The sequence below is a fragment of the Vicugna pacos genome, chromosome 21, assembly GCF_048564905.1.
Source record: "Vicugna pacos chromosome 21, VicPac4, whole genome shotgun sequence".
Lineage (NCBI taxonomy): Eukaryota > Metazoa > Chordata > Mammalia > Artiodactyla > Camelidae > Vicugna > Vicugna pacos.
The window spans coordinates 2,541,546-2,612,554 of record NC_133007.1 but is presented as its reverse complement, the minus strand read 5'-3'; the positions used below and the strand labels follow the sequence as shown (position 1 = coordinate 2,612,554).

The following is a 71,009-nucleotide window of genomic DNA, read 5'->3' as shown; positions in this document are numbered from 1 at the left end:
AGTGTGCAAAATCAGGAGTATACAGGCCCAGGTGTGTTCAGGCTCAAGATTGTGCATGTCCTGGAGTGTGCAGGCCCATGAGTGTGCAATCCAGGAGAGTGCAGGCCCAGGAGTGTGCAGGCCCAGGAGAGTGCACACGAGGGATTGTACGGGCCCAGGATAAGGCAGGCCCAGCAATGTGCAGGGCAAGAAGTATGCAGGCCCAAGAATGTGCAGACAGAGGAGTGTGCAATACAAGGAGGGTGCAGGCTCAGGCCAAGTCAGGCCCTGGATTTTGCAGGCCCTGGAGTGTACAGGCCGATGTGTGTGCAGGCCCTAGGGTTTGCAGGCCCAGGATTGTGCAGGCCCAGGAGTGTGCAGACAGAGGAGTGTTCAGGCCAAGGAGGGTGCAGGTCCAGGCCAGGGAAGGCCCAGGAGAGTTCAGGCCCGGGAGAGTGTCGGCACAGCAGTGTGCAGGTAAAGGAGGGAACAGGTGCAGAGGTGTACAGGGCCAGGAGTGTGCAGGGCCAGGAGTGTGCAGACACTGGAGTGTGCAGAGACAGTAGTGTGCAGTCCCAGGATTGTGACGGCACAAGAGGGACAGGCCCAGAAGTGTGTCGGCATAGGTGGGAGCAGGCCCAGGAGTGTGCCGGCACAGGAGGGAGTACGCTCAGGAGTGTGCAGGCCAAGGAGTGTGCAGACCGGAGTGTGCAGAGACAGGAGAGTGCAGGCCCAGTATTGTACAGGCCTAGGGCTGCGCATTTCAATCCGTGTGTAGCCCCAGGAGTGTGCCGGCACAGATGGGAACAAGCCTAGCTGTGCACAGGCATAGGTGGTAACAGGCCCAGGAGTGTACAAGCCCAGGTTCATGCAGGCCGAGGTGTGCGCAGGTCCAGGAGTGTGCAGGCCCAGGAGTGTGCAGGTCCAGGAGAGGGCCGGGCGAATTGGAGGCAGGCCCAGGAGAGGGAAGGCCCATGAGTGTGCAGGCCCTGAGTGTGCACTCGAGGGATTGTGCGGGCCCAGGAGAGGGCAGGCCCAGCAGTGTGCAGGCCCAGGAGTGTGCAGACACAGGAGGGATCAGTCACAGGATTGTGCAGATCCAGGAGTATACAGGCCCAGGTGTGTGCAGGCCCAACCTTGTGCAGGCCCAGGAGTGTGCAGACAGAGGAGTGTGCAGGCCAAGGAGGGTGCAGGCCCAGGCCAGGGCAGGCCTAAGAGGGTACAGACCCTGGAGTGTGCAGGCCCAGGAGTATGCATGCCCAGGGCTGTGAGGCCCTGGAGTGTATAGAATCAGGAGTATACAGGCCCAGGTGTGTTAATGCCCAAGATTGTGCAGGTCCTGTTGTGTGCCGGCCCGTGTGTGTGCAGTTCGAGCAGTGTGCAGGCCCAGTAGTGTCCAAGCCTAGGTTCGTGCAGGCCCTGGAGTGTGCAGACACCAGAGTGTGCTGAGACAGGTATGTTCAGGCCCAAGTGTTTACAGGCGAAGTGCTGTGCAGGCCCAGCAGTGTGCAGGCCCAGTAGTGTGCAGTCCCAGTAGTGTGCGGAACCAGGTGAGGGCAGGCTCCAGAGTGTGCAGGCCCAGGAGAGGGCAGGCCCATGAGTGTTCAGGTGCAGGAATGGGGAGTCCCAGTACCGTGCACGCCATGCAGAGGGCAGGCCCATGAGTGTGCATGCCCAGGAGTGTGCAGGCACAGGAGGGAGGAGGTACACAAGTGTGCAGGCCTAGGAGTGTGCAGGACAGGTTAGGGCCCTCATAGGAGAGGGCAGAGCCAAATGGGGCAGGCCCAGGAGTGTACCGGCCCAGGTTCGTGCAGGCCCAGGTTTGCGCAAGTCCAGGAGTGTGCAGGCTCAGGTGTGTGCAGGCCCAAGTGTGTGCAGGGCCAGTAGTGTCAGGCCCAGGAGTGTGCAGAACAGGTGAAGGCCTTCGTAGGAGAGGGCAGCGCCAAATGTGGCTGGCCCAGGAGTGTGCAGACAGAGGAGTGTGCGGGCCCAGGAGAGTGCATTCCCAGGAGTGTTCAGGCCCATTAGTGTGCAGGCCCAAGCCAGGGCAGGCCGAGGACTGTACAGGTCCAGGGGTGTGCAGGCCCCGGCGTGTGCAGGCCAAAGAGAGTGTAGGCCCAGGAGAGGGCATGCCCAGGAGCGTGCAGGCCCAGGAGTGTGCAGACGAGGGATTGTGCGGGCCCAGGCAAAGGCAGTCCCAAGAGTGTGCAGACACAGGAGTCAGCAGGCCCTGGAATGTACAGGCCCAGGAGTTTGCAGGCCCAGGAGTGTGCAGACAGAGGAGTGTGCAGGCCCAGTAGATTGTAGGCCCAGACCAGGGCAGTCCCATGTATGTACAGGCTCAGGGCTGTGCAGGCCCAGAAGTGTGCAGACAGAGGAGGGTTCAGGCCCAGGCCACGGCAAGCCCAGGAGTGTACAGACACTGGAGTGTACAGAGACAGGAGCGTGCAGGCACAGGAGTGTACAGGCCCAGGGCTGAGCAGGCCCAGGTGTGTGCAGACAGAGGAGGGTGCAGGCCCAGGCCAGGGCAGGCCCAGGGGTGTACAGGCCCAGGTTCGTGCCGGCCCAGGAGAGGGCAGGCCCAGGAGTGAAGAGGCCCAGGTTCGTGCAGGCCCAGGTGTGTTCAGGCCCTGGAGTGTGCAGGCCCAGAGGTGTGCAGACACAAGACGGAACAGGCCCAGGGGTGTGCAGGCCTGGGAAAGTTTCGGCACAGCAGTGTGTAGGTAAAGGAGGGAACAGGTGCAGGTGTGTACAGGCCCAGGAGTGTGCACACACAGGAGGGAGGAGGCCCACGAGTGGGCCGGCCAGGAGTGTACAGGCCCGTGTGTGTGTAGGCCCAGGAGTGTACAGGCCCAGAAGTGTGCAGGCCCAGGCGTGTGCAGACTCCAGAGAGTGCAGACACAGGAGTGTGCATGCCCAGGAGTATACAGGCCAAGTGCTGTGCAGGCCCAGCAGTGTGCAGTCTCAGGAGTGTGCAATCGCAGTAGTGTGCAGAACCAGGTGAGGGCAGGCCCCAGAGTGTGCAGGCCTAGGAGAGGGCAGGCCCAAGGGTGTTCAGGCACAGGAATGTGGAGGCCCAGGACAGTGCATGCCATGCAGAGGGCAAGCCCAGGAGAGTGCATGCCCAGGATTGTGCAGGCCCAGGAGTGTGCAGACAGAGGAGTGTGCAGGCCAAGGAGGGTGCAGGCCCAGGCCAGGGAAGGCCCAGGAGAGTACAGGCCCGGGAGAGTGTCGGCACAGCAGTGTGCAGGTAAAGGAGGGAACAGGTGCAGGAGTGTACAGGCTCAGTAGTGTACAGGGCCAGGAGTGTGCAGGCCCAGGAGTGTGCATGCCCAGGAGTGTGGAAGCACAGGCGGGAGCAGACCGAGAAATGTGCAGGCCCAGGTGTGTGCAGGCACACGTGGGAGCAGGCCCAGGAGTGTGCAGGCCCAGGAGTGTGCAGGTCCAGGAGAGGGCCGGCCGAATTGGGGGCAGGCCCAGCAGTGTGCAGGCCCAGGAGTGTGCAGACAGAGGAGTGTACAGGCCCAGGAGTGTGCAGGACCAGGAGTGTGCAGACACTGGAGTGTGCAGAGACAGGAGTGTGCAGTCCCAGGATTGTGACGGCACAGGAGGGACAGGCGAAGAAGTGTGTCGGCATAGGTGGGAGCAGGCCCAGTAGTGTGCAGGCACAGGAGGGAGCAGGCTAATTAGTGTGAAAGCCAAGGAGTGTGCAGACACCGGAGTGTGCAGAGACAGGGGTGTGCATATCCCGGAGTGTACAGGCCTAGGAGTGTGCAGGCCCAGGAGTGTGCACACGAGGGATTGTGCGGGCCCAGGACAGGGCAGGCCCAGGTGTGCACAGGTCCAGGAGTGTGCAGGCCCAGGAGAGGGCAGGCCGTGGGGTGTGCAGGCCCAGGTGTGTGCAGGCACAAGTGGGAGCAGGCCCAGTAGTGTGAAGGCCCAAGAATGTACAGGTCCAGGAGAGGGCCGGCCGAATTGGGGGCAGGCCCAGGAGAGGGAAGGCCCAGAAGCGTGCAGGCTCAGGAGTGTGCAGACGAGGGATTGTGCGGGCCCAGGAGTGTGCAGGCAAAGGAGTGTGCAGGTCCAGGAGAGGGCCGGCCGAATTGGGGGCCGGCCCAGGAGAGGGAAGGCCCAGGAGTGTGCAGGCCCTGGAGTGTGCAGACACAGGAGGGATCAGTCACAGGTGTGTGCAGGTCCAGGGGTATACAGGCCCAGGTGTATGCAGGCCCAACATTGTGTAGGTCCAGGAGTGGGCAGGCCCAGGAGTGTGCAGACAGTGGAGTGTGCAGGAAAAGGAATACGCAGGCCCAGGAGTGTACAGGCCCATGTGTGTGCATGCCCTGGAGTTTGCAGGCCCAGGAGTGTGCAGACAGAGGAGTGCGCAGGACAAGGAAGGTGCAGGCCCAGGAATGTGCAGACCCTGGAGAGGTCAATCCTGGAATGTGCAGGCCCAGGAGAGTGCAGACCAAGCAGTGTGCACCCCCAGGAGTGTGCAGGGCAAGGAGTGTGCAGGCCCAGGAGTGTTCAGGCACAAGTGGGAGCAGCCCCAGTAGTGTGCAGACCCAGGAGTGTGCAGGCCGTGGAGTGTGCAGGCCCAGGAGGGTGCAAGCCCAGTCCAGGGCAGGTCCAGGAGTGTACAGGCCCAGGAGTGTGCAGACACCGGAGTGTGCAGAGACAGGAGTGTGCGGCCCAGGGCTGTGCAGACACAGCAGTGTGCAGGCCCAGGAGTGTTCAGTCCCTGTAGTGTGCAGAACCAGGGGACGTCAGGCCCCAGAGTGTGCAGGCCCAAGAAAGGGCAGGCCCAAGGGTGTTCAGGCACAGGAATGGGGAGTCCCAGGATTGTACCCACCAAGCAGAGGGCAGGCCCAGGCGTGTACATGCCCAGGAGTGTGCAGGCACAGGAGGGAGCAGACCGAGGAGTGAGCAGACCCAGGTGTGTGCAGGCACAAGTGGGAGCAGTCCCAGTAGTGTGCAGGCCCAGAGTGTGCAGGTCCAGGATAGGGCCGGCCGAATTGGGGGCAGGCCTAGGAATTGGAAGGGGCAGGAGTGTGCTGGGCCAGAAGAGTGCTGGCCCAAGAGTGTGCAGGGCCAGTAGTGTTCAGGCCCAGGAGTGTTCAGGACTAGGAGTTTGTAGGCCGAGGAGTATGTAGTCACGGGGGGAGCAGGTACAGGAGTGTGGAAGCCCAGGAGTGTACAGGCCAATTTTCGTGCAGGCCCAGGTGTGCACAGGTCCAGGAGAGTGCAGGCCCTGGTGTGTGCAGTCCCAGGAGTCTGCAGGCCCTGGTGTGTGCAGTCCCAGGGGTGTACCGGCCCATGTGTGTGCAGGCCCTGGAGTTTGTAGACACCGGAGTGTGCAGAGACAGGGGTGTGCATGCCCAGGAATGTACAGGCCTAGGAGAGTGCAGGCCCAGGAGTGTGCACACAAGGGATTGTGCGGGCCCAGGACAGGGCAGGTCCATGTGTGCGCAGGTCCAGGAGAGTGCAGGCCCAGATGTATGAAGTTCCAGGATTGTGCAGGCCAAGGAGAGGGCAGGCCGTGGAGTGTGCAGGCCCAGGAGTGTGCAGGCCCAGGGGTGTGCACACAAGGGATTGTGAGGGCCCAGGATAAGGCAGGCCCAGCAATGTGCAGGGCAAGAAGTATGCAGGCCCAAGAATGTGCAGACAGAGGAGTGTGCAATACAAGGAGGGTGCAGGCCCTGGCCAAGGCAGGCCCTGGATTGTGCAGGCCCTGGAGTGTACAGGCTGATGTGTGTGCAGGCCCTAGGGTTTGCAGGCCCAGGATTGTGCAGGCCCAGGAGTGTGCAGACAGAGGAGTGTGCAGGCCAAGGAGGGTGCAGGTCCAGGCCAGGGAAGGCCCAGGAGAGTACAGGCCCGGGAGAGTGTCGGCACAGCAGTGTGCAGGTAAAGGAGGGAACAGGTGCAGGAGTGTACAGGCTCAGTAGTGTACAGGGCCAGGAGTGTGCAGGCCCAGGAGTGTGCATGCCCAGGAGTGTGGAAGCACAGGCGGGAGCAGACCGAGAAATGTGCAGGCCCCGGTGTGTGCAGGCACACGTGGGAGCAGGCCCAGTAGTGTGCAGGCCCAAGAGTGTACAGGGGTAGGAGAGGGCCGGCCGAATTGGGGGCAGGACAAGGAGAGGGAAGGTGCAGGAGTGTGCAGGCCCAGGAGTGTGCAGACGAGGGATTGTGTGGGCCCATGAGAAGTCAGGCCCAGGAGTGTTCAGGCCAATGTTCGTGCAGGCCCAGGTGTGCACAGGTCCAGGAGAGTGCAGGCCCTGGTGTGTGCAGTCCCAGGAGTCTGCAGGCCCTGGATTGTGCAGGCCCAGGAGTGTGTAGGTACAGGAGGGAGGAGACCCAGGATTTTGCAGGCCTAGGAGTGTGTAGGGATAGATGCGTACAGGCCCTGTATTGTGCAGCCCCAGGAGTGTGCAGGCTTGTGAGAGTGTCGGACAAGGGGGCGCTGGCCTGGGTACGGCAGGGCCAGTGTTGTGTAGGCCGAAGACTGTGCTTGCCCATGAGTATGCAGTCACAGGAGGGAGCAGGTAAAGGAGTGTGTGGGCCCAGGAGTGTGCAAGCACAGGAGGGAGCAGACCGAGGAGTGTGCAGGCCCAGGTGTGTGCAATCCAGGAGTGTGCAGGCCCTGTAGTGTGGAAGCCCAGGCCAGAGAAGGCCCATGCCAGGGAAGGCCCAGGAGTGTACAGATCCAGGATTGTGCAGGCCCAGGAGTGCGCATGCTCAGGACTGTGTAGGCACAGGAGGGAGCAGGCCGAGGAGTGTGCAGTCCCAGGTGTGTGCAGGCACAAGTGGGAGCAGGCCCAGTAGTGTGAAGGCCCAAGAATGTACAGGTTCAGGAGAGGGTCGGCCGAATTGGGGGCAGGCCTAGGAGAGGGCCAGCCCAGCCGTGTGCAGGCCCAGGAGTGTGCAGACGAGGGATTGTGTGGGCTCAGGAGAAGGCAGGCCCATGAGTGCACAGGCTCTTGACACTGCAGGCCCAGGAGTGTGCAGGCCCAATTGTGTGGAGGCACAGGAGGGAGCAGGCCAGGAATGTACAGGCCCAGTAGTGTGCAGACCCAGGAGAGGGCAGACACAGTTGTGTGCAGCCCCATGAGTGGGCAGGACCAGGAGTGTATAGGCCCAGGAGTGTGGAGTCCCGGAGTCTGCAGACACAGGAGTGTGCACGCCCAGGAGTGTGCAGGCCCAGGAGTGTGGAGGCACAGGAGAGAGCAGGCCCAGGAATGTGCAGGACGAGGAGCGGGCCGGCCGAAGTGGGTGCAGGCCCAGGTGAGAGCAGGTCCAGGAGTGTGCAGGCCCAGGTGTCTGCATTCCCAGGGGAGGGAAGGCCAGGAGTATGCATGCACAGGAGTGTTCAAACACAGGAGTGTGCAGGCACAGGATGGAGCAAGCACATGAGTGTGCAGGCTTAGGGGTGTGCAGACACAGCAGAGGGCAGGACAGTTGGGGGCAGGCCCAGGGGTGTCCAGGCCCAGGAGTGCGCAGACAAAGGAGAGGGCAGTTCTGTTGAGGGCCGGCCAAGGAGAAGGCAGGTCCAGGAGTGTGCAGGCCCATTAGTGTGCATACACAGGAGGGTTTAGGCCCAGGAGAGAGTAGGCCCATGTGTGTGCAGGCCCAGGAGTGTGCTGGCACTGGAGAGAGCATGCACAGGATTCTGCAGGCCCATGGGTGCACAAGCCCAGGAGTGTACAGGCACAGGATCGAGAAGGCCCAGGAGTGTGCAGGACCAGGAGATGGCAGGCCAAGGGGTATGCAGGCACAGGAGAGTACTGGCCCAGGAGTGTGCAGGCCCGGAGAGGGCAGGCCCAGGAGTGTGCCGGCCCACGAGTGTGCAGGCACAGGTGTTTGCAGACACAGGAGTGTGCAGACCCAGGAGAGGTCAGGCCCAGGATTGTTCAGGCCCAGGAGTGTGGAGGCACAGGGGAGAGCAGGCCCAGGAATGTGCAGGCCCAGGAGAGGGCCGTCCGAAGTGGGTGCAGGCCCAGGTGAGAGCAGGTCCAGGAGTGTGCAGGCCCAGGTTTCTGCATTCCCAGGAGAGGGAAGGCCAGGAGTATGCATGCACAGGAGTGTTCAGACACAGGGGTGTGCAGGCACAGGATGGAGCAGGCACATGAGTGTGCAGGCCTAGGGGTGTGCAGACACAGCAGAGGGCAGGATAGTTAGGGGCAGGCCCAGGTGTGTGCAGGCCCAAGAGTGCGCAGACAAAGAGAGGGCAGTTATGTTGAGGGCCGGCCAAGGAGAAGGTAGGCCCAAGAGTGTGGAGGCCCAGGAGGGAGCAGGCCAAGGAGTGTACAGGCCCATGTGTGTGCAGGCCCAGGAGTGTGCTGGCACAGGATTCTGCAGGCCCATGGGTGTACAAGCCCAGGAGTGTGCAAGCACAGGATCGAGCAGGCCCATGAGTTTGCAGGCCCAAGAGTGTGGAGGCACAGGAGGGAGCAGGCCCTGGAATGTCCTGGCCCTGAAGTGTGCAGGCACAGGAGGGAGCAGGCCAAGGAGTGTGCAGGCCCAGGAGTGCGCAGGCCCATTAGTGTGCATACACAGGAAGGTTTAGGCCCAGGAGAGAGTAGGCCCATGTGTGTGCAGGCCTAGGAGAGGGGAGGCCCAATAGTGTGCAGGCCCAGGAGTGTGCTGGCACCGGACAGAGCATGCACAGGAGTCTGCAGGCCCATGGGTGCACAAGCCCAGGAGTGTACAGGCACAGGATCGAGAAGGCCCAGGAGTGTGCAGGACCAGGAGATGGCAGGCCGAGGAGTAGGCAGGCCCAGGAGTGTGCAGGCCCAGGTGTGTGCTGACACAGGATTGTGCAGGCCCAGTCGTGCGCAGGCCCATGAGAGGGCCGGCCAAAGTGGGTACAGGCCCAGGTTAGAGCAGGTAGAGGAGAGACCAGGCCCAAGGGTGTGCAGGCCCAAGTGTGTGCAGACACAGGATTGTGCAGGCCCAGTCGTGTGCAGGCCCACGAGAGGGCTGGCCGAAGTGGGTACAGGCCCAGGTGAGAGCAGGTAGAGGAGAGTGCAGGCCCAGGAGTCCGCAGTCCCAGGAGAGGTCAGGCCAGGAGTGTACATACCCTGGAGTGTACTGGCACAGTAGGGAGCAGGCCCAGGAGTGTTCAGGACCAGGAGAGGGCCAGCCCAGGAGTGTGCAGGCCCAGGAGAGGGCAGGCCTAGGAGTGTGAAGACCCAGGAGTGTGTACACCCAGGAGTGTGCAGGCCCAGGAGTGTGTACGCCTAGAAGTGTGCAGGCCCAGGAGTGTGCAGGCCCAATTGTGTGGATGCACAGGAGGGAGCAGGCCAGGAATGTGCAGGCCCAGTAGTTTGCAGACCCAGGAGTGTGCAGACACAGGAGTCTCCAGGGCCATGGGTGTACAAGCCCAGGAGTGTGCAGGCACAGGATCGAGCAGGCCCATGAGTGTGCAGAGCCAAGAGTGTGAAGGCACTGGAGGGAGCAGGCCCAGGAATGTCCAGGCCCTGGAGTGTGCAGGCACAGGAGGGAGCAGGCCCATTAGTGTGCATACACAGGAGGGTTTTGGCCCAGGAGAGAGTAGGCCCATGTGTGTGCAGGCCCAGGAGGGGCAGGCCCAGGGGAGGGCAGGCCCAATAGTGTGCAGGCCCAGGAGTGTGCTGGCACCGGACAGAGCATGCACAGTAGTCTGCAGGCCCATGGGTGCACAAGCCCAGGAGTGTACAGGCACTGGATCGAGAAAGCCCAGGAGTGTGCAGGACCAGGAGATGGCAGGCCGAGGAGTAGGCAGGCCCAGAAGTGTGCAGGCCCAAGTGTGTGCAGGCCCAGGTGTGTGCAGACACAGGATTGTGCAGGCCCAGTCGTGTGCAGGCCCACGTGAGGGCCGGCCGAAGTGGGTACAGGCCCAGGTGAGAGCAGGTAGAGGAGAGTGCAGGCCCAGGAGTCTGCAGTCCCAGGAGAGGTCAGGCCAGGAGTGTGCAGGCCCAGGAGAGGGCAGGCCTAGGAGTGTGAAGACCCAGGAGTGTGTACGCCCAGGAGTGTGCCGGCCCCGGAGTTTGCAGACACAGGAGTGTGCAGACCCAGGAGATGGCAGGCCCAGGATTGTTCAGGGCCAGGAGTGTGCAGACACAGGAGTGTACAGACCCATGAGTGCGCAGACACAGTTGTGTGCGGCCCCAGAAGTGGGCAGGGCCAGGAGTGTATAGGCCCAGGAGTGTGCAGTCCTGGTGTCTGCAGACACAGGAGTGTGCACGCCCAGGAGTGTGCTGGCTCCAGAGTGTGCAGGCTCAGGAGTGTGCAGGCCCAGGAGTGTGGAGGCACAGGAGAGAGCAGGCTCAGGAATGTACAGGCCCAGGAATGTGCAGGCCCAGGAGCGGGCCGGCCGAAGTGGGTGCAGGCCCAGGTGAGAGCAGGTCCAGGAGTGTGCAGGCCCAGGTTTGTGCATTCCCAGGAGAGGGAAGGCCAGGAGTATGCATGCACAGGAGTGTTCAGACACAGGAGTGTGCAGGCCCAGGAGCGTGCAGGCCCATTAGTGTGCATACACAGGAGGGTTTAGGCCCAGGAGAGAGTAGGCCCATGTGTGTGCAGGCCCAGGAGTGTGCTGGCACCGGAGAGAGCATGCACAGGAGTCTGCAGGCACATGGGTGCACAAGCCCAGGAGTGTACAGACACAGGATCGAGAAGGCCCAGGAGTGTGCAGGACCAGGAGATGGCAGGCCGAGGAGTATGCAGGCACAGAAGAGGACTGGCCCAGGAGTGTGCAGGCCCTGAGAGGGCAGGCCCAGGAGTTGCCGGACAACGAGTGTGCAGGCACAGGTGTTTGCAGACACAGGAGTGTGCAGACCCAGGAGAGGGCAGGCCCAGGATTGTTCAGGCCCAGGAGTGTGCAGGCCCAGGAGTGTGGAGGCACAGGAGAGGGCAGGCCCAGGAATGTGCAGGCCCAGGAGAGGGCCGGCCGAAGTGGGTGCAGGCCCAGGTGAGAGCAGGTCCAGGAGTGTGCAGGCCCAGGTGTCTACATTCCCAGGAGAGGGAAGGCCCGGAGTATGCATGCACAGGAGTGTTCAGACAGAGGATTGTGAAAGTACAGGACAGAGCATGCACATGAGTGTGTAGGCCTAGGGTTGTGCAGACACAGCAGAGGGCAGGACAGTTGGGGGCAGGCCCAGGTGTGTCTAGGCCCAGGAGTGCGCAGACAAAGGAGAGGGCAGTTCTGTTGAGGGCCGGCCAAGGAGAAGGCAGGTCCAGGAGTGTACAGGCCTAGGAGTGTGAAGACCGAGGTATGTGCAGGCCCAGGAGTGTGCAGGCCCAGGAGTGTGCAGGCCCAGGAGGGAGCAGGCCAAGGAGTGTGCAGGCTCATGAGTGTGCAGGCCCAGGAGTGTTCTGGCACAGGAGTCTGCAGGCCCATGGTTGTACAAGCCCAGGAGTGTGCAAGCACAGGATCGAGCAGGCCCATGAGTGTGCAGGCCCAAGTGTGTGGAGGCACAGGAGGGAGCAGGCCATGGAGTGTGTAGGCCCAGGAGTGCGCAGGCCCATTAGTGTGCATACACAGGAGGGTTTAGGCCCAGGAGAGAGTAGGCCCATGTGTGTGCAGGCCCAGGAGAGGGCAGGCCCAGGAGAGCGCAGCCCCAGGATTGTTCAGGCCCAGGAGTGTGCAGACACAGGAGTGTACAGACCCATGTGTGCACAGACACAGTTGTGTGCAGCCCCAGGAGTGGGCAGGACCAGGAGTGTATAAGCCCAGGAGTGTGCAGTCCCGGTGTCTGCAGACACAGGAGTGTGCACGCCCAGGAGTGTGCTGGCCCCAGAGTGTGCAGGCCCAGGAGTGTGCAGGCCCAGGAATATGGAGGCCCAGGAGCGGGCCGACCGAAGTGGGTGCAGGCCCAGGTGAGAGCAGGTCCAGGAGTGTGCAGGCACTAGATGGAGCAGGCCCAGGATTGTGCAGGACCAGGAGTGTGCAGACAAAGGAGACGGAAGAAATGTTGAGGTCCTGCCAAGGAGAGGTCATGTCTAGGAGTGTGCAGGCCTAGGAGTGTGAAGACCGAGGAGTGTGCAGGACCAGGAGTGTGCAGGACCAGGAGTGTTCAGACACAGGAGGTTGCAGGCCCAGGACTGTACAGGCCCAGGAGTGTACAGGCACTGGAGTGTACAGGCCCAGGAGTGTGCTGGCACAGGAGTTTGCAGGCTAAGGAGGGAGCAGGCCCAGGCTAAGGAGGGAGCAGGCCCAGGAGTGTGCAAGCCAAGCTGTGTGTAGGCATAGGAGAGAGCAAGCCCAGGAGTGTGCTGGCCCAGGTTTGTGCAGGATCAGGAGTGTGCAGGCCCCGGAGTGTGCAGACACAGGAGTGTGCAGGCCCAGGACTGTGAAGCCACAGGAGGGAGCAGGCTGAGGAGTATGCAGGACCAGGAGTGTCAGCCACTTAGGAACTCTGCCGCCCCCTGCAGTTTTGATCCTGCCAGGGCTGGTAGCCGTAATTAGCCAGCTGAGGGAGGAAGGAAGGAGGTGGCCAGGAAGAAGAGGTATGCCCTGCCTTCCGCCCCTCCTGCAAGTGGTCAGCCAGCAGCCTGGCCTCGCTGAGTAACTAACGTGGTATTTTCATAGTCACGTGGTTAAAAAGTTCTGAAGTGTTATACCATGCTCCCACATAAATCTCAAATTGATTCAAGTTTTAATTTGTGGAAATAAAAGCAAAAGATAAAATAAAGTGAGGAAAGCGTGTAAACATCAGGCTGAGCCACAGAGCAGTGTCAGCAGACGTGCGGAAACACGTTTCCATCTCATCTGCAGAGCGTGTGTTGGTTTCCCAAGTTTGTACTTAATGAGACGTATTGCCACAAGGTCTGAAACCATGAAAACAGCTTTTTGCTGTTTGCATGTGCTAAATTCCCTGGAGACTGGCTTGGGCCCAGAGGGATGGGGAAAGGAATGAACTGAGGGATGAGATTTAGATATTTTTGGTGGGGAGCTCTCTGGGGGACTAGGCCTTCAGCATCCTGTGGTTCCACCCCACTCTAACCACAGTTGCATATTGGGCACACTGGCCTCCTGGCCTCTGTGCGCACTCACAGGGACACTGGCTATGGAGGGACATTTGAGGGACAGTTGAGGGTTAGTGCTGTTGCTAGGCTACGGCTGTTCCGGACCAAACATTCCGAGCCGTTGAGCTTTGCAGCCAAGGTGTGGCAGCGAGACCTCTGTGGCTCTTCTGCAGCGCCAGCACTGAGATTGGGAGGTGGCAGGCGACCAGGAGGAAAGTGAGCGGTGTCGGAAGGCGATAAGCCAGATGAAGAAGAGACTCGCTAATTTCGTGAGCTGGGTGGACTACAGCATCCATCAGAGAGAGGGCAGGAATCGTCAGAAGCCTGTGCCTGGGTATCATGTCTATAAGTGTGAGCTAAAGGAGTTCCACAAAGCCGCATATTTAGGTGACAGGTGTACAGTGGAGGAGTTGCTGACATATAAGAGAAATGTCGTAGACAGCAGAGACAGGAAGAACAGGTAACAGCGGCGGGGCGGGCCTGGGAGGAGCTGCCAACTATGGTTGTTAAGACATGAATTTTAAATTGCCTTCCCACTTGAGAGATGTTGAAGTGTGAGACAATGAGCATGTTAGAATCACTGAAGTACAGCGTTCTCTCTCATCCTTGCAGCAGCAAAGTAGATACACTATCATTTTACTTCATTGAAATGTTGTCTTTGTAAAATAGTAACGGTAACAATTATAATATTACCAACAATTATTGAGCTATTATTTTGTGCAAGGAACTGCCAGACATTTTGCATAGCTTTTCATTTAAGCATCACAGTGGGGTCCTGTAAGATAACTACTACTTCACACCCATTTTGTTGATGAGTAAATTGAGGCACAGACAGGCTAAGTGAGAGCTAATAAGGACAGTGTTAAAGTAGAAGCCAGACCCAAGTTGAGCTGAATCTCAACGGCATGCCCTTTCTATTCAAACAGGTAGTTCTTCCATTAATGCGGTGAGTAATAAGAGCTAATAAATATTATTCTTTCCCCATAGAAAGAAGTAAGATAAGACTAAATGTTAGTTTTAAAGGGGTAGGAATAGCATGCTGTTGAATGTTTACAATTACATGAGTAACTGTACCTTCGAACTAGTTTGCTCTAATTTCCTAAAATGTCCTCTCATGTTCTCAGGACTGCCCTACACTTAGCCTGCACCAGCGGCCAGTCACCAGTGGTGGCTCTCCTTACACAGTGGTGGTGTGATCTGAATGCTCGTGACAAGGAAGGCAAGACAGCTCTTATCAAGGTGTGTAGCAGCACGTGAGATGGATTGGATTTAATTACTTAGAATAAAAATGAATTTATCTGTTTTAAATATAACAAACTGCTGGAACTTGAGGAATGTTAACTTGGAATGCCTAGCACTTACAGTCTGTTTCTTGGTGTGATACCAACAGGCTGTACAATGCCAGAAAGAAGCGTGTGTCACTATCCTGCTGAAACGGGGTGCTGACCCAAATCTTGCGGACGACTGTCAAAACACTGCTCTGCATTACGCCGTCTTGGCTGGAAATACATCAATTGCAGCAGAGCTGCTCCGCTATGATGCAGATATTGAGGCGATAAACAAGGTATAGCTCGACTGACTTTATTTACAAGATATTTGAAATACAGGGTCTTTTCTAGCTACAGGTGTTTTATTTATAGTAATATGTATACTGAATACAATACATCAGGCCCTGTTATCATGGAAACAACTCCAAAGCCAAGGCCAGAGGCTAGAGGTAGTGCCCACAGAAAGGGCAGAGCTCTGTCTCCCAGCCACACTTGTACCCCAGAAGGAACAACTTCCCATTAGGAACTACCTGGGAGTGGGTGGTAGGCTCAGAGCCTACGGAAGATGAAGGCTTGCGGGGAGTGAAGTGATGGCAAGGGCGGGCTGCCTGCCTGGGGATGGGTGGGAGGAGGAAGGAACCCAGTACCCAGCAGGGGGAGCTGGGTGACTGCAGCTGGGCAGGGGAGGCAGCAAGCCACAGGCCCTGAGCACCCCAGGATCCCAGGTTCTAGAACCTGGGCAAGTGAGGTCAGGTCATGTTTGACAGCCAGCAGGGGCATTCATTTGTGCTGGTTGCCACATGGCCCTCCACGTACACCTTCACCTTGGGGTCTTCCATGCTCAACCTGGTGTAGCTCCCCTGCGGGGCTGTGGCTGTAGGTGGGGAGCAAGTGATGGTGAAACTGGCCCGCCTGCTTTTTCATCCTGGCTCTCCCCTGAAGATTTTGATTGTATAAATGTACTCAGGTCTAGACACAGGTATTTAGAAATACTTCCCTGAGATTCTGATACAACCCTTGGTTAAGGACTATTGAATGGATTCGTGTAATACATGTAAATTCACAGATCTCAAAAGTAAGACATCTCTGGAAGAGCAGGGGTTTGATAGATGCTGCTTCTTTCAGCGCTCTCCTTTCCAGCCGTGTTAGCCTGACTTTTATCCGTCTCTTCCTGGCATTATTACTGGCAGCATCTATTGCCTTGAAGAATGGCTCCTTTTCCCTTCTAACCACTGATCATTCAGTGGCACTCAGACAGTCTTAGAAACTTGCTTGTGGCGAGTGATTCAATAAGTAGAGTCGGACCCTTTAAAGATTTTGCATCTTTTATTCCCATCCAGGTCATTAGGTCAACAGGGTTTTTCTGATTGCAGTAATAGGAAATCATGAGCCTTCTTTTGGTTAAAGCTGTGTGATGGACTCTTGCAATCTATCTGTTAGATTCACTGAGCCCTAGCATAATCAAGATGACAGTTTTTTTTTAAATTAAAATCTAATGATTTACAGTGTTGAGATAGTTTCTGGTATACAGCAAAGTGATTCAGTTATATGTATATATACATATATATGTGTGTGTATATATATTCTTACTCAGTTATATATATTCTTATTCAGTTATATGTACATTCTTATATAGATAGATACACACACACACACACACACACACACACACACACACACACACATTCTTTTCCATTATGGTTTATTACAGGATATTGAGTATAGTTCCCTGTAGTATATACAGTAGGACCTTGTTGCTCATCTATTTTATATGTAGTAATTTGTATCTGCTAGTCCAAAACTGCTAATTTATTCCTCTCCCACCCCCTTCCCCCTTTGGTAACCATCAGTTTGTTTTCTATGTCTGTGAGTCTATTTCTGTTTTGTAAATAAGTTCATTTGTATCATATTTTAGAATCCACATATTAAGTGATATCCTATGGGATTTCTCTTTCACTTTCAGACTTACCTCACTCAGTATGATAATCTCTAGGTCCTTCCATGTTGCTGCAAATGGCACTATTTCATTCTTTTTATTGGAAATGTTCTAATAATTTAGTTTCGGCCATCTCATGACCTAATTATCCATTTGATTAACAATTGGGGAGAATTCGATACAGATAGATTGTAGTTTTAGTAGGCATTGGAAAAATTCTTGAAGTGGGTATTATGAGTCTTAATCACAATTTTTATTACATGTTGGGGCCCAGTGTTTTTGTGCGTAAGACATATGATTCTAAAGAAAGGCACGGTTTTACATACAAATACTTGATTTATACCCGACTGTTTGGAAACATAGCAAACATAAAAACACAAGTGGGCTATAGACCAAACATGCCTGGATATGTTCAGTTTGTCTCCACACATTGAGTCAACATTTAAAATTTAGGAGACTTGTGCAGAAGTCTACACTTCAGAACTTCTCCTAAAGAATCAAATCTGGTCCCCCTTGAGCCCAGGCCTATGTGGTCTGCCCTGCAGAGATGGCCCCTTCTCGGCGGGGCGTGTGTCCTCCGGTGTGCTGTCCTCACTTGTGACCTTCACTTACTCGGGCCGCCTATGTTGCCTCTGTAAGCATTTGAATTTCCAATTCCTGTTGTATATTTTGATAAATATTTCAAGATTTTAAAGACAGTCTATATTAATTTATAGTCTACTTCGTATTTTATAATAATCCCTTAAGAGTGGGATGGAATTTTTCAAATTAGAATTTATAAGTTGGTTTAAGAAAAACTTTTTCTTTACATGCAAATAATCATGTTCCCACTGGAAAGTCTGCAAGCTTTATGAGATTAGTCATAGTTGTAATTGGATAGGTTATGCATGTTGCAGACAGTATGGCATCTTTCTCCTCAGCATGGTTCCTTAGAAGTGTAGTTGATTCAGTAGCTAAATGGTTCTCTCTGGAGCAGTGTTTAGAGTGTCGGGAGTAGTAGTTGAGCAGTAAGGTAACTAGAGAATGCCTGACACACGCTGCAATCGAAGTGAAGATTCTTGGAACCAGCAAATGTCTGAAGTGAGTTTCAGAGAATGACTTCACAGGGAAACTTTGGAAGAGGTCAAGGAGGAACCTTTTAAAGAGAAGGAGCACAGAGGGGCGAGGTGGAAGGGGCTAGTTTTTATTTACTTTATAGTGTATGTTTAAGTTCAGAGACTTAAGTTTTTAAATTCAGTTTTGAAATTTGTATGTAATTTTGTACATTGTCAACTGTTTTTACTATTTTACAGTATAACTTGACACCATTCTTACTTGCCGTCAGGAAGAACAAAGGAGAAATGGTCAAATTTTTGATAGAGAACGGGGCAAATGTACATGCAGTCGACAAGCTGCAAAGGTAAAATAGTTTGTTCTCTCTCTCTCTCTTTTTTTTTTAATCTTAATGTTGTTCTAGAGTAGTAACAGCCAATCAGGAAGATTAACCTAATAAGAAGAGGATTAACTTAGAATCAACACATCATCAGTTAGGTAGAAAAGCAATTATTCTGCCTGGTGTCACAAAGAGCAGTATGCAGCAGGATTCATCTTTCTTTATGATAGTGACTGATGTCATTTGCAACCTGATTGTTTTGGTCATACAATCTTACAATAGTTCAGGGATTTCATTTTAGTTTTATTAGTATGGACTCTAATTTTAATTTACCTTATGAGACAGTGTTGAATTTCTTCATTCTTTATAATTTGTTTTAACCTCTTCTTGGTAGATATTTCTTTCTTAAAAGACGCATATTAGACAAAGAGGAGTTTGTTTTGTCTTTTGGATGACTCTGCTTTAAATTACTTTCTTTGAAGGATACTGATGTTATTAGGTTATCACTAAGTGAGTATCACTAAGAGAGTAACTATCACCAGATACTGTGGGCTCATCAGTTCTTCTCCTTTTTCATTTCTAGTACATTTTGATGTTTTTATTTTTAATTGATAATGATAGAAGGAAGAAAAATAGCTTTAGTCATTGAAAAAACATTCCCTTCAAAGAAGACAAGTCTTTGGTGGATGATAAAGAGGAAAGAGCTGGGCTTTAGAGTCAGACGAGGTTGAAATCCCAGCCCTCCTGCTGGTCAGGTGTGTTACCTGGGGGACATGACTTAGTACCACCCAGTATGTTTCCTGACACGTAAAGGAGGGTCGTAGTACATCCTTCAAGGGTGGTTGTGCCTGAGAAAGACCACACGTAGACTCTTCAGGTTAGTGCCGGGCACGTGCTTCTCAGCGTGATTCACTGCAGCCGTGACTATTTTTGTTGCCATTTTTATTCATATTACTGTTTTCAGCCTGCAAACAGCTTCTCCTTACCTGACCTCTAGTTGATTTTAAAGTATTATATTTCAGACTAGGGAAGAAATAGGGAAGCCTTTATTTAAGCCTTTTCCTAGTTCAGACCAGTGACCTCAGCGTCCTTTCTTGTCCTTCAGAGGACTTTAAATTAGCAGCTTCTACTATGTGCTACCCAAGTAAGACAGGAGGCTTCTTTTTTGTCCCTCCATTTTGGCCTTGGAGGTCATTTGCAGAGATGAGCACTCGAGCATATACATGGTCAGTTCTCCGGGGGTGGGCAGGATATTAACTTGGTAAAATAGATCAAATTAACTGTTTAAGCGAAATAACTAAGTTCCTAAGAGTGAAGTTGTCTCTCTTATTTTAGATCAGCACTGATGCTTGCCGTACGTCATGACTCACCGGACACAGTCAAGCTGCTTCTTCAGAAAGGTGTTAATGCATATTTGCTGGATGTACACGGACGGTCTGCTGAACAACATGCTTGTTGTAATGGTTTTAAACAGTAAGTGTTTACATTAAAGTGCCAGTTATCTCTAAACTGAGGTTGGAAATGACCTAACTGTGACTTGTTATGTGACAGGTGAGAGTTCCTAGTTGGGAGCAGGCACTTTGGGGATGGCAGTGAGACCCTCCCCATCACCAGCTGGAAACCAGCAAAAGGCCAGACTAGTGAGATGGAGCAGTGGGCACAGGGTTCTTTATCTCAGGGTTTGTAAGACCTTTATCCTTAGGATCCTACTGGTCTCCATTTCATCCCAGTGTAACCCCTATGCATGGGGTACAAATAATGCCACATATCTGATTTTTCTAACTAGTTATTTGGGTCTTGAAGTGTTTAGTAGAGCAGGAAATCCTGTATTTTCCTTTGGGGACTTTCTTCTATAATCTTCCTCTTGAATTTTCCAGGAACCTAAGGGATTCCCTAAGATCACAGTGACAGTCCTCTCCCACAAGGCACTGGGGCAGGGCGAGGGCATGCTAATCGTTCTCTTGTTTCCCTTGATTCTGTTGCTGCAGCGTTGGTACTAAAACTGGTTTTAACAGGATCTCCTCGGCAGCTGGGGCTGGGGTCTGGATGTTGCTCTCTAAAGACCTTTAATAAAATTTTAGAAGAAGAAAAGGAAAAAGAAACTGGCCCTGCAGTCGGGTCGTGATTGACCTCTGCTCCCGGGATGCCTGTGCTGATCCAGTTTCCGCGGCCTTCGTGGCGATGGACACGTAAACTTCTGCGTGACGGCTTGTTTAGTTCTCATACATATGCTTGTATGAGGTCATGTATTTATAAATAAGTTTAACTGCAAGTTATATAGTAGCTGAGGTGCCCTGAAGTATAAACCATGAAGAACAGCTAATCACCGTAATTTGTAAAATTTTCTGAAAACTACCACATTTAAATGTTATACCTGTGAAAGAAAACACACATTGGGTTTTATTTGGGATTCTCAAATAGTTCCAGCATTAAAGTTCAAGAACAAATTATTCCATTCTTCCACTATTTCTCTGAGCATCTGGGGGATACATTATCTCATTAAATCTTCATAATACTCTTAAGAGTATTAATAACTAACTGCCTGACAGTAAGATCCCGGTTTTATAAAGGAAGACTTTGAGCTGAAGAGAAGCACCTTGTCCAGGAACAAATAGCTGTTGGTTATAGAGCTGGGACTTCTGAGTTCGAGATACTTTGTATGTGTCAGGCTCGCTCTAGTTAACTTACTGAGCTGTAGTGCCCTCCGTTCATGACTACTTCACCTTACTTTTTTTCTTTTTTAATTCTACATCCTAAATTTAAAAGTGTAGGTTGCACAAATTTGAAATACATGGGGCAATTGAAGTTTTGATATTACCTGTGATATTGTCTGAAATAACCTAAGAATTTAATACATTTGGTAATTGTTTTTCATATTAGTATTCAAGTAGTAATATTTATCACATTTTTTTATACATAGCCTCTCCCAACTGATTGTCGACTACAGAGACGGAAAGATACCAGCTATTCCCCCTCAAAATAGCGACCTAGGACAGAGTTCTGGTAATAAGTTACTCTTGTTGGCCCTACCATAGATAAAGAAAGTAAGATTGAGGAAATTTTGATAATGAAAGAGCAGTGAAAAAAGCCAGTGTGTAAATTTTGTGTGTGTTTTTATTTTTTTAATTAATTTTTTCTTAATGGTCTAGTATTCAGAATTGTTTAAGAAGTTAATTGTAGGTAATTTAAAATCTGAGACAATATTGTCTGAAAAGAAATTCATTTATTTAATCATGGCCCCTGAAATCCCATATTATATCTTTGTGTAAATAAGAAAAACAGGTTTTTAACTTTGTTGTACATTTCCTGTAACATTATAACAAGTTGGCCTTGTTACAGAACTGGCTCTTTAATTTTTACAGCAAATGGATTACATTGGGTAAACGAATGCTACTTATTGCATAGTGATTAGTCTCACTAAAAAGTGATTGTCTTTAAAACTGGGAGCTCAGCGATACCTTCCTGGTGCTGTAAACAAATGGCCAACAATTAGAGCTGCACAGCTGGGCCAGTGTGCAGCATACTGCACACTGTTTTTTAAAGGTACCTAGTGATAGGGCAGAAGTCAGGAAAGCAGTGCCTTGCTGAGAAGCACTGGTTACTTTTCACATCATTACACCAACAAGGGCTCGCTCTCACCAATTTCATTCCTCAGAAGTGCAAACAGAATGAGATATGTTGTCTGCATGAGAGCCAGATGATTTCTTCTTTTTTGGGGATAATTTTCATGAAACTATTTTGTTAGAAAAAGATTTTCTATTGCCATTAGTTAAAGGATTGTCATAATAAATACTCAGCACAACTCAGGACAGGACTCAACAAATTGTAAAAAAAAGCACAGAAGTGCTTCACATAAAAAAAAAAAAAGATGATGACTGTGTTGCCTAGATGTGACTCCTAGCATGCTGTTCAGTCTGAACTGTATGAGGGCACCTTTAACTTAGTACACCTTGATCAAGCAAAGAACTTCTGTTGTAGGAAATACAAAGATGGAAAAGACAGAGTTTTAGTCTTCAAGGTGCTCATAACACAACAGAGTTGTCCCTGGTTAATGTCTGTATATTTTTTAAACAGAATTTTCAAAGAAAACATTCTTATCTGTTAATTCATCCACTTAACAGATGACTATCAAGTGTCTTTTAGGTACTAAGCACCACTCTGACGTTACAGAATGCAAACAGGTCACAAGCACAGTTCCTGGCCTCCGGGAGCTTGCTACCGTCATCCTCATTTTTATGATTGGCTTTACTTTATTCTGTGCGTACTGTGTCCCAGAGCCCACTAGGACTTTGTAACTGTCTTTATGTATTTTTTATTGGTATTTAATATGTACCAAATACTTTTAAGTCCATGGTGAGGAAAGAAGTTTTTTAAAAGTGGGTAGGATGTCAGGTAAGCCACGCAGAGCGAGTAGAAGTTTGCCAGGGAAGGAGGCAGAAGTTCAGTGTTTGGTGGGCGGGACATCTTTGAAGATTACATTTGGCAGAAAGGACAGTGGTTCAGAGGCTAAGATGTGCCAGTGAACTTTGCAGGATCGATGAGTTTCATTTTGTTGGTGCAGAAAGGATGCTGTAGGAATGGTTGGGAATGAGGTGACTACCTAGCTCAGACACGCTTCTGAAAGCCTTTCTGGTACTATAGAAAGTAGGTCTGCTGTAGACCTTGGGAAATTTGTCAGAATGCTTTTAGGTGCAAATAATAATAGGAGCCCTAAGTAACTGGCTAGAGCAACAGGAATCAGGATTGGTTAGAAGGTTCGGTGATGTCGTCAGGATCCCAGACGCTGTCCCTCCTTCAGCTGTGAGGCTGCTGGTGTTAATGTCGCCTTTCCTGGTCTGCTGATTGGCAGCAGCTCCAAGCGTCATCTTCTCACCTGACAGTATCCGCAGGCGAGGAGGGCTGCTTCTCTCTGCATGTTTCCTGTTAACTAGGAAGGAAACAGAGACGCTCCCGGTAGACTTCCCCTAGCATCTTATTGGCTGGGCTACATCACATGCTCATTCCTAAAGCAGCCACTGGGAAAGGAAATGCAGTTACTGTGATGACCGTAAGACAATCATTTCTCTTTTCGCAGCTAAGGAGAGCTTACCTTCTTCGCATACTGGGGCAGAAAACATCCAAGAAAAGTTGCAATTGTCCAGCAAGGACAACGAAGAAGAAAAGGTTGTCGAGTTGGGAACCAGCAATGGCAGCTGCATGGATCCACTGAAGAATGTTGAGCAGAAGAGTAAGAAGATTCGATTTGAGTCTTAGGGTTTCCTGTTATGACATGAAGCAGGGATGCACAATCTTTTTCTGTAAAGGGCCAGAGAGTCAATATTTTAGGCCATGTGATGTCTGTCACATCCACTCATGTCTGCCATTGCAGTGTGAAAGCAGCCCTAGACCGTATGTGAGCGAATAGGGATGACCGTGCCCAGACAACATGAGGTTGACAAAGCCGAATGGCAGGGTGGGTTTGTCCCATGGGTGTCGTCCAGAAATACCATGCTATGTAAGCTTGACATTGTCAGTTTATGATACTGATTCTACTAATGATTATCATTCTTTTGTGAGTCTCATAAAGTTTGGTTGGGATTTTGGTCCTTGTAAACAGCAGTTCACTTTAAAATATCAAATTTGGATAAACACCCTCTTTTTTGATAAATATAAAGGAGGGGAAGTGGTTTTTATGCATTAATTACTTACCAGGAGTATACTCCATATTCACTCAAGTGTGTAGTCTCCAGGTGTGGTCCCAATGGAATGCTTTTTAACAAAACAGTGATCTCATACTTTTAATATTCTGTATTTTTCTATTGCCCATATAAACTCTATTTTACTTTCTTCTTTAATAGAGATTTCAGTGATTAAGATTGCACCGAGGCTTGAAGATGTCTCTGTAAGCCGGTAGGATTTTATGGATTTTTAAAAATTACATGCTGACTGAGGGAACACAGAGAAAAGAAACAAGGCTTGTTGAGTGTCCTACCTGGGTTAGACACCGTGTTATGTACTTGACATTTGTTACCTCGTACAGTCACCACAACAGCTTTGCAGAGTAGCTGTGCTGTTATAGCTTACTTCTATTTAATTAGGCAGATGTAGCTTAAGGAGGTTGACTAGTTGACCCATGATTCCATGGTTAACAAGTAGTTAACCTGTGACTTAACCATCAGGCAGCCTGGCTCCCAACTCTGCTTTCTCATCCCTCAGCATAGACTTGTGTGACTTGTTTGTTTAAAGAAATGAACTCACTCATTTATGATGTGTATTTTTCTTCAAAGTATTTCACCCAAACATGATATTGATGATTCACGGCCTCCATCAGATGGTAACTTAGATCTTGCTGCCAAGGTAAAGTGTTTTCTTGTGAAATTAACTTTTCTGCTCTGAATTTAGTTTTGTGTAGTATTTACTCTTAAAATTTAGCAGTGTTCTGCCTATCATTGTTTTATGTTTGTATGAGAAAGTTGGTCTGAGTAAACCATTTTATTAGAATATGGCAGGTTTTTTTCTTTTCTTTTTCTTTCTTTCTTTCTTTTTTTTTTTTTTTTTTTTTACTTTGGTAAGTACTGAAGATGAGGCTGAAGCAAAATGGACTAGAAAATAGATCGTGACAGGAAAGTTGTACTGTGGAAAGGTTTCCCACAACAGAGGAGGTGTGAAGCTTGGCCAAAGATAAGGATTCTTTGACTTTCAAACCACACTGACGGCATTTGTATAATACTCGTGCCTCAGGGACCTCTTCAGTGCACACAGCTACTTACTGTGATAGCCATGGCCTCTTCCTGGGGCCTTTCAGTTCCAAAACTTACGTAGCATGTATCTTTTTTTTTTCCCCCTTGGACACTTATTATTTTGGTATCAGAGAGTTGTGAGGAAAGAGGGTTGTTTTGTTTTGTTTTTTACTTTATTTCTATCTCTGGTTCTGCATTAAGACTTAAAATAATAGTTGAAATTCTAGAAATTTAGAAATTAAAATTCTGTTTCTCAAAATCCATATTATAAAGAGATTCCTCTGTGTTTTCTAAATTATCCCATTATGAATATATTCAAAACTCTGCATCTAACTGAAGAATACATGTTTTCCCTAAAATAACAGCCAGCTTTAAAAGTAGACTCTTAATAACAACCATATGATGAAACCTATTTCAGAATTCTTTCATATTACAGTTTTAAAAAGTATGTCCAGTCCCCGTGTCCCATTCTAAAATTTCAAGTTTCAGACATTTTGTAGTATAGTTATTTACATATTCATCTTATAGCCCCTGCATCAGTATACACCGCTAGAGATTAGGGAATGTAATTGTGCATTTCCTGGAGCACCTAGAATAAGGTCTTAAATGTAAGAAGCATTTTAGTATTTTATGAATGTGAGTGCATGAGGAGACATGGAATTCTGCACCATGCTGCAGGTGATATAACATGCACACTCTATCATAATGAAATCTATTTGAATTCTAAAAATATGACTTAAATTTCTATTCCCTTTGTTTAGGCTGTAAAAGTTCAGTTGTTATGAGAGGAATTATGTCATAAATGCCGAGGAAATAGATAAGAAGTATATGATAAATAGGAAAAGGTTACAGTCTGTTTTTCAGTATCCAGCAACTGTGAGCTTAGAATTTGAGATGAAAACTTTTTAACCTTCTTTTAGCCCCCTCTCATGTTCCATGAAATATATCTTTTCAAGCTATCTATTATCCTTAGAATCCTGATTACCAGTTCTTTGTCTAGGTGGAAAGCTGATGTGTTAGGAACTTTCTAAAATCTAATTTTCTCTCCATCTAGTAATAATTTGCAGCATTCAGGTAGTGAGAGATGACCATGTTCAATTGAGTGACTTACAGTGACAAAATTTAACTGTTACTTATAGCAGTGTTTACAAACAAACAGTTGTGGGGTAATACAAGTCAGTATTATTGGGGATATACTATGAAGAAAGGCCTTTGTTTTATATATATGTTTTATATGCCATATATTTTCATATTTTTATAAAATTTGCTGAATAATATATATACTTGCATATATAACTTATATATTTTTATATATATTATAAAAAGGTAAAACAGAGGCTTTCACTCATCGTATATCCCTAACAATACTGATACATCCCTGATCTATTATATATAAATGCTGAAATATATATATTTCTCCACATGCCTTGTTATACTTACATTTTCCTTTTTACTTGCCTTAAGTTTGTACTTCACTAGTCATGTCTCATTTTTTCTTTTCTTCCTCCTCCCCACTTTTTTTTTTAATGATTTTCCCCAAACCTAATATTTCTCTGCAGAAAACACTTCCTCGGTGTCTGCTCTTTCAGTCCATCTCACTCTGCCTCTGTGAACATACTTAGTGACAGCTTTCTGTTTACTATGTGTGTGGCTTTCACTCATGAGTCGTTGCCCCTCAGAATTACTTTTGTTCTTATTTCTCTTTCTTAGAAGTAACTGACTTTGAACAACCATTTGTCTTTAGCTTCTTGGCGAATGGAATAGAAGTAGCTTATACTGTTTGCCGTTCTAACTCATCCAAATAAGATACTGCTGAAAAGTAAACTCTCATATTTCCCCCATGAGAGATCATTCACACATATATAAATCATGCAAGCACATTTCAAAATACAACCACCACTTAAAATTTCTTAATGTGAGGTTTTTCAATACGACTCTAAACTATCAGGTATAAGATTTTGTTCTAGATCATTTTGGTCAAGAAAGTCATCTAATGGATACCATAGTGTTTGTATGATAATCAATGAGGGGTAAAGAAAGTAACATTTTGGGACCCCTGAGGTCATCTGTCATAATCCTCACCCCATGAGAAGATGTAGGTTGGTAAATGACAGACCCGGGACTTGAATCCGTATCTGAATGACTCCAAAGCCAGCGCTCTTTGTGTTAGATCATCTAGGAATGGGGAATGTTACAGTTACTTTATTCAATTTCATATTTGTTGTTCTTAAAGCTGCAATTTTCTTCTCTAGAAAGTCCGGCATCCAAGATTTGCCAAGCTAATTCGGGCCTGGGAAGAACCCGTGATAAACAGTAAGTTATTTGAAGACTGTCTTTTTGTGTTGTCACTGATGAGAAATTACAGATCATTTCATCTACTGTACCTTGTTTTCACTACAGCAGAGGCAAAAGATGGTGTTTTGAAACCAGGAACTAGCACCGTCTTTGAGGGCCATAATTCTAATAGTGAAAATGAAGATGCAGTTAGAACCTTTTCCCAACCATCCACTGAAGTTTCAGGCTTTTCTCATCCTGCCTTCCCAGCACCGGAACCTCTCACATCTTCAGTAGTCCTTGGTGTTTCAGAGGTAAGCCGTTTTGTTTTTAACTTTTCCTTCCTGTGCTTTTTCACTTACCGTCCCCCTGATTCTCATGGGGATGAAAAGGATCCTACAGAGGAATGGAAGTCCTCAAGATCACAATAGAAAACAGTGTGATAACAAGAGAGGTACACGTGCAGGACTGAGATTTGTAAAGGTTGGTGGCAATAAACAGTTCTCAGATATGCCATTAAGAAAAGAAAGAGTAAGAGAGCAACAGGAAAGAACAGCTGGATGAATATGAAGATGGGCAGGGGTACAAAGGGGAAGCGTTCATCTAATAAGGACAAGATGTATGAGTGTCAAAATGAGAGAGATGATTATACAGACACAGCAGAAATAGTGGGGTTAAGTGAGAGCAGGAACTCTATAGCACACATTATGACAGAAATTATCTCTAATTCAAATTAAGAGAAGGAAAAGTCAGGTCATGGAAGAAAGTGCTCAGACTCTTCTGAAGGACATAGAGCTGATTTTATGAACAACAGAAAGAAAATTTGACCCTAACCTTTTTTCTTTTTGGTTATAGAAGTTTGTTTTTTAATTCAAATGTAGTTGATGTACAGTATTGTATGAGTTACAGGTGTGCAGTAAAGTGATTTGGTTATATATATATATATAACCAATTTTTCTTTCTTTTCCATTATAGTTTTTTTGTGAGATATTGAATACAGTTCCCTATGGAAGCTAGTTTTAACTTGAAGTTATTTATTTTTTTAGATAGCCTCACACTTAAATTAATGGAGTGATGTCTTATATTTAATCTAGCAAATTTTGTCTCTCCATTCCGTCCCCAGTAACTGAGTTCTAGTTTTCCATGTGACTTATCATGCTGTTTCACACCTCGACCTTCGGCTCAGGCTGCCCTTTTTAGAACCCCCTTCACATCTGCTCTTTGCACTGGGTCTGTCTTTTAAGACACAGTCTGGTCTTCCCAGCATTCCCGGAGCTATTGGCATGCAGCAAGTCTCTTCTCTCCTTTGTGCCCTTACTGTATCTGTTCACTTCAGGTGTAGAGCTGTTGAATGATAACTTGTCTGTGTTGATTCATTTTCATGTGTCTCTACCTCCCCTAGAGTATAGAGCAGAATCTGTCTTTTATATATATTGCCAGCTTCTCCCAGGAGAATGCCTATGATTTGATGGATACAGTAACTATATGTTGTCTTCCTGACTGATTGATTGAATGACCAAGTGTAGGAATATGATGTTTTCTGATGTTGGGTTTTTGTTACATTGTGTTTTGTTTTTATAGGAAGAGGCAACAAAGCCAAAAACTGGGGGAAAAGAGAACGGCACTGGGACAATTAACAGTGTTCTAAAGGGGCGAGCAGATCATAGCAAGTTGATTTCTACTGATGGAGCACACAAAAGTGACAGAGGTGGGAAGTCAGGGAGCATCTATGGGTTTTCTTCTCTGCTTAAAAGCTAGTGTGGTTGGAGGGGGGAGGGTATAGCTCAGTGGGAGAGCACACGTTTAGCATGCACGAGGTCCTGGGTTCAGTTCCCGGTACCTCCATTAAAAAAAAGAAAAAAGTAGTGTAAAAAATCTGAAGTGTGTAGATCCAAATCTGATATCCATTTCTTCTTAAGTGTTTTTCTTTTGCCATCTTCCTTCATGAATATCCCAACTACGACCAAGTTTTCTTCCAGAAAATGCTTCAACCCTCTGAAATTCTTTTGTGCCACTTTAATTTATTGACATATTCATGAATCAAGATAGACTTATGTGTATTTAAACTTCCCAGTGGTATGTGTTCTCATTAATGTATCTGTGACTGCATTTTGTAGATGCAACACCAGCATTAAGATTCAAAGGAAAGAAAGATGCAGAATCATCCCGGGCTTTTGAGGTACTGTCTTCTATTATTATTATGTTCAAATGTAAGCATTGCGTGATGTTGAAACATAAATGGAGGGATGTTTTGACTTCACTTTCTCACTTTTACATTTGCCCAGCAAAATTTTGGTTCCTCGCTTTAACCCTCACTTAGTAAAGTCATTCCGTGCTACATGTCATGCCACTGCAGAGTGCACTTGTGTTAATTTTCCAGACTCGCCTAATGAAACTGCTGTATGTAGTGCAAAAGCCAAGGCTTAGAAGTCACAGGGAATCGGTTTGGGTTCTGAAGTTACATTTTCTAAAAACTGAAGAAAATAATTCTTGGTCGGCCTGTGACCAGATGTTTGCTTCTTTGTTATAAATGAATGTGTAAAACTCTTAGATTCAGAGAGAAACAGGTTGTACTAAAAAAAAAAAAAACACAAAAAACCGGTGTTTTTGTTTGTTTAACCACTTTGACCTTGGAAAGACAGTGCCTGCGACTTGAAAGTATTTTTATATTTGGATTGTCAAGTAGATCTGCAGCGAACATTTCAGGAGAAGCAAAAGCATGGGGACTAGTAATAAATATGTGGGATTAAAATACCACCAGTTTGGTTTAGTGATGTTTTACTGAGGACAGCCCATTTTGGGTAGAAAATAGCATGCACTGAGTACCTTTATGGCGAGCGAACTTGAAGGAAGCTAAGTACAAGGTAGTGATGACCTATTGCAAGGTGATAGCCGTGGAAAGAGGTCAGAAGAGCCTGAACTCTTGGATCTCGGCAGGTCCTGTACTTGAAGTCAGCAGACGTGGTAGCATCCTGGTTCTGACCCACTGTGAGATCTTGGAAAAACTTGTCTGACTTGTTTGAATGTCAGTGAGCTCGTTCAAAAACATGGTACTGATGCCTACCTCTCAGGTTATGAGTCATGAACAAAAATGTGGTAACAAATCTGAAAACACGTTGTCAACTGCAAAGGGTGCTATAGAAATGTAAGAATGATCACAGTGGCCACTAGTGACCTACTGAAATGTTGAGGACACCTTTTTAAAATCTGAAGGACAATAAAGTGGGAAAGTTAGAGCGGGCACGGGGATTTCTCACTTGGGGTATGTTGAGTGTCGGTAGGCTATTATCGGAGATCTCCGATAGGTACGTAGTGCTTTGGTACTTGACGCCTTCTGGGGATTTTCCATGTTTTGACCTTAAATAAATTCCTGTTCCTGAACACCAACTAGCACCAGGCAGTTAAGACACTGAATGTAGCAGCTGAGGGGTTAGGCTGTAGTGGCAGGAACAGAAGAACAAGTAAACAGGAACCCTGTATCAGGGACAGTAAGTCCTTCACATAAGGAACGTGGAGAGCGTGAGGTTCGACAACAGTGGGGGAGTTTGTAGTTAGGACGGGGGTGGAGTAAGGCTGGAATTTAGGTAGTCAGGAAAGAGCTGAGTGTGACCAAAGCTGCCAGGTGACGGACAGGAAGGAGCCAGTCGCACGAAGGTCCAGGAGAGGGACGTTCCAGACAGAACAGTGGGTGACATCTGCTCATCACGGTACTCCAGCATCTTGGAGCGGCCAGGAAGCAGCAAGTGGGTAACCGTCCTTAGAGTCACTGTTGTTATTGTTGTGTGTAGAGAAGAGAATGTGCATCATAAGGGCCTGGCACATGCGGGTGGTCACTAAACGGTGTTCTTATTCTTCCCTCAGTGAAGTAAAGCTTATGGTACTTCTTTGAAGAGCTGCATAGCTACTTTTAAAATTTTTCTGCTGTTAATTTAAACATAAATGTTTTTCTTTCTACTTTGGTACTTTATTCAACTATTTTCCCTATCAATAAAAGTTTTATCAAATAATAGATTCGCTAAGCCTTTGTTTACTGAAATGTAGCAGTTTCCACAGTGTTCTGTTAATACTCAACATGACAGGCTCCAAGGCTTGTTTTCATGCCGTGTATGTTATTTTAATGCTAAAAACAATATCTGTCCTAAGAAACATTTTAAATGTATAGCATACTTATTAAAGAATATATTTTAATATGTATTTTAATTTTTTATTGAAGTGGAGTCAGTTTATAATGTTAGTTTCAAGTGTACCTGCAAAGCAATTCAGTTATATGTATAAAAATACATATGTTTTTTAAACGTCCTCTTCTTTTGTCGAGGAATACAAAATGGAATGAGGTGCTTTGAAGTTAATTCTTTGTTGAAATCTGCATGTAAGTCAGTATTTTGTCTGTGAAAATATTTGCTCTAGCTTTCCATGCTCAGTTTACAGAAGATCAAAAGCCAACTGAAGATAAAAGATAGACTTGATCTAAAGAGTGCATATGAAATTTTCTATTTAAATGTTTGGGTTTCCAGGATATGCTTATTTTGTTTTCGAGTCTAATTGCTTTTAAAGTAGGAAATTAAAAAAATAATAATAAGATAGGAAATGCAGGTATTTTCTTAGAAAGGGATCAGGAAATCTTTATGCAACTCATTATTAATATTAATTTTAACAGAGTATCTCCGAGATTGAACTACCGAACTGTGTTGATCATTTATCTGGAGCTGCAGATCTAGGAGAAAAAAATACATTAAATGGACAAATAGAAAGTAAGTACTGTATTTTATTCCAAAAAAAGTCATTTTACAGAATGTTGATTTAAAACATGGATTTGGATCTATTCTCTCAGCCAAAGAAAATCACCTGTTGAACATACAGTGAGAAAAAAGAGGAGAAAAGGAAGTAAACTGTATATCTTACCAGGTGTCAGCAACAGATTAAACTAGAATGCTGTTTAAGGAGCTCAGTTGTTAGTTTTGTTTCAAGATGCTCTGTGACCTGAGGACAATCAGGAAACCAGGAGGAGGGAAGGAGGGAGTGAAGAATGAGGGAGGTAGAGAGGAGGGGAGTAAATGAAGGAAAAGGAGGGGGGTCCCTGGCAGGAGGTGGTAATGTAGAATAGTTCTTTAGAAGAAGGAAGGGAAGAGTGTTTGAAATGAGACGGGTATGAAGTGAGCTCCTTCCAGCACCAAACCTTGTCCGGGAGGCACAGCAGAATGTCCCACTCGCCCGTCCCCTGACCATTAGGAAGGCGGCGAGGACTGCGGTACCTGATCACGCAGAGCTGGGTGTGGCTGCCGGTGAGCACAGGCGGGTGTGGTCAGCTGTCAATGTCTGGACCTTCGTGTCATGCAGCGTGTTGCTGCCTTATAGGATGGTGTCTCATAGGCCAACAGAAGAGAGTGGGAAAGAGGTGGAGAGCAGGGTGCGTTCCGGGGAGGTCAGGGGAGCTGGAGCCTGGTAAAGAGTCCACTGAAAAGTCTGCAGATCCTGATGCAGTTTTTGGGGAAGTGTTACTGGGAGACACGTGCGGCTGTTTCAGAGGGATCAGTTAAGTCCGAGTGCTATAGAAGCAGGCTCGGTATAGACCAGAGTTTCTCAAATTTTAGTCACCTGGGGACCCAGTGAAAAGCGCACATTCTGAGCAGTGGGTCTGCGTTTCTAACAAGCTGTCAGGTGATGCCCATGTTGCTGGTCTTCAGATCACGCTCAGAGGGTAGACTTGTGTTTAAGGGAATCTGGAAGAAGAGCCACTGGGGAGTTAAAGACAACAGCAACAAGGAAAAGCACGATTTTGTTTTTCTTTCTGAGCACGTTCATAGTCAGAGGGAGGCAAAGAGTTGAAGTAGAAATTAGAGGTGTAAGCTACTGCTGCTAAGCAGAGAGGGAAAAGAAGTGGTGGGGATCGTCCATCAAAAGAATAGAAAAGGGGAAGAATTAAGACCACAGATGTAGAGGTACCTTTGAAGAGGAAAGTGAAAGGAAGGAAGGAGGAAAAAAAGCCGCAGGTAGGTGATTTTGGAATTGAGGGGAAACTTGAGAGAACTCCTTTTCGATGGCATCAGTGTATTTGCACTGAAGCCAGGTTAGATCATTGCCAATCCAGAGAATACTGGAATCAGGAGGGGGCCTAGAATTGGGGTAAACCACAGCCTCTCCTCCTATCAGGCTTCAAAGATAAATGTTGTATTGGTATTTGTTATTCAAATGAGACTAACTTGAATATGAAGCATTGGCTGTGTTGTTGTTGTTGTTGTTTTTAATATATGTTATTTTTTGATAAGATATTTATTTCACAAGAATCCTTTTATACATTAGCCTGATTTACCAAACCAATTTTGGAAATAAAAGAAATTAATAGGATTCATTCCATAAATGCTAAAGTTGTTATTTTCAGTGAATACTACACAGGTTTTGAAACATAAAAGACTTTTAATGTCTAATAATTCTGTGGCAATGAAATTTTTTTTTGATCACCAGATTTCAATATTGAAAACTCAGTATACATTCTTTCTTGCATGAGTGGATCAAGAAACTTTGATGGCTAGAGGATCCAAGAAATGTAGGCATATCGGTAGCCCATGTGGATATGGGAAAATATGACTATTTTTATGAACGATTATTCTACAAGTGTGTATCCAGGCTGATCAATTCATAACACTTTCTCTGACGAGAAGTGAACTGCACATTCAAATGAACTGCCATCACAACTGTGGACTTCCTGAATCACAGGACAAATTGAAGAGCATGATAAACACTTGTAGTCTAATGGTGTCAGTCGCATGAAAGATGTGCTGTTGCATTTTACCATCAGCTATCACTTTTGTCTTCTTGGAGCCGTGACTTGTTCCTCTGATTAAAAATCGCTTTTCTCCTCCTCAGGCAGCATGTTCACACTCGTATATGTGCACGTTTCTATTTTATAACGTCATTTGAAACGTACTCGTACTTTTGACATCTTAACTGCATGTTTTGTTAAACCTATATTCCTGCTCTTTATTCAGTATCTATCATGGATTCATATGTCTGTCTTGTTGCTGTCCTAACTGCCCCTGAAAAACAAAACACCGAAACCTAACATGTTCATTTCCAAAGCAAGCATGAGGATTGCGCTCAGTACTAACCGCATGACTGGATAGTTGGCTTTCATATTTACTTATAATTGATTATGTGTCCCTTTTGGCTTTTAGGTTCTATTGAAAAATATCCTCACCTGAAGGTAAAAACTTTTATACTTTTATCTTGAATTTTTTTTTAATGAGGGTACTGGGAATTTAGCCTAGGACCTCATGCACTGCTAAGCAGGCACTCTGCCACTGAGCTAGACCCTCCCCCCTTGAATTATTACTACAGATTGTATCAAATGCACATGATTAATCAGTTTGTTTCAAAAACCATTCAGCCTGCAATTGGAGTGAAAGATTCTGTTCCTAAAAAAACACGAGCAATGAAGAATTTACAAAGATTCAAATCAGGTAAATTTTGCAGTACAAATTTAACTATGAAATGAAGTACAGTCTTCTTATTCCTAATTCCTTTTATTTTTTCTAATTTAATTGAAAGATGACATAAGTAAGGCAGATGTTATGATCGGTATCCATGTTTGAAAAATATGTATAAGCATAAGAAATAGAGTTTTAAAATGTCAGCTTTGACTTGGATGTTTCTATTGATGTTGGGAGACACCAAAGTGCTCAGTTTGGAGTCCCTGTACTTCTCAGGGATTCTGAGAGATTATTAGGTTCTAAGATTTTTCCAGAGTTTTAAAATGCTTAATTGAATTCTGACCTTTATGTAGAGTAAAGCTTCACTTGCTAACATGTCAGTCATATTTCACTTTAATTATTTCATCTAGTGCTATCACATTGATGATATTTATTTCTGTATTTATTTATTAATGAAGGTCCTAGGGATTGAACCCAGAACCTTGTGCATGCTAAGCATGTGCTCTACCACTGAGCTATTTCCCTAGCCCAAAGGTCTTAAGGCAACTGGATGTTTTGATTAGCGCTCTCTCTCTCTGTGTGTGTGTGTGGTGTCTTTGATTATTAAAAATGATGGAAGTAATTAGTCCTACCTTAATGTTTGGTAGATATGATCTTTTAAAGCAATAATCCTAAAAGTTTTTGGGTTTAGGATATTTTTTATACTACTAAAAATTATTGAAAATTCTGAAGAACTGTTAAGTGGGTTGTATCTATTGATGTTTAGTATATTAGAAAATAGAACTGAAAGATTTAAAAAACAAGCACGCACAAACATTCCATTAGCCATTAGAGCTATGATGTTCTCAAATGTCATGTATCTGGAAACCTCCACTGCACACTTAACAGAGAATGAGAATGAAAATAGCATTCAGTATTATTGTGAAAATAGTTTTGACCTCCTGGACTCCCTAGATGGAGGGAACATGGGGCTTCAGGGCTTCTCAGATGACACTTGAGAACTGCTGTTTTAAACAGGGTTCATGGGTGTGAAATAATAAAGGGGCCCTTGTGATGAGGTGGGCTTTAAAGTTCACGTCTACATTTCTTGCCTTTTTTTCTTTAACTTGCCTTAAAAATTTTGAATCTGACAACTTAATTCTTTTTAAAAAAGGAAAACATTTTTGTTATGTATTTCCTGTCTGATGGCACTCTGTACTCTTTGGATCTAGTTTGTACCTAGATTTACCCTATTTTTATATGGAAAAAATTAGTCACTCAAGGCTATCCTTTCTTATATAAATTTATGATGTTTATCCAAGGCTTAAGGTAAGAATTCTGAAGATATTGGTACATTGAGGAAAGACTGCCTCATTGTAATTTAAGTAGTACCATTCAGTAGAAGTTTTCTTAAAGCCCGCATCTCTAGGACTCAATACTGTCATGCATATTTAAACGTCCAGTAAATGGCTGGTTAGGCATACATTTTGTTAATGAAAAACTTCATATGTTGAAGAGTCGTAATTATTCATAAAGCTCTTACAGAATATAGACTGTTTTCTAGAGAGTGATGAGTGAATCCAAATTAGTAATACTAGAAAAGGTAGAAAAAAGAGAGACAGTGGTTCCCTATATGAACAGCAATGACATGTAAAGTGCAACCAGCTGGGAAGGAGCAGTGTGTTTGGGGGAGAGGAGGGCATGGGGCTGCTGCTCTGGGAAGAGAATTTGTAAAAGTTAGTCAAGTTTGTATTGTTATTCACATTCTAATAAGTGGAAACTTTGTTTTCAGGTCCTTCAGAGTGGGTTTCTACTAGTTTGAGCCTCAATAATGAGGCTGGTCAAAGAGCCAAGCATTTGAAAGTTGACAAATGTCTGTTGGTATCACAATCAGTGACCACAAACCAGTCAGCACCCACAGAACTGAGGCAGACGGCCCTGGTAGATAAAGACCGGATGAATATTGGAGCCGTGTCTCTGTCAGAAAACGCAGCGCTCCGTGGCCTGTGTGAGTCACAGCTGCCAGAGAACAGAAGCAGCAAAGAAGGTAATAAAGCAGCACAGAGAGCTAGCCATGGTCTACCTGTGCGTGGCTTCACCGTACTCTGACTTTGCAGAAATCATTTTGTGGCAGGATCTCCTTTGTGTTTACTCCTTTTATGCAACCTACAACCGGACAATACCTTTTTGCATGACATTTACATTCAACCTCTGATCAAAGCAACATATTAAATAGCAAAGAGAATTAGGAGAAAGTAAGTTCGTTCAGAATAGTATTTAGCACACTCCTGAGAGCGGGTAGGAGGATGATGTCTAGAGCTTTGTGAGTAGTTGGGAAACCTAGGTGGACATCCAAAGATTCCCTTCTCAAAGTATGGTTTCTTAGCTTTATTTTTATCTAGCTCTGAATTTATAAATATTTGTTATAGCTGTATTCAGTGTAACTGAAAAAGCACCTCTGCAACTAAATATCAAAGTATTTCTAGTATATTCTCTGCCTTTCTGTATGTTAGAAGTGGCTTTCCCAGCGGTAGTGGCAGACATTGGGAATTTGCTACACAGGACCTCCTTCTTAACTGTGTCCGCACAGTGTATCAGCTTGTTTTATTATTTTTAATGGATTGATGGGTCGAAAAGGATATTGGTTTTTAAGGAGTGCTTGATCACTTAAAAATAATATATGGAATATCAATTCTAATTCTTCTAGGATACCCAGTCTGTTGATTAACCACATCTAATACGTGTTCTACTTTATATACCAATTAATTTAGTGCCTTAATCAGTGATATAATCAGAGCTGTAGTAATAAGTCTTACAATGTTTTTTCTGCTCCTGTAGTTTTATCTTTTCTATCCTTACCTGCAGAATTAATGTTGTATTTGGAAAAGATTCTCAGTTATCTCCTATAGTAGTGACTACAAGCTCAAAACTGAAAGTTTTTCTAATAAATAGTTTATACACAGATACTTTTAAGAGAGTGTCCTCTACAGCATGGGAGCAAAGAGGATAAACATGTAAAGAAATAGTTTACAGTTCAGCTGGTGAAGACACACTAGAAAAATCTGTGAAGTACCAAGGTAGCTCCAAGGAAAGAGATCCCTGTGTCTCTGCGGAAAGAGAGCTGTAATCAAGGAGGACTTCACAGAGCAGGCTGAGTCTTCAAAGAGGCAAAGGAACTTGTCAGAACAGTAGAGGGAAACGTTTCAGATAAAGGAAAGATAAAAGCATAAAAACTAGCAATAATTTTGGAAACCATGAATGACATTGCTCTTGAAGCTTGGTATGTTGTTAAAAAAGGTACTGTTAGGAGGTAGAGAATAGAGTCTATCGTGACTTTGTATATTTCTACTGTATTTTTAAATTTTGTTTTATTTCTCTTTGTTTTGTTCATGTCTGGTGAATCAGTTTGTGAGTGAAACTTTGAGATGTTTGTATGCCTTTAATCTGGTAACATCTAGTAGTTCCCAAATAGTTTGTTGAAGTTTTAAATAATTAGAAGTATTTCTTAAAGAAGTAAATATCCGGCTAAAGATGAAACTTAATTTAAACTGTCAATTGATGAAATGTGTTTTATGTTTTTATAAAGATGATGCCTTTTTTCTAGCTGTTCTAGATAAAAATGAATTTTAACTAAGCATATTCATTTTTTAGCAGACCTAGACTTAGAAAGGACATCTGAGGAAGAGGAAGAAAGACTTGATGGAAGTGAAAATAACCATTCACAGGTATGTAAAAATGTAAATTTAAATTTCTGGTTTAATACTGTTTTCTGTGCTTTAATAACACAGTTCAAAAGAAATTGCCTTTCAAACTAGACTTTTAGAGTCAATAAATAATTATTTAATATTTAGTTTTTAATAGCATTCTATCTAGTTACAAAACTTAAAGTATTGTTAGGATCTATAATCATTTATAGTTAAACTTTATCCTTGGAATTGAGGCAAAAAAAAACCTTCCTGAATATTGTTTTCCTGTGGTAAAAAAAATTATAAAAGATAGAGTGGAAAAACAGAAAATCCTCCTTTGTTGTAGAAACATTTACTTAAAAATCATTTAGAAACACTATTGATAAAGTTAGCCTTTTGATAGAAATCAGTTCTTTCGAGAAGTGTCTGTGTTTTTGCTCTCATAAAAAGATGGATATCTATCACCTCTGTACACTGAGCATATTTTATAACTATGTTGGACACTGTGAAATAGCATTATTTATTCGTAGGTCAAAGAGCAGATGAATTCTGTGGATGGCCTCGATGACTTAACTCTGTCACCGGGGACAGCTTCCGAGGATTCTGAGTCGCTTTTCCATAACTCTAAGAACACCCTGAGGCCAGTCAAACAACTTGGCCCGGAGAGTGAAGGTAGGCGCCCCCCCCCCGTGTGACTACACAGCCTGTTTAAGTGTCTCGCGGTGACGTACGCACACCCAGCGCTGCCCGGGGAGCGTGGCTGCGTCACAGGCCGCTGCGTCTCAGAAGCCTGCTCTGTGTTGAAGCAGAATCAGACGTGTGCGCTGCCAGCCAGGGGCTGTGGCCGTCCCCTCTCCCTGTGCTTTCTGTTGCCTCTGCTGCTCTTACGCCTTCACCCGGGGTCAGGTCATCGCTGCTTCCCTCCTAGAACGCTGAAATCACCTCAGGACTTTCTTGGCCGCCGCTCCGCCTCCTGGGACCTTGGTCTACACCGCAACCGTGATTACTAGACAGTTTTTAAAATTCAGGTCTTTGTTACCTCCTTGCCTAAAATCCAGCTCCTGCTTCTGTAGCTCCATGGTTAAAGGCCACAGTCCTCTGGCTTCATCTTGTTTCCTTTTATTACCCTTCTTTCCACATGAGTTTTAGAATCAGCTTGTCAATGTAAAAAAAAAAAAGTCTGGTAGTGTCCTGGAAATGAGATGTAGATTATGTTGAATCTGTAGGTTAATTTGGGGAGAATTGACTTCTTAACAATACGGAATTTTTAACCCCGAACAAAGTTGATTTCTCCGTTTACATAGGTCTTCCTTGATTTTCTCAGTAATATTTTAGAGTTTTTAGTGTCTGGGTCTTTTCGTCTTTTATGAGTTTACCTGTATTTCTTATTTTTCAGTGAGGTTATAAGTTGTATATTTTTATTTATTTGTTTTAAAATAATGTATTTTAAATTTTAGTTTCTGATGATAGAAATACAGTTGATTTCTGTATGCTGACTCTGTGCCCTCCAACCTGGCTGAACCTATTTGTTAGTTCTAGTAGCCTTTTTATGGATTCTCTCAGATTTTCTACATAATCAGAGGTGGTCAAGCTTTTTCTTCTTTAAACTACTGTCTTACTAAAGATAGTTCACATTTAAGACTTGCAGCCAATAAATAAATACATTCCCTGTCACAGCTAATCAGCTCTGTCACCGTTGCAACAAGAGTAGCCATAGACAATACACAAGTTAATGGACGTGGCTGTAATGGATGTGGTAAAAGTTTATTTACCAAAGCAAGCAACCCAGCCCACAGGTTGGAGTTAGCTGACTCGCACCATATAATCATATTCCCCGCTGATTAGCTGACAGTTTTACCTCTTCATTTCCCATCCAGATGCCTTTTGGTTCTTTATGTTGCCTGATTGCACTGGCTCCAGTACGGTGCTGATTAGAAGGAGTAAGAGAAGCCACTCCTGTCCGGTTCCTCACCTTCTGGGAAAAGCATTCCGTTTTTCACCGTTGCGTATGGTGTCAGCTGTAGGCTTGGCATAGATCTTTGTCATAGTGAAGATGATCCCTTGGTTCCTAGTTTCCTGGAAGTTTTTATCAGGAATAGGTGTTGAGGTTTGACAAGTGCCTCTTTTTATCCACTGACATGATCATATGGTTTCTTTTTTAGTTTGTTAATATGATGAATAGCATTGATTTTTAAGTGTTAAAACAGCCCTGCATTCTTGGGATACACCCGATTTGGTCACAATGAATTATCCTGTATTGTTGGATTTAATTCGCTAATGTCTTCTTTAGAATTTTTACCTCCATTTTCATGACATTAGTTTTCTTTCTTGTAATATCTTTGTCTGGTTTTCGATTCAGGGTAATGTCAGTTTTAGAGAATGAGGACATATTTCTTCCTCTTCGTTTTTTGAGGAGAATTTGTGTAGAACTGGTATTAAATTTTCCTAAAATACTTGGTAGAATTCACCAGTGTAACCATTGGGACTGGAGTTTTCTTTGTCGTAAGGTCTTTTACATAGGACTTTTGTTTTCGTTTTTAAGATATAGGGCTTTTTTAGCTTGTTTGGTCTTTCTTAATTGAGCTTTTGTAATTTCTCTCCTTCAAGGAATTTTACCCACTTCATCTGAGTTGTCAAATTTATTTGCGTAATGTTCATAATACTACTTTGTCACTCTTTTAATATCTGCAGAGCTTAGAAGAATGTCTTGCACGTTATAGATGCTCAATATCCATTTGTTCAACGTATGGATGAATGAATGTGAAATTGCACAGTTCTTTATACACAAAAAGTATTCATGTATTTTGTTTCTGTTTTTGTTTTCTTCCTAATGCAGATTCTGATCGGTTATTGAACATTCAGGATCCAGTTGATTCAGTCAGATCAATAGAACTTAAAGAATCTGACTGTGCAGTACTTAGAGGAAAACTTAAAGAAATGGAAAATAAGGTGAACTGGCTACACACAGAGCTGCTGAAAACAAGAGAAGCAAAATCACAGTTAAAACTTCAAAATGTGGAGTGGGAACGAGAGCTCTGCCGCATGAGGTACTGAATTTCTTGGTTTTAAAGAAATATTTGAACTCTTTATATTTACTTTAATACTGTAGGTATGTAGGAGAAGTCTTATAATTGCTCACTTACCTTTTGGGATTTTACAGGGGAGAAAATTTCATTAATATTGTGGAATATGAGACTCTTGGAAATAACACAGCCATATATATATATATATATGTATATATATATATACATATATATATATATGTATATATATATGTATATATATATGTATATATACATATATATATATATCCTCCTATATTTCTTTAAAACAAATCTTTGATCCTTATCTCTCAATTGTCCTCCAGAAAGTTTGTATTACTTTACATTCCCACTTGCAGAATTATGAAATGACCATTTTTCTCAAGGCAGAAACTTTAAAAAAAATTTATGCAGTTTGATTCTTAACATATGAATGGATGGACTGAAAAGTAAAGTGGAAAGTGATTACTGGTTAGTTTATTCAGCATCGCTCTCATACAGAGATAAGATTAGTTCAAAGGTCTATGCTGAAAGCATGGATTACTCTTTATTTTTTAATTACTTACTGTGGATCCTGCCTTGTACCAAAAGGGATTTAAAAATGATTTACTAAATAAATAATATTCCACAAGGTAAGTTCAAAGTGTTGCAAAAGAAGAAACATAGTGTAGGGCATCAGGGAGTAGACTCCCCAGCCTCACCTTGGATTATGCTAATTAGCGGGTCTGTGTTCTGGAAAAGACACCTGCGGATGTTAACCTTCCGCTGGAGATCATGTAGGAGTCCCTGTAATACTTCAGGAAGTTGAAATTTTATCTCTCATGAACTTATACACTTGTTTCTAAATAGCAACTTCTCTTTTAACTAGTAACTAAATTCTCTGTCCCAATGAAGGAGTAATTTATGACTATGTGGGGAAAAAAGGGTAATTTTCAATTCAAACCTTACTGAATAATTGCAAGATTTCTTTCCTACACTATTGACCAGAGTTACTCTTGTCTGAAACCCAGTAGCATTTTGTCTTTTCATTGCTACTTTTCAAACGTGTGTGTGTGTGTATATCTTTATGAAGAGATTGAAGTGAGGAAATTAAAATGTGAGACTTAGAAATGAAAAAAAAATTGAGAACATAGAAATAACATTAGGGTAATAAATGAGCATGTGAAGAATCACATCATAAAGTGAACTTTTAATTTTCTAACAAAATAAATTTTAAGGTAAGCCTATTTCACTGCAGATGCACATTAGAACAAGAAAACAAGAAGAAGAAAAATGCTTATACATTATATGAAAAATGTAAGGATGATTTAAAAAGAAAAGAGAAACAATACAATGAGCAAGTTGACCTGAAACAACAACTTGAAAGCACTGCCCGAGCACTAGAATGCAAACTGAAGAGTGTAAGGAATAAACCAAATCAGGTAAATTAGTCATAATGTGAAAGTTTCATACCTCTAACACTGTTTCATCAATATTATTTATAATATTCTTTTGAATTAATCTATATTTTCATTTAAAACAAATAAAATTTATCTCATCCTAAATATGAACTATGACATTTAGAGCTTAATTTACTAATTTCTTGGTGTTCTTGGCATCTAATAGATGCTCTGTGTCTTTTCTGAATGAAGGAATGGAAGTTAAATTGAGCTTCATCATTAACATAAGGATTGACGGTTTTGGTCCATTGAACAAAGTAACAAGTCTAATTCAAATCCAGGTGTTAATTTTGGCTTTTTGAAGTTAAAATCCAGGCTAAATCACCTTGAGACTATGATGGAACTGGTTAAATGCCTTATAAAGAAATTTTCTGTCACTGGGATTTCAAAATTTGTAGATACTGACAGGCATATGCAGAATAGATAAACAAGATTATACTGTACAGCACAGGGAGATATATGCAAGATCTTGTGGTAGCTCCCAAAAAAAAGTCACAATGAATATATATATGTTCATGTACAACTGAAAAATTGTGCTCTACAGTGGAATTTGACACAACATTGTAAAATGACTATAACTCAAGTTAAAAAGTGCTAAAAAAGTTTTTCTTTCATGATACTACATCCCTTGTGTTTTTGCTCTGTGATACATTTAGCTGTCATGTGTATTAGAATTTGTTATTTATGTGCATTAAAGGTCCCTGTGCTTAAAAAGGCTACTTCTTATTAACAGGTTTTAAAAATTTTTTTAAAGATTCCCCTCCTAAGCTTTTTTTGACTTTTTTTCATGGTGTAAAACCCAAACCCTAATGTCATATGTCTCCAGGTTTTAGAAGAGCGAAATGACGCTCAGAGACAACTTTCCCGAGAGCAGAATGCCCGAGTAATACAAGATGAAGTCCTGGCCCATCGTCTTTCCCAACAAAAGGAGGCAGAAAAGGCTAATGAGAAAATGAAAGCTGAGGTATTTTCTTTAGTCATCTTCAAACGTGTGTGTGTGAATTTGTATACTTATATAGTTTAAAAACCAAAACTGTAGGTACAGAAAGTATAGAGGGTTTTAAAAGCCTGCATATATAAATACATTTTCTGGGGGTTTCATTTCTGGTCTATTGGATAAAGCGATATTTTGAATTCAAATCCACTTGCCGGCAACAGTGATGTAGTGACATTCACAATGGCCTCATCCAAGGAGAGGCTGTTAATATTGTCCATAGGAATTGATGAACTTTCCATGATCCAAAACTGTTGCTACTAACGGCAAGCATTCTAGTTTCTGGCAGTGATCTCACTCCTTTGATAGACGAATGGAGAGGTTACTTTATCATTTCCACTGATGGTAAGGAGGAAAAAGTATAGACAGTTCAGAAACCGTAGTTTGGGTGTCATTCTCCTACGTGTGATAAAAGGTAACGCTCTGCTCCATGTGGTATCCGATTTCAGTACAAGGAGCTTTCGAATACAGTGATAGATACGCCATAATCTATTCTTAGTGATAATTTATTGATCAGGACTTTATTTTTAATAAAACAGTTCACTGTATTTCCCTGCTGTTTCACATCCATTACTGTTATAAACAGCATGAAGAAGAAATAAAAATTATTGCAGAAGCAAATAGTCTCCTGATTTTCTAAGAAGAGCTCTGTAAATTTGACCTTCTTTACCTTTAGTGTATTCACCATTAGGGAAATAGAAGGCTTCTCTTGTGTTTATGTATTTATCCTAGAGAAGTAGCTTTGGTTTGGTGTAAGAGTCGTAGACTCAGAAGCCCTGGGGAAAACCCTGCAGCTTGCTTGTGTTTTTAACCCTTTATTCCAGAATTGTCACAGCTAAATGAGTTAACTGATGTTTGTAGACGTGCTTAGTACAGTGCTTAGGTTTATCATTTATCCGTAGATGTAATTCTTATAACTCGCTCTAAAAATGTTAGAAAGGGAGAATGTTTATGGAATATTCTCAGGAAAGAATTTTTTAGGAAATCTAACCTGTCCCAATTTCTACAGAGCTAAGGCTCTTACTTTGGGGGTAGCTGTAAAGGTTAGATGTCAGATATAATTTTTAAGTGTAGTCAGATTTATGCATTTTTTATTTTAAGCCTTTTGGGTTTGTTGTATTTCAGAGAAAGAAAGGCCTTTCCGATTCTGAGCTTCTTAAACATCCTTTTGTGGTTTCTTTTTAGCTTTCATGGATTCACTGTCTTTAATTAAATTTTTGAACTTTAGGGGATTTCTGGTTGAAGTTTGAGATTTGTATCCACCTTAAGTTTTTCCAGTTGGATACCCAGTTACTGCAAACTTTTTGTTGTATAAACTTAGAGATTAGTCTTCCACTTCAAAGGAAATTATGATATGTCAGTTTATTGCGTTACAGTTCAAAGAGTAAGAGATGAGGGGTTTCACTTACAGGACACAATGGATTTTGAGCTGTCTGACCCAAAAGATAGCAGCGAGGTGCTTCCTCAGCAACTTGCTGAAGCTGAACGTCAATTCCGTGGCCCAGAAATTGAGCTCCATCCCAGGAGAGATGCTCTTAGACCAACGACGTTGGTATTACAGTGTGTGCACAGAGACCGAGGCCAAGCCCAGCGTTCAAACAAGGAAACTGAACCCTTGTCTCAGAGCAAACAAGGGGACGTCATCAAATACATTGCAAAGCAGGCACTCTTGAAGGAGACAATATGTAAACTACAAAGTGAAAACACGTTGCTTCGACAGCAACTAGAAGTTGCTCGAAATGAAGCCAGAAGCGAAAAGACAATATTTAATACCCCAGAGCCATTTCTGGATCACATGGGGAAACTTGAAGCCATGAGCAGACGAGTTCTGATGCTGGAGGAAGGAAACAAGGAGTTAATTAAAGAATGCAGATGTTTAAAGGACAGACTGTGTCAGTATGAAACGGACAGAGCAGAAATGGAAGTAAGTACCCAGAAAGGGAACTAATTTTCAGACTTCCTCAAAGAGAATTCAAAGTAGTATCTGATGGAAGCTGAACGTTGAAACTAGTTGAATATAAAAAATGTGCAGGCTATAAATAATTACACTGTAAAGCAGCCTAAAGGCATTTTTTGTATGCAGCAAACAAAAATTAGACCTGAGAGGTGCTTTTCTTTGAGTAAAGATGCCGTGTCACCTGAAATTCTAAGAGATTAAGCTATAAGCTGTTGACAGATACAGGCAGGTCTTAGTAATTTATACTGCCCAAATCATTCTAATCTTCCTGTCACCACATTTTAGTATCGTGAAGCAGATAAATGAAATGCTTAGACCTAAAATGAGTAATTTGAAATTAAGATTCAGTTATGTGAACAAAATAAACAAAAAAGAAGTGAGAGAGAAAGAGAGAAAAGATTCAATTGTGTGGATTACCTTGACAGTTAATGTGTAAATGCTGTATCTTGCAGCACTTTTCCTTCAGTAGCTTTTCATACATTTTTAGTTGATATAACTTTATTTTTATTCATGTCAGTTGGAATTAAATTTAGAAATACTTTCATCTCAAATCATGTATTGTTATGACCTCTCCATTCCTTAAAGGCATCTACTTTTCATTCAGTCATAATTTGGGAGAAATGTAAATTTTAGCAAAACTGTTTGACTTAGTCTCCCCTGTTCTATTTGTAATTTACTTTGAACATTTTTTCAAATAATGTGCTCACAGTTCTCATTGCAAGGCTCAGTTACTGTCATTCGGATCTAAGTTTGTCCAGTACAGAGGAAGTGGGGCGCTCTGTGATGTTCGAGTCTGGCACTGGGGTCCCATTTTCAGACTGAGGAGGAGCAGCCAGAGTCCTGAGTGGCAGGAAGGGAGTGCGTGGGACGGGTGGGGGGAGCCGTAGGAGCTGCAGTCCAGGAGGCAGGGGACGACAGGTTGTCTCGGGTCACCAAAGACCATTGGAATATCCTCCTTTTTATTGTGAGATGGGAGTCTGTTGGAAGGATTTAAACACCAGATTGAATATGTGAAGAACTCTGAACTTAAGCCTCTAATGAGAAAGAGGGAGAATGTTCCACAGTGTGGAACTGACCACCGCTCATCCCACCCGCACACCCCTTCCTGTCTGAGACTTCAGTGGGGGTGAAGCTCGGCCGCTTCCTGGGAGGGGCAGGGAGTGGCTGGTGGGGCTGCCTCCATTGTCTAAGTTAACTTCCTGTCGGTAAGGCAGGAGGGTCATGCCTTCTGTGGGTTTAATGAAGTTCAGTAGACAGGAATGTGTGCCTATGATGAAAAGACAGTGAACTGATGTCTGTGGGGATAGTTCTCAAAGCCCATTTGTTGGAGTTACATATTATTAATGTAACTTAATGATAAGGTGACAGAAAATTCAGTAACAGACTTATCTTTTTAGGCCCGTATGAGACAGCTTCAGCAAGAACTGGCTGGCACCCGAAAGAAAGTGTCCATGTTGGAAGCATCCCTGGAGGTGACAGCACATCATCAAACTAACTCAGAAAATAAGAGACAGGATGGAGAAAGGAAGCCACATCAAACTGCGAACCCAGTATGTATGAAATCCAGCACGTCGGCTGTGAACGTGCAGCGCAGAGTGTTGCAGGACCCTAGCTTTTCAGGGACAGCTTTCTTTTGCATCTTCATTATAATTTCACTTTTATTTATAATGCACTTGTTTCTTAAATGTTGACTTTCATTCTGCCATTCTTTTTTTTTCTTATAATATTTACCCTTAGAGAAGTTGAGAATTATACCTCTTTTCTCACAGAAGTTAACTTTTTTTCCCTATTAAACAGTATGTTTTAGTGATCTCTCGCCACAATGAGGCAAGCTAGATAAAATCAGAGGATAATGTTTCATGGAATGTTCCAGAAAATTGTCATGTCTCATCTTCACTTTTGTGAATGGATATAGAACCTGTGTGTATTTATTTCATGGATCTCAGAATACCTTGTGCAGAAAGGTCATTATACAAACCAGTTGAAGTTAGACATTGCCTTCATTTTCTATTCATTTTAGACATGTTGTCAAAGCATGGAGAAGTTCAGATCACATCTGTACACCCAAAGTAGAGAATTAAGAAAATTGTCTGGATCCTGCCTTTGGATTTTTTTTTAACTTTGTTGAGAGACAATTCACATATTATAGGGGGATTGCATAACTCAAGTGGTAGTGTGCATGCTTAGCATACACAAGGTCCTGGGTTCGATCCCCTGTACCTCCTCTAAAAATAAATAAGTAAAACTTAATTACTTCCCTCCACCAAAAAAGAAAAATATTCACGTATCGTATAATTCGCCCATTTAGGATACATAGTTAGTATCTCCTAGTATATTCAGAGATGTGCAGCTGTCACCACAATCAATTTTAGAACATTCCCATCACCCCAAAAAGAAAGCCTGCATCCCTTGGCCATCACCCCCAGCACTGCAGCCCCCCCATCCCCCGGCAACCACCAGTCTGACTTCTGTCTCTATAGATGTGCCTGTTCTGGGTGTTCCCCATGAATGAAATCACATGCTGTGTGGTCCTTCATGATTAGCTTTTTCCATTTGACAAAACGTCTTCAAGGTTCATCCATGTTACAGCGCTTGTCAGTATTTCCATTTCTGTTTATTGTCGAACAGTACTCGGTTGTGGGGCTAACCCATTTATCCATCCATCAGTTGATGGACCTTTGGATTGCCTCTGCTTTTTGGCTATTGCTAATAATGCTGCTGTGAACATTTCTGTCCCAAGTTTTGGTGTAAACATGTCTCCACTTCTTTGGGGAATATACTTAAGGATGGAAATGCTGTCACATGGGTCATATGGTAACTCTGTTTAACCTTTTGAGGCCCTGCCATACTGTTTTCCAGAGTGGCTGCACCATCTAACATTTTTATCCAAAGTGTATAATTCTCCCAATTTCTATGCAGTCCTGTCACCACTGGTCATCAGCTCTCCTGGTAGGTGTGAACTGGCATCTTGTTGTGGCTTTGATTTGCATTTTTCTGATGACTAAGAATGTTGGGGATCTTTTCATGAGCTTATCTATTTGTGTATCTTCTTTGAAGACCTGTCTGTTTAGGTTTTTGCCCATTTTCAAATTGGGTTGTCTTTTTATGATTGAATTGTCAGAGTCCTTTTTGTATCCTGGGTGCAAGCCTTTGATCAGATGTAGGATTTTCAAGTATTTCCTCCTGTTCAGGAGCTTGCCTTCTTACCTTCTTGATGGTGTCTTTTGAAGAGTAGAAGTTTTTAATATTGATGAAGTTCAGTTAATCTATTTCTGTCTTTTACTGCCCTAAGAAACAAGTGCCAGATCCAGTCATGAAGACACATGCCTGTGTTTTCTTCTAAGAATTTTGTAGGTTTAGCTCTTTCATTTAGAGTTAATTTTATATATATTGTATGAGGTAGAGGTCGAATTTCGTTCTTTTGCATGTGGATATCCAGTTGTCCCTGTACCATTTGTTAAAAAGACTATTATTGTCTCATTCAGTTATTTGACACTCGTATTGAAAATCAGTTGACAGTAAATGTGAGGGTTTCTTTTAGATTCTCAGTGGTGATGCATTGATCTATGTCTGTCCCATGCCAGTACCAATTCAGATGTTATGAGAACTCTTTCCGAGTCTTCTTGCATAGTACCAGTTGTTTTACATCATAATAAAATGTCAGTGTCACGGAATGTCTGTAACTCCACTTCTGTGGAGATCTGCTGCGTCCTGAAGGGGCCTGTGGCCAGCTTATGCCTTGCTGACTCTGTGACATGACAGAAAGTAGGCTTGCAAAGGTAAAGTCCATTCCTTCCCCCCGTTCAGACCTTTAGTTTCTCACCCAGTGCCTCCCACTTTACTCCAGTTTCCATCAAATCATGGTCACGGGATCTTCTGACTCAGTCTGCAATACACTTCATTATGTTGCACTCATTATAATTCATAGACTCATCCATAGATTTCACTACTAGAGGCAGAAGATTAAGCCTGGAGAAGATTAATTCAACCTTCCTCTTTGGAAGCCTCTCTAATCCATCATCTTGCAGTGCACGATGAAGTCCTCTTTTGGCTTGGTTCCTGTGTGTAACTCTGTTGCCGATCTTGTTCTTGGTGCAGATCCTGCATTCTCAGCTCCCTGTGTCTACCTCGCTTTACTTAAAAGGAGAGGTGCCTAGCTGTATTCTATAGCTTAATGCATAATGAATGAAATAAATATTTCATCCCATCCAAGGAAAATTTTCCCAGAGTACAGCTGTTAAAAATTAGATAATATTCAGTCAGTTTATCAGAAACAGATAACAGATTCGTAATTTGAATTTCAAAAGTTCAAAGCCAGTCTGTGTTATATGGAGAAGCATTGTGCTACAACATGAAGCTGAGACAGTCTTACCTTCCCTTACCAACGAGCTTTTAAGTAAGGTAAAGGAAAAATTGTATTTAATTTAAATACTGCCAAAGGACACTACATTTATGGTTCCATAATACTTTATTTTCTCTCTGAGGAAAGGAAAATGAAGAGTGAGTGCTAGATTAGTAAGTTCTCAAAGCTGCCTGTCACTTAGAAGTTCAGTTCGTTGAAATGAGGTAAAAAGGTTGATTTTGGTAAACTATTTCTAGTTGTTTTTCAATTATTAGACATCAAATCCTGTGTCTCCTTGCTTACCAGGCTTCCTTATCCTGAAAGTTGAGGGGAGACTGTGAAATACATGCCTGTTTGTAAGAAGCTGTAATTGGAGGAAACTCTGAAGTACCTTCCTTCTCACTAGTTCTGAGGTCTTTCAGTTACGTGCTGTTTCTCATCAGCACTTTGTCATTAGTAAGTTAATCTCAACGTTTGTTACTTTCCAGTTTATAGGAGACCAATTTCTACTCTATTCAAGTTACATTTCATACTATCTTTTTTTATCCACTCTTCTGTTTATCTGTTTTTGCCTAACAAACTCCCCAAAGTTCAGTGGCTTAAATAAGCATTTATTTTGTTCACAACCTACCCTTAGGAAAAGTGTGGCCCAGACAGCTGGCCTCTATTCCTCTCAGCTTCAGGTGGGGCAGCTCGAAGGCAGGGGCCTGGAATCACGTGAAGTTTCATCCACTGATGTCTGATGTTTGATGTCGGCAGTGGGCTGTGGCTTAGGTGGGGCGGGCAGGTGGACCACCTCCCCTGGAACACGGAAGCTGTCTCTGTGGCCTGAGCTTGCCCGCCTGAGACTGGGTTCCAGGGTTAAGAGCGAGGCAGAAGCTGAAATGCCTTTTCAAACCGAGCCCTGCAGTTCACTCGGTGCCACTTTCACCATTTTCTGTTCATTAGGAGCAGGGCACTTAAGGTTGGCCCATATTCTCTTTTTTATGGAACTAATTTTGAAAATTTATGGAGACATTCAAAAACCAGCCTAATCTACTCACTAGCCACAATGTTTTGTTACTGCTTCCATACGAGAAATCCACTTGTCCCTACTCGGTCGTGAGCAGGCCTCGGTTGCTGTGGTGTTAGGCTCAGGCTCCAGCTTTCTGGAGTACAGCCCTTGGGTACACGCCTCTCAGTGCTGAGGCTTGAGGATAAGGAGACACGGGTTATTTGCCGCCCCACACCCGACATTCTGCTGAACTGCTGAGGGCTCCCTCGCTCACAGATGGAAGATGGGAGGCACGCTGGCCCGTAGCAGTTCTGCAATGCAGCCTGATGCTGCCGGCTCTTTGATTAGGACTTAGTCCTAACCCTGGGAGGGGTTCTCCTTCGCTGCCCTCTCTGAGCTCTTTGTTCTGTCCCTTTCATGAGCAGTGACCTGTGTTTGCAGCTGAGCAGTTCTCTCCAGCCAGCTTCCTCCTTGTAGACCTTCTAAGAAAAACCCAAAGGCCTCCTCCCATTTTGCACTGTCTTGTCTCTTTCAGTCCAAGCTAGCAAGCAGTAGTTTTGCTAGCACAGTTCTCTTTAAAACTTTGAATTTCCTGTGAATTTTATTGGGGTTCCTGCCATTGGAAAGGCTACTCTCACGTCTTTTTGAGATAAACTCTTCACCTTGGGCTTCCTGTGAAGCTGTTGGGGGGCCATGCCTTTGAAATTCTTATGCTTTTAAGATCTTTAAAGGAATTTGAGGCAGCACGTTAAATCTTTCCAAGGTCTTAACAAAGTCTTGGCTTCATCTTTAGACTGCTTTCCTGGCAGCACCCTAGATTTGATCCTCGCCCAGAAACCGTTTCTCTGCTTACCCATTATGTGACCATTGGGCATGTGGAGATGCTTTTAATGGGATACAGATACTTGAACCCAGTGAGTCCTGGTTCCTTTATATTCCATAATCTTTTTGTTTGTTTGTTTTAGCTTCTCTGTCTCATCAGTTTTACTTTCAGCTGTTCGGTAGCAAGAGTCCCGTTTCCTCTGGTTTCAGTGTCATTTCCTTCCCTGGCCTAGAAGCCTTCACTCTCAGCCCTTCAAGGGCCCTCAGGCTTCCACTCACAGTCTCGTGGACACTTTGGGTTTTCACTCTTACTCTTCTCTACATCTGTTCAGGTTTCACCTACCTCCAGGTGCAAAGGGCATCCCCACATTTTGAGTTCTTTTTTAATGGCTGTGCCCCATTTTTAATATCAATATCTGTGCCAGTTATTTATTGCTAATAATTTATATAATAAACTGCCTCAAAACCTGGTGACTCAAAACAGCATTTGCTTGGTTCCCAAATGTGTGTTTAGACAAGGCTCAGTGGAGCCAGCTCATTTTTTCTCCACTTGGCATCAAGCGGGCTGTAGAATAATCTAAAGGCTTGTTCATGCCCATGTCTGGAAGTTGGAGCTGGCTTTGGTTAAGGACATTCCCTGGGGTCATCAGCTGGGACAGCTGTGTGTACAAAGACTCAGTAGGTGGCCTGGGCTTCACAGCGTGGTGACTGGGTTCTAAGGGTGAGCATCCCTATGGAGTGAAAGTCAGAGGCCATTTAGCCTTAGAAATCACACAGCAGTGCCCCCACATTCTGTCCCCTAGAAACCAGTTAACTGAGGCCAGTACCTACTTCAGGGGAGGGAATTTCGCAGGGGAAGTGTCAAGGAATTTGTAGAGATGTTTTACAACCACCACCTCTGCCTGCCTTGTCTTAGCAAACAATCCTTCTATCTGAAGGAGAGCAGTTCTTCCCAAGTCAGTGTCACTGAAATTCCAGCAAGTTTTTTTGTTTGTTTTTGTTGAATATGTTCTCTTGTTTTGTGGAGAACCACACAGGATTACAAGAATGAAGGCTGTTTTGTTTGTTTAGAAAAATGTATAGGTCATCTTACTAAACCACTACACTAGGAGATGGATTTCTCCTTAACTCTGTGAATCATTCATTGCTCCTTGGAGTGCAATTCAAACAAGCATAAGATATTTGTAGTTCAGAGAAGGGCTTATGGCATTAGAATCCATATTTGTAAGATGTATTAATTGCAGTCTTTTTTTCAAAGTCTTGTTTTGGGAGGCATTTATTAATTCAGCCCTAATTAACTCAATATGATCTCCCTAAAACTTTAAAAATCATGAAGAGTTAAGACTTGGGGAAGGAAAGGGTAAGAGACTTTCTACTAAGAGGTGCCTTGTAGTCATTTTATGTAGGAAAGACATGAAACAATTACAGAAACATAAGAGTGTAAAATCAAGTACAAATGTATAACAAAGATGATGACAGTAAACAGTATATTTTTGTGACTCTTGGTTGTTTGAACTTTTTTTCTTGATTTTCTGAGTAATTTGAGTTTCTCCATTCCACAAGGTAGATATACCATTTTATTGTAACTGAATTTATTTCAACCTTTGATGCTGGGTTAGAGTTAGGCTGTTCTCAGTCTGCTAAACTCATTGCCAAACAATTTTACCTTTTTCACGCAGAATGCTGATCTTCCAGCAAAAGAGGAATCTACGTCTTCAGTACTTCTCCATCTGAGTGCAGAAACTCAGCTTCTTCTAAAAGAGATATTATCTGTGAAACAGATGCAAAAGAAATGTGAAGCACTAGAGGAGGAGAAGAAGAAGTTAGAGGAAGAAGCAGTAAACCTCAGACGTCACCTCGAAATGAATACAGTGGAACACAGTCAAGTGGAGCAGGACAAACGGGAGACTGAAGAACAAGCAAGATGTGATGTAGTAGAAGCACTGAAAGAGCTCAGGCGAGCTATGCAGTACAGACGGGAAACTGAAAAGCAAGGAAGACATGATGTAGTAGAAAAACTGAAAGAAATCAGCCAGTTTTTACAGGTGAGACACTGATCTGTAAGGTGCTTTAACTCACTTCGCTGAGAATTACAGTTCGGATGTGTACATTTTATGTGTTCCCTCTACTTCCCATATAGCAGTTTGTTTTGTAGATTTCTGGAAGGAAGGCCGCATTTGTTACTCCCTTTAAATAATTCAGTTTCCATCATTACTATCACTAAATTGATGTTTCAGAACAACTCTCACTAGACAATCGTTTTTAAGACCAATTTGTGTAAATCAAGACCACTAGGAGGAAAAGCATATGTTGTGATGTAATACTGTGCCACATTCTTGGATTACTCCTAGGTTGTATTCTTCAATTTTTAAAAGTTTAGATTGATCCTATTATTCTTTGAACTATCACATTACATGAGTACTAATGTAAGGGTGATTCCACTTTCATTTCATAATTCAGATTTAATTCACTTGATATTGATGATAAGTATTTTAAAGTTCAGCTTTTTTTCACACTTAAAATTGCTCTCTGAATCACTGACTCAAAACTAAAGGGAACAAATATACTGTAATTACTCAGGTTGTAAGTATTTTTAAAATTGTGTCCTTTTAATTTGCTGTAGGCACAAGCAGCATCTCAGGAAGACTTGCTCAGAGAGTGTAAATGCACTTCAGTCAGTCAGATGGAACGCAGAGTTCAAGACCTGGAAACGGAACTGAGAAGGAAAACTTCTCAGTTTGATTGTAATGAAAAAGAATTGGAAAAATACAGGCAGCTGTACCTGGAAGAGCTAAAAAATAGAGTGTCACTGGCAAATCAACTAAACTCGTAAGTCAAAATGTAGAATGATAGAAAATAATTTAGGTCACTAACTTGCCTCTAAGTCATGATTTTTATTGAGCCAGGTTCGTGAGGTGGGTAGCAAGTAAATGCTGACTAGACAGTGTAATTTTGGGAAATGGTGTTAGTAAATGAACTCTCATTTAAAATGTCAGTCCAGGGCAGTTTGCATCTCCCTGCCTTTTGCTACTTTTACATGACTTTATTTTTTATATTTGCATATATTTAACCTGGTCTAGTCTTTAAGCTAGGGGTTTTGCAAACTTCGTAATTTAGACAGCCATATTATCACAAAATTTCTAGTTGGAATTCCCATAAATAGAAATGTTAATGAGTTTAAAACTGTGTTTTGGAAGAGTACAACATAAACCCAAGGGGCCCAATTCTGGTGTTTGGTGAATTTACTTTCTTGATTGTGATATTTGGTGTCACCGCTCGTGGGCACCCTGAGACGAAGTACTGTGTCCTTCTAAGTTTGTCTCCGCTATGTAAAGGCATGCTTGGGGAATAGGGGGAAGTTCACATCTGGGTGAAGGGCAGTATAGTAGTTCACAAAGTGGCTAAAAAGAATATGGTGGCCTGCCCGAGGGGGTGTGTGGAAGACCGAAAGGGCAGGTCCCACCTCCGGTGCCTGAGTAGCAGTGTTATGAGCTACAGGTCTCCCCGCTATCCAAAACTAGAGTGTTCCTATGAAAGTTGTCGGTGTAAAGCAAAAAGGCAATTACCTTAGGACACATCTTGCTGGTGGATGCATAAAATAATGCATAAAGCACAGGTGCTCACAGACACAGTCCAAAGCCGTGGCGGCGTGATGCCGGGATACTGAGCGTGGTCTGGGAAAGGAGCTCGGTGGGGCCCCCCTCTCGCTGCTCGGGGTGCCCATTGCCCCCCTGATGGCTTGGGCTAAAACAAGCACCCAGTGCTATTCTGGCTTTTAGCTTTTTTTTTTTTTTATGAAAGTGAAAATCCGCTTGAGGGTTTTTTTTGGTTATGGAAAACAGGTGCTGATGTAGGCCTCTGGTAAAAGCAAAGTAACAAAGTGAGCTTTGGGACATTGGGGGACCCTTGAAATTGCCCCCTGGCGCTGTCGTAGTTCTTTCCCACCATCGACTCTGCCGCCTGGTGCCCCCCAGAGGTGGTGGCTCTAAACTGTTCCTCAGTGCCGCATGCTTGATTTCTCCCAGGTAATGCGTGAATGTGTATATAAGGGGGGTGAAAGCAAATGCTTGAAAATGGCTTTGAGGGATGGTTTAGTTTTTATTTCTGAACTGGTTTCCTGAGGGTGAGTATGTCTAGGTGCAGCCAGTGCAGAAGGCAGTGGGGGTCCTCTGTGGGGGCGTCTCCATCTCTGACTCTCCCCACTTTGAAGTACTTGTTAGTTAAGGGCCCCCCCAGGGACATACGTCCTTCTTTAGGACAGTTTTAAACTGTAATCATTTACAGTAGGTCTTCGCTGATGTATTTTTGGTGTTCAAACGCAGTTTAATGGGACAATCTGTTTACAATTATAGAAACTTCAGAAATACACATCACTTAGGAAGAAAACAAAATGAATGAAATCTGTGCTTTGCGATCCTCGCAGGGCTAATGAGAGGCTGGCTGAGATGAACACTGAACTTCAGCTGGAGAAACAGCACAAGAGTTCTTTCCTCGGCTCTGTTCCCGCACGGCCTGTTGACAGACCACCTCCTGCTGAAAGTTCTAGTACTGCTGAAAGTTCTAGTACTAGCGTGGAGCCCGAAAGGAGTCGTCCTACTCGAAAAAGGCGCTTCAGGAATTTTCCACACCCTACAACCAGCATGAGCGATCTATTGAAGGTTAGTTATGTTATCTTCTTTCCCTTGGGTTTCAGATTTCTGATACAATTCTTGTTTTTAATTTGATGAGATTCTGAGTTGTTTATTTGACTTACGCACACTAAGTAAAAGCCATAATTAATCGTGCTAATGAAGGAGACAGAAATTTTATTTTTGAAGTCCCAGGACTTGTAATTTTCAAGAGATACCTGTCATAAACTTTATTCAATAAATGCAACTAAAGTGACAAATTTTAAAATTCTTAAAAAGCTCCATTTTAAATTCTATTTTAGAAATTAAGTATTATTGCCTAATAACTAGAGATACACTTTCCAATGTTTGGTGTAGCTTCTGATTGATTTCGGTTTGGCATTGGTTCATAGTGATTTTCAAGTTTTGCTGCACCCCAGTTTTTCTACCCCTCAGCATAAGTAAATGATTGTCATCGAGATACTTAACCAGATATGGATGTTTTTTATTTAAAGGAATCCAAGGTAAATTCTTTTTGTGAATTCAATAAACTTGTAACACTAAAAACATTAAGTTCTGTTTTTAAGTTTAAAATTTTTATCATTTTCTCCTGTAAGAGTACATTCTTAATTGCTATTTTACTTACAGCATTGTTATTTTAATGGTTATAAAATGTCTTACTGAGCAATTGTAGGACATTTCTAAAGATGTAGTCAAGTAAAGCAAATATTTAAATTTTTAAAATGAAGTTCGCTTATGTCTCTGTCTTGCCCTCACCTGCAGGAATACCGAGGTGGCAATGATAGGGAGTCTTTAAATTACAACCAGTTTTCGTTGTCTATCGTTGTTAAAATAGCCATTGAAATCGGTGCACGTGGGTTTCTGGTTTGATGGTGTTTTCGTGATCTTGATGCAGAGAAGGGTAGCACGGGCCCTTGTTGAGTGAGGTCTCAACCTGCTTTTTCTCACTTGGCTTCATGTCATAATAAATCAAAGAAGGAAAAAGCTCAGGTTTCATAGACAGTGTTGTGGGTAAATTGAGCCTAAGTGCTTCAGAGTCATGAAACCGGACTGCGTGGTGTTAAAAAAAAATGCATGGCTAACACTCCCGCCAGTGGATAAGCATGATGCAAACTCGAAATGTTTTCATTAGTTGTCACCAAGAAATCAATAGTGTGTCTCTTTGCAGGATGATGGCGGAAGAGTGTGAGTGCAAAAGCAATGCAGGAGAAGACTCCTGAGGACAGTAGTTTCTTTTAATGCTTTTGGAGGAAAGACGTGTCTGTTTTTTAGTACTTGTAGGTACACAGGAAAATAATTTATTTTAAACTCAGTGTTGTAGTTCCAAGGTATATGTAGTTCTTCTGTGGGGCCGTGGGGCTGTGGGGCCGAATCATGCTGGGTTGAGCAGGGAGGTTAACAAGCCCCGCTCTGTCCGGGTGCAGAGACACGGCTCCCTCAGCGCTGCCGGGCGCCTCACAGGAGCTATTATTGTACTGTTACTGCTTACAGATTTCTTAGACTTAGAGAAAGAAGATGCCTTGTGGAATTGCTAGGGAGGTAATTACTTCTGCTGGGAAAACATAAAGTAATGCTATGCGAGCTGTGAACATACTGTTTAAAATGACAGAAAGGGATGTGTTTTTGCATGGGGCTTAACAAAACAACAGACTTCCACAGCTTTTCAGCTATGGTTCTAGAAAGCAAAATGTCAAAAATGGCATTGGGATTGAATGTAACATTCTCCTTTATGTGCAAGGTTTTAACATTTTGGACTGTTCCTACTGTGAAGTTCCAGCTTACTCAGCATTTTTTTTCTAACTTGACAGAAGTATTGCTCTAAGTCTGTGATTTTAGTGGTGCTGGTGGTCGAAGCAAGTTTTTTCCAGTTGATAACACTTGGGTTTATTGCCTCTCTTACTGCTGCATGAAGTACAGCCTTGTCCCTTGACATTGTTGTAGTGGTAATAGATGGACCCCATATCTGCTTTGCCAGTTTGTACCCTCAGATTTCACATTCTAGTTATTTCTGGGATGTTTTGTCCTACATGTCAGAAGCAATTTTACAATTTTACTCAATTATGTTACTCAATTATATTACTATAAAATACAAAAAGTTAAAATTAGCCTGAGCAGATACATCACTGTTAGATATTCTTGCACATAGAATTTTTTTCTGAGAACTGAAAACTTAAAAATTGATCCCAGACAGTATTATAACAGACAAAATTTCTCTGTTTTAAAGACTTTTTTATGTTCAAGAGTTTTTAAGTATTGGTGTGCCTAACATGAAGCATGGCCACAATAGTTAATAAATGTCCTTCAAATCTATTTTAAATAGGATGACTAAATTTTACACTCACCGATTTTGGACTTTTGGTGTATTACTGACACTTTCAAACATCTTCTAATGATTTATTTAACTAATTTTTAAATTTCTCAAATGTCCATTCAGTTTAGCTGCCCCTTTTCTAAATGGGGTTATACCAGTGCACCAGAGGTAAAACGATTAATATTCCTAAGACTTTAACTTTTTACATGACACAGCACTGCGTCTCAGCAGGATCTGGTCACGTTTCTTTTAAAAGTAGGCTTCCAAGGCAGGGCACATCCACTCTGAATTTTAATTCTAATCAAACTATCACAGTAGTTAAGCTCACCTCTCGTAAGGCAGGAGCAGAGTTCAGTAACCTTGTTTCTGCTATCAGCTTTCTGCCCTGTGGACTCCCTCCTGCCCTCTTTCCATTTTGTCTGAATGGACAAATGAGGAAGCGTGTTATCTTTTGAAAGCCAGTCACTCAGCTTCTTCCAGTTCTTTTTCTTTCATTCACTTTTTTCTCTGTAGTTAATTTTTTAGCTCCTTGATCAACAAATTCTTTCTCATTTCTTTTCTCTGCAGCAAAATACATGTATTTAATAGTTACATGCTGACAAGTGTCATTTCCTTCATTAACCTATTTACAACAGTATGATGAATCAGAGTGGTTAAATGACTTGATTTTATTACATTTCTGGAATTGTACTTATTTTTATAACATTTAAAATAAGAACGATACCAAGTTTTAACTTAAAATTATCAATAATCTGAAAATATATTCACTTTGGTAATGAACATGTGTGTCTACGTGTGTGACAAGTCTGTTTTTATCAAATTGATCTCGGAAAGGGCAGCATTATCTTCCAGCCTGTGACCTGAGTTTTGACCTCAATCCTGCAGTGTCCCCAGTGGGACCTTCCATTTCTATGGGACATAGTCTGCAAACCGCCAGTTATGAGAGAATCCTCCTAATTAAAAATCATTAGAATTAAAACTTGCTGATACATTGTCTTCCTGTGTATAATTTTCTCACCTTACTGTGTTTTTGTTAAATGGAAAAGTTTAAGTAAAACTGCAGGTGCCTTCTCCTTATTAATGTTGGACTTCAGACCACTTCCACCATCTGGACATGGGGGTCCTCACCTAGAAATAAGCATAAGGGTCCCAGAAGTATGTGTTTAGGAAAACAGCTTTGCAGAGGAAAAGAGAGTAATCTACATTCAACTCGTGTAAAAGTGTGATCTACATTTTGCATAGTGTTAATTAATGGTTATATGAAATTATTTCTGTCAAGGCTTCTCCCTTCATCTGCTAGGCGTTTTTCACTTCACAGGACCCTCCTGGCACTGTTGTCATGTTGTTGATGGCATAAGGCCTCTCTAGAACGCTCTTGTCAGACAGTGTTATGGAAAACAGTCTCTGAAAATATTGGCAAATGGTAGCCCCAAATTTTGTCTTTGCACCTAACATTTACAGAAGCCTCGGCTCTCATGTCGCTGTTACCACCACAGTGTTTATGTCTGGTGTACTGTTTAGAACCTGTTTAGTGAGCGGGTGACTTTCATAAGAAAGGCTTTTAAAAGAGCACTCTAGATGGGGACACTTGTAGTTTGAAGTGTCCCCACACATTTCATAATTAAATACGTAACTAAGTCAAGTTTCAAAAAGTTGGCCCTAGTCTCTAGAAGGGAAACAAAGTTACAGTCAAAGAATTAGGTATTGTTTTCCTTGTTTCTAGCTCTAGGAAGTTGTGAATCAGAAACCAACTTTGAAAACTGGCGCTAGCCTCTCCTTCTCTTCAAGCAGATTTTCTGACATAAATATTTTAGTCATCTACAGAGAGCAAAATACATTTGCTTAACTTGTCTGCCAGTAGAATTTTCACTTGACATTATAACAGAACCCCTTCCTTCATTTTATGTGTCTAAGATTCTGTGCTAAAAACATTAGCATAGAACAGACCTTAAAATTTTAGTTTTCTAAAAGTGCAGGAATGGAAAGCTCATTTTAAGGAAAAATCCATTCAAGTTAAAAAAAGCTAAAATTTACAAAGGGCAGTTTTTCTAAGAACTGCAGAGCAATGCATTCAGTGTGAAACATGACTTGAACTGTTGAAACTCTTCGTGCCAGTAAGATCGGGCGTTGCCCTCTGAGATTATGTGTATCAGACAGGGCAGTGTTTACTGTGCTTTTCATCAGGGGAATCTAAGTAGCCTCACAGATATGTGTTCTCTGTTATCTAAAATCGAAGTAAGTAGGAATTTATTTTATTTTATTCATGTGATTATTTTTCTATTTAAGCAATCCCCACATTAAGTCAAGTCTCTAAAAGTATTATTTAAAGGCCACATTTCATAAGCTAACTCATTCCTATGGTAGTGTTTCTTGTTTCACTTAAACATTAAAAATATTTGACTTATTGCAGATGCGGAAGAAGCTGATAAACAATGTATCTAGAGAATTAAAAGAAGGTATGTTGCCAACATTTCTGAATTAAATTTAGACGTTGATTTCTGAAATACACTCTAAACAGTAAATGGCACCCCTTTCTATTGCTTGAATAACAGATACCATGTTAAGCTTTTTTCTTATACATAGCTGATGAAAAATGTGAGAGCATAATTTCATTCATAATGATAAATATACTTATTCCTCATTTATTCATCATGATCCATAGCTTTAAAAAAAAACTCAAGAAGTCTGTGTTCTCTATTTCTGGCTGTGCCCTTCCTCTCCTGCTGTCCCCATGGGCCTGTCACCTGCACACGGACCTGTTTTCAGAAAGCGTGGAGGTCATCAGCTTCTCGAGTTTCTGGTAGTGACTGAGGCCAAAAACCCAGACTCAGGCAATCTCAGTTCATATAGCTGTCACCTGGTGGGTGACAATTTCTTGTCATTCACTTTGTCACTGGTTAACCTTTTGCCCTCACGAAAAATCCCAAATTCCTTAGCTTGGAAGAAAAACACCCACATCGATTTGGCTTTTGCCAGAGTCTTCAGCCGTATCTCTTTTCTCCCCTGCTCTGCCCCTTGGCTCCAGCGACTGGTCAGACTGCGTCCAGCTCCGCGGGTGCCCTTCCTGCCTCTGCTCTTTGTGTTTGCTTCTTTCCTCTCCCTCCCACACTTTCTCCTCCTTCAGGTATCTGCTTACACATCACGGCCACCAAAGAGGGGACAATATTGACACAAAGCTGGACGTCCTTTCTGAGTGTTCAACTCTGCCCTCTTTTATACCTGTCATGGCATTTATGTCTCTGTACCGAAACTGCCTGTTCATCTATTTGCCAGTTTACGGTACATGATCTTTCAGTTCAGGGTGGACTGTCATCTTCATCTTGTGGTTCCAGTGCTTGTCACAGTGCCTTAGCCCATGGTTGCTGAGTAAATGAATGAAGAATGAGAAAACCAGGCTCTCTGATCCTTAGCCACAAGAGCAGTTAATTCAACATGCAGCCCTGGGCAAAGTCTAGAGTAGTAATCTTGTGTTTTGTGTTGTAATCGTATGTAGGTATTTTTCATTCTTCTTAAAACTTGGAAAAGTCTCAGCTTTTCTTAAAAAGTAAGCTGACATTGAGTTACCTATGAAGAATTTTAAGTAAAGAACCTAATTCTTTCTCATTTTCTTTCCAGCTACTACTGAACTTGAATCTAAGTCCTATAGACTCTCTCGTAGGCTTGATGGATGAGTCAAGTCTAAGTGAAGATCTGATTTCAAAAGCACGTCAAGAATATGTGGAGATTTTGAAGAAAAAGTGCACGATGTACAAGATAAATAGTAAACGTTTTACCTGCTGGGCTGTTTGCTGAACATTTTAGTTATTTCCCGTTAAGATACTGACACTGTTTATTAAGGGAAAATACTCTTGCATTCTATGTGCATGATTAAAATTTATGAAGTATTTTAAACCACGTTTTTCTGCATCTCATTGACTTTCAAGCAGATTTTGGGAATAAAACCCAGCACTTTGGAGTATTATATACTCAAACCGAGCCCGGATGCCAGCTGTTTAAACAACACCCAACCACCCACAAAACTTGTCGTTGATGTTGAGCAGTGTTGATTGATAGCTTTTTTGAATTTTCCAGTGTTAATCACTGTCTATAGACCTAAAGATTTAGACGGACAGCGTTTGGATCTGCTGTGGCTGTTCCAGTGTTCTGATGGATCCCAACAATCGTTACGGTGCCATCAGCCTTTCTGCATGTTACCTTAAACACTGATTCACAGATGATTCCTCATGGAGAAATGAAACCTGCCTCAGGCTTTTCATCTTCTCTTATTTATTTACTTACCTTTTGGAAACAGTCTTAAAATTAAAGACAAGTTCTGAGCACCAGACGCAAACGGACGTTGTCACAAACCTGTCATCTCTCCCGTACATTCTCCTAAGGCGTCATTTCTCTTTCCTAAATGCACTTGTTCTACCGTAAGTTCTCTTGCTCTTCCCTCTCGCCAAGAAGTCATTTGTTTTTCAGAAAGTGCCTTTCTCCTTTTCCTGTCACGTGTTAAATTGTATGTAAGCCCCCACTTGTAGCCACCCCTTCAAGTCCCATTGCTTTGTGAACTCTTGCACGTGTCCATACGTAATTTTTTCCTCACAGTAATCTGCTTTAGTCTGTTTAATTTGCAGGTTCCCAGTTGCTGAATGTAAGACGGTAAAGGAAATACTCTCCTTCTCGACAGTTTCCAGGAGCTGAGATTTTAGTAACTCCTTAGACCCTTTATTCCCTTTCCTGTCTTTTCAGTGGGCTTACTTGGCAAAACTCCCAGCTGCACAACAGACTGATTCTCATTCTTCCCCCTTACGTCCCCCCAGGCGTCTAAGTGCTGCTGAAGAAAGTCACGCACTGCCCAGCGGTCCTACTTCTTTTACTTAGTTGATTTGCACCTTCTTCCTTCTCAGCGATGTTTTCAAATCCCCTCTCTGTAAACACCTCCCTGTTGCTTCCCTCTCACTTGAACCAGACAGTCTTACTTCTGACGACAAACTTCCTGAGAGATCTGCCTGCTTCCCCACCAGCAGTCTGTCCCCACCCACCCTGGTGTGTCTTCCCCTTCCTCCATTCCCACGCAGCGAGTCACTGGTGACTCCCACGTCTAAACCAAAGTGACACCTTTCCGGCCCTTGTCTAACTGGCCTTCTCATGCCTCCGGGTGTTCCATGTGACCGACCTCTGGAACCGACCGCTGCCTGCAGCAAGATGACGTTGAAGGTGAGGGCCGCAGCCTTCTTGGTGAGCTCATTCCGTTTACCCTGGCTGTCTCCCATGGGTAAAGACAGGAAGTACACATTACTCAATTTTTGTTTATTTTTCTCGTGTTAGTCTGCCTCACGTCAGGTTAATTCTCAGACCAGCCAGATGAGCCTAGAAGGGTGGAGGAACGCTCCCCGCCCCCACCCCAGCACAAGCCTGAGCACAGGTAGCTGCCACGCCTGCAGGGAAGAGATCGATCACAAACTCCGCTATTTCTACTGCACTAGCCAGTGAGCTGAAGCTCACCTGCATGTCCTCCAGGCTGCGGTGGGGTCGCTGCTCCCGGCAGCAGAAGACTGCCTTTGTGAAAGGAAAATAAAAATGGAGTCTGCGTTGCTCGAGAGGGCTCACTAAGAAGGTGTGACTTACGCACATCTCAGCCCACGTAGAATCCGGCCCTGTGAGCATTTATGGCCCTAATGAAGCCATCCGGAACGCCTGCCAGAAGCTTAAGATACTTCCTAAGCCCCCACCCTGAAATAAGCTGATTCCTGGAGAGGGTCACTTGGCTTCCACGGCCCCGTCTGGCTGCCCTGTGGGTCAGCAGGAGCCAGGTGGTGTGATGGGAGGGCTGAGTGGCCATGGGACTGTGGGAGGGGCAGAGTGATCAGGTCCAGAAGGACAGGGACATGGAGCAGCAGCCTTGGAGGGCCCCACCCCGAGGTCCCTGTGGGACCTGAGCCTGAGCTTTCAGCTCTGGGGCTCGGAGCTCAGCAGGGTGGGGCGGCCCCGGCAGGGCTGTGGGGTCCCAGGGTGACTGTTGTGAGGACCACCTGCTATCCTCGGGAGACCAGGGCCTGGGGTCTAGCTGGCCACCCCTCTCCAGGTGACCTCTGGGGCCTCAGTGTTCCCATCTGAGAAGCAGGGATAGCATGTCTTAAATTGGAGGGTGGCTGTGAGAACTACGTGGAAAACGGGTGCAGAGGGCTGCAAATGGGTCTGGCGCAAAGTGGCCAGTAAACACTTGTGGGAATGACCCCTCCCGGGAGCTGGTAGCCTTTGGAGACCCCGCTGAGCCGTGCATGCTCTCCTCCTCCATCTGAGCGTGACAGCCACCACGTCCCAGGAGGGCATGCAGGGAGCCGGCCACCCTCCTGCCCCCAGGATGGCTCAGCGGATATTTGCTTCAGGAACCAGAGAACTTCTTCTGGACTGTTGTAGGGTGATCACACAAACGCATCCACATTGCACTTGGGGAGAGGGAGCCAGTGACTTCGGAGCTGCAGGAGGTGCAAGGCTGCTGTATCCCTTTGCGCTCACCGCAGGCTCTTGAGAAAAAGAGAAAAGGGGGCTCTAAGGTCAGGGGCTCGTCCGGGTCACGCTGCAGGATTTGACCCCAGGCCGTGTCCCTGCACACCCAGCCTTCTTGGCCGGCAGGGAGCCTTCTGCAAGAGAGATGGATGCTGTTTTACATGCGATCGCCAATTTCCTCCTCGTTCAGTTGCCACGGAAACAGTCGTGGTGGCCCCACAGAGGCGGGAGTGAAGGCGAAGCCTGCCCTCGGGCCCTGGTCATCTCTGCTGGTGAGGGGGTGGGTGGTGTGGGGCCGGGCCTTGAAATTTCCGTGGCATCCTGGTGTCGAGTGCCCGCCTCCCTCCATCACATTCACCCCGACCTCTTCCTCCACAGAGAAGAACGACAGCCATGGGAGGGGTGTTTCAAGGGGACTCCCGTGGAAACGGAGAGTAGCCTGCAGCTCCCTTTCCTCCGGCAGGTGTTGAGCTGCAGCCAGCGCAGCTCTCCAGCATTCCCTTTGCAGGGCCTCGGTGCTTGCAGACCGTTAATCAGCCGTTGCCTGGATAAATCCACGCACCCCTTAGTTTTCTCCTGCAGCCCTTGTGCATCCTTCCACTCACTCCTTTATCCAGCAGGTTTGCATTCTCACCTGCACAGCCTTTTGCTCAATGAGAGAGGGTTGACATGGACTGTATAACCTCTCTGAGCCTCACCTTTCTCATCTGATAAATGGGAACATGGGCGCCTGCCTTGCCTGCCTCATAGACGGCTGGTGAGGGCCAGTGAAAAGGTGGGGGTGCTGTGTAGGGTCATCAGTATTTCCACGGCCATGGGGCTCATGGCTGATGGACAAGTTTTCATTGATCCTTATTGCATCAGTTCCACAAGGTGGGTGGTGTTAATTTCCATTTTACAAAGGAGGAAACTGAGGCTTGGGAAGGTGGCATGATCTTTGCTTACACCTGGGAAGAGGTAGACCTGGAACTCAATCCCAGGTCTGACTCCAACTCCAGTGCTCTTTGCAAAGTTCCAGTTGCCTCCGTTGGGCTGGTTGCCAGGCCTGGCAGCGGGGGTGGGTTAAGACCACATTGAGGGGAAAATTAGTCTCAACTCGGGGGTGGAGCTGGGGAAGGAATGTCCCCTGCTCTTCCGAGTCAAGTCGTGCTTGGTGGGAGTGGGGGTGGGGTGGGGGAACTCTGTCCTTTTGGCCCGGGGTGGGGGCGGGGTTGGGTTTGGAGATGCGGCAGGGACTCCTCAGGATAGTCACCAACATTTTCTGGGCAATCCTCTTGGTCAAGTACTGTTCTGAGCAGTTTAGCTCAATCTTCAACATGTCCCTGTAGGGTAGGTCCGTCGTCACTGACTTGTCAGAGGTGAGGAAGCTGAGGTGCAGAGGGGTCAGAGCATGTGCCCAGAGCCCCGCAGCCCGGAGGTGGCAGAACCCATGCCAGGAAACACTGGCTCTTGGGGCCCGGGGTGTGGTCCTCGGGGAGCATCTGATGCCGTCCCCCCCCGCTGGGCTTGAGCCCTCGTGGCCCCTCTGGGGGGCAGGTCTGCTACTCCCGCTTCAGGTTCTGGGACACACGAGGGCTTCCCTGGGAACATCGCGTCAAGGTGAGAACGTCTGGAGCGAGCAGGAGCCTTCGTGCTCAGAAAGGCCCGCTGAGCCGCTTGGGTTCGTGACATTTCTCCATTTAGAACTTCATTTTTCTAAAACTTTACAATCTCACCAGTCTATTTACAAAGCTGTGCTTTTGTAGGAGATGAGCCGTCACCTCACTTGTTCTTTGAATATTTGATTAACAGGTGAGCAGGCTGAACTTCCTCTGCCACGCTGTCTTTTTGCAAATTTAATTAAATTCCTCTGAATTGGTTCCATTCAGATTAAAGTGCATGGTTGCTGGTGCAGACGTGCAAATGATCCCAAAGTGTCATGTCTCATCTAGGCGGCGAACACTGGAATATTCTGGAATGTTCTTAGGTGTTGCAGAGAGATTACTGGGAGTCACCCTGAAAAGGCCTGAGGAGAGGTTTTTGAAGCTACCAGGCTGTGGATGTGAAGGTACCGTGTAGGAGTGCTCCTTGCAGCCTAGCTCTCAGCCTAGTGGACATTCTCTGGCTTATGGAGGGTCATCAGAATATGTCACAGCAGAAACTGCTGGGTGCAAACCATCTGCCCAGCTAATCATCGCTCAGAAGCACAGAGACTTTTTGTCTTTTTGCACCATGATTCTCCTTCCATATGCAGCTTCCTTGCACTCAAAGAAGTGAAGAAACGAAGCCCTCACCCCACCCCCAGTTAGTAAAAACCTCTGAAATGCACAATCCCTGTCTTTTTATGGTCAGGTGTTTGGGTCCCGATCATTGGCAAAGGGCTGCAGGCAGCTCACATACGTGACCAGGGACGGTGGCTTGCGCTGCTGTTGTGTTGGGCTGAAACAACCCCGGCCTCGTCACACTGCCTTCCAGCCTGCGTGGGCCAAGCGAGGCAGCCGGGTGCGATGCAGCCAGGAGCCTTCTGTTTGCAGCCCTTGGGCCAGATGGTCTGCAAGGACTCCTAGGGGTGGAGTCGGGAGGGAATACACTTACCCAGCACCCAGCATCTTCCAGAGCCTCTTTATAGCGCTACAAGCTGGGCATTGCCGTGGTGTTTATACAGACCAGGAACAAGAGGCCCAGAGTGGCGGAGTCACTGGGGAAGGTCACGCAGCCAGGAAGTGGTAAGATGGGGTTTGAACTCAGGACTTCCTGAACTTTTAGCTCCTGTTCTTGCCACCAGGCTGCTGAGGGTCACAGTCACTGTTCCAGCCACGTGTTGCGGTGACTTGTGGGAAATATCCACAAATAGGGGAGTGACTCACGCAGGAGCAAGCTGGCTCCCCTCACCGTTCCTGACGATCCCAGGGTCCCTGGGTGTCCCTGGGCTCTTGCACGCCTACTTGGCCTACTTCCTGCAGCAGTGTCGGACAGCCCTCCGGGAGGGATGGTTTGGTCTGGAGGGCAACCTGTGTATGTCAGAGATACCTTTGCCCATAAAAACCTTTGCAATAAAATCAGTAGAAGACGGAGAAGCCAAATTCAGTTTTGAGAGATGTCACTGAATCTGTTAAGGCTGATCAGTCAGGAGCAGGCACAGAATTAGTCCTGCAAGTGGCTGCTTGGGGGGACCTCATATCTCCTGGAAGTTTAGAAAGTTGGGGACGCCGTAGGGCTTTGTTCCCCAGGATCCCGGAGGTCACGGTGTGTGGAAATGGTTGAGGGATGATGGTAACCATGCAGGGAGGCTGACAAGCATAGGGATTCTGGGCATGGGCTTCGGAGCCCAGCAGACTCAAGATAAAGTCCTCCGAGCATGCTGCGGGGAGCACTGGGCCCAGCCATGCAGCTGGCAGCCGCTGCGCGCTCGGGGCAGCAGTGGGAGCCGGACTCTGGAGCGCATCCACACGCCACTGCCCTCACAGCTTGTGGCCTGGGGTGAGCTGCTTAATCTCTCTGTGTCTCTGTTTCTTCATCTGTAAAATGGAGATAATAAAACTGACTCAGGCCCTGGGGTTGTGGGAAGCTTCAGTGAGTTAATGCACATGAAACATTTAGTGAGTGCTCGGGCCGCAGCCAGTGGCGGCCCTGGTCATTGCCGTGGTCATGATCATAGTCCCCGTGTCCTCTCTCCAGCCCACCCGGCTGTGCTGTTTGCGGTGCACAGTGGGGCCTGACGCAGCCTGAACTAAACTGAGCTGAACGGTCAGCAGAGCATCATGGCCCAGGGGCTGAAGCAGGTGACTGGGCGTAGGCTCGGCTTCCTGGTGTGGGCTCCAGAGTGTCGGAGTGTGGTGATCTAAGAGCAGGCAGGAGCTGACGCCCCCTCTCCCACCCTCACCCCAGGCAGGAGAATCATCTGCAGCCCGAGGCCTGGAGGGGAACCCAGGGCTTCTGCCGGCGGGGGCAGACGGCCGGGAGTGGCAGGCCAGGTGCCGGGAACCAGCGTGGGAGACGGCCTGTTAGACAGACTGGTGGCCTCCTTGCCCTGGGTCTGCCCAAGCTGCTGGCCGTTTCAGTGCATGCCAAGATGCCACATGTCACACCCTTCTGAGTCAAATGAGAATGTGACCGCCTGGGCTCTGGCTCAAGGAACCAGATGCATCCGAGAGTGAGGTGGTCATCTTGGCAAGCTTGGCAGTCAGTGTTTGGCTCAGATGGGCCTTGCGCTGTCTGACCAGGTAGGCGGTCAGTGGCTTCTGCCATGGCCTGTGAGGTGTGCAGGGAGGCAGTAGGGTGGAGAGGGAGGGGCCATGTTTGGCTGAGAGCTGCATGCACCAGGCATTTATTTCTGATGGTAGTGCTAAGAGAAGGGTCTGTGACCCCAAGTTACAGATGAAGATTTTTCTAAGAGATTATTTATTTATTTAAATGGGATTGAACCCAGGACCTTGTGCTGCTAAGCACGCACACCACCACTGAGCTGTGCCCCAATCCACCCCTCCCACCCGCGCAAGTGCAGACACTGGGACTCGGGGGCTGTGTCTGTGCACCGAGACGCACGGTGCCAGGTGCTGCCATCATGTCATGTGGGTGGGGACCCTGTCCCCTCTCTTTCCAAGACATCACCCTTTATTACATACCCAGTTCACCCCTGACGTTCCTTTTCTCCACTTTGGGATGGTAATGAGGGGAGCAGAGGCCCGGGCTGAGGGATGGAGGTCGAGACATGAGCGAGGGGCAGGGACCCAGGTGGGCTGGGTGGGTCACAGGGCTGCAGAACTGAGGGTGGTGCCTGGACCATGAGCCAGGGGAGCACCCCTAGGAGGACTCTCTGGCAAGAGGTCACAGCCTGAATAAAGGCCAGGCAGTGAGAAAGTGAGTTGGGGGTACTGCAGGGCCTCCACTGAGCAGGAATGTATGTGCAAGGTGGGAGTTGGGTGCAGGTCATGGAAGCCTTGAAGGGCAGGTGGAGGAGCCTAGACCCTCCCTGCAGCCAGTGGGATCAGGCGGGGCTTTGAGCTGAGCGAGAGACCAGAGCTGGGTCGAGAAGGACCACTGTTGTGATCACTTTGGCATCGGTATAGAAAGGGGTTTGAAGATGAGGAGGTTGGAGGTGGTGTCTGTGGCCAAGGTCGTCCAGCCTCTGCCCGTGTCCCTTCAGACCCCTGTACTGTGTTTATGCAAAGGACCTCAAAGTGTTTTCTCTTCCAGGAGCCTGCACCTGGCTCTCCCTCCCTTGCTACATCTTCAAAGCACCAACCTGAATTCTTATATGGTCCCTGTCAAGTAGACACTATGACTTCAATTTTAAACTTGGAAAAGCTAAGACAGGAGTTTGGTGACTTTCACAAATTCACAGAACACATCACCATTGCACTTGTCAGGATACAGTGCGCTTCATTCAATACCCTGATCTTGCCATTCATTCAATGAACTTAAAGTCACTAATCTTTGATCCTCCATCTTCCCATTGGCCAAAAAGTGAGTTATTCTAAAACCTAGTCAACGATGATCACTAAACTCTGCCTAAAGCTATACTTTGGTTTATTTATGCATCTAATTTATACATACCCAGCTTTGTAATGTGAAGTATTTTTAGGTGTCACATTTATGCTGTGAGAGTCTTACTACCTTTTCTTCTCAATTAGAATTTGATCTTAACCTCAGAGCTCTGAAATAAGAAATATTAAGACCAATTTGAATGATAAAATTGTTTTTTGATAAAATATTAAAAGTATTCATATAAATATTAACACAGTGATATATTTGGGCTCTTTTGGAAATAAATATGTATATTTGAGAGCCCTTTCTAAAAAGAAACAAAAATGATAACTCTCTATTTGTTTTTATTTCACTTTTCATTAGTTATCACCTAGAATAAATATGACAGTAACTTCTCCTTGCAACTGAATAAAACATAGTTCTAAAATTGCTTTCACATATCTGTTTTCTTGATCCTAACATCTTGATCCCTGTAAAGTAGGGATCACTCTTCTGTCTTATGACTGATTTACAGCTAAACAAAATACAGCCCAGTGAGTGTAAATAAATGCAACATAATCTGAGTTCAAGACTTTTGTTTCAATGAACTTTCCCTCATAATATAAACAATATAATAATATCAACAACAATGAAAGAGAGCATTTACTAACCTGTGTATGATTTTTCTACACGCCAGCTACAGTTCCAAGTGATGTGTGTGTGTGTGTGTGTGTGTGTATGATCTATTCTTACCAACTACTCTATGTGACAGGTACTCAAGGAGCTCTGTTTTATAGAAGTGATTTAGGAATAGAAGGATTACCTACTGCCCAAAGTGGCACAGCTTATAAGTAAAGGAGCTGAGATTTAAACTAAAAACTCAGGCCATCTGGTTCCCATCAATT

At 44.8% G+C, this 71,009-nt stretch overlaps 1 protein-coding gene across 1 annotated transcript; it reads left to right on the top strand.

Annotated features, from left to right (window-relative positions):
* Positions 1 to 13,191: 13,191 nt before the first annotated feature.
* LOC140688153 (ankyrin repeat domain-containing protein 26-like) lies at positions 13,192 to 62,058 on the top strand. Its single transcript, XM_072946905.1, has 30 exons — positions 13,192 to 13,438; positions 14,103 to 14,217; positions 14,369 to 14,542; positions 17,475 to 17,581; positions 18,890 to 19,027; positions 19,636 to 19,743; positions 20,451 to 20,557; positions 22,629 to 22,781; positions 23,392 to 23,443; positions 23,821 to 23,890; positions 26,526 to 26,586; positions 26,674 to 26,861; positions 28,129 to 28,255; positions 28,665 to 28,726; positions 31,205 to 31,298; positions 33,720 to 33,748; positions 33,932 to 34,004; positions 35,746 to 36,000; positions 37,605 to 37,678; positions 38,170 to 38,311; positions 40,476 to 40,686; positions 41,918 to 42,101; positions 42,946 to 43,083; positions 44,525 to 45,037; positions 46,468 to 46,620; positions 52,908 to 53,273; positions 53,852 to 54,057; positions 55,652 to 55,886; positions 60,578 to 60,623; positions 61,783 to 62,058. The coding sequence occupies exons 1-30, from the start codon at positions 13,224 to 13,226 to the stop codon at positions 61,836 to 61,838; spliced, it is 4,452 nt and encodes a 1,483-aa protein (XP_072803006.1). The 5' UTR covers positions 13,192 to 13,223; the 3' UTR covers positions 61,839 to 62,058.
* The last annotated feature ends 8,951 nt before the right edge of the window (positions 62,059 to 71,009 follow it).

Coding starts and splice junctions, on each gene's coding strand:
- LOC140688153 (XM_072946905.1), top strand. CDS start 13,224: ATGAAGAAGAGACTCGCTAATTTCGTGAGCTGGGTGGACTACAGCATC. Junction 40,687..41,917: donor CGAGAGCTCTGCCGCATGAG/GTACTGAATTTC, acceptor ATTTCACTGCAG/ATGCACATTAGAACAAGAAA. Junction 42,102..42,945: donor TAAGGAATAAACCAAATCAG/GTAAATTAGTCA, acceptor ATATGTCTCCAG/GTTTTAGAAGAGCGAAATGA.